The 60,948-nt window shown below is 49.7% G+C and overlaps 1 protein-coding gene across 2 annotated transcripts; it reads left to right on the top strand.

The window, feature by feature from the left end:
- Nucleotides 1-375: 375 nt before the first annotated feature.
- Nucleotides 376-38,185, top strand: LOC144485848 (X-ray repair cross-complementing protein 5-like). Of its 2 annotated transcripts, none has more exons than XM_078203924.1 (12): nt 376-501; nt 5,016-5,125; nt 6,233-6,371; nt 12,449-12,703; nt 17,719-17,902; nt 20,385-20,571; nt 23,962-24,130; nt 28,135-28,296; nt 29,964-30,093; nt 30,469-30,569; nt 35,643-35,759; nt 37,959-38,185. In XM_078203924.1, exons 1-12 carry the CDS (start codon nt 432-434, stop codon nt 38,159-38,161), a joined length of 1,827 nt encoding a protein of 608 aa, XP_078060050.1. In that variant the 5' UTR covers nt 376-431; the 3' UTR covers nt 38,162-38,185. The 2 variants fall into 2 exon arrangements, with proteins under 2 accessions (XP_078060050.1, XP_078060051.1); XM_078203925.1 differs by having other exon boundaries at nt 410-512; nt 5,018-5,125.
- The last annotated feature ends 22,763 nt before the right edge of the window (nt 38,186-60,948 follow it).

Genomic DNA, 60,948 nt, shown 5'->3' with positions numbered 1-60,948 from the left:
AGGCTGGGAGCTGTACATCTCCCTTTGGAACGCTCCACCCCACTGTGGACTGTGGATGCTCACTCGATGAGCATAGTCCAGGCAGAAATCAATAGAACTTTGGGTGCCAAAGGAGATGGGGATAATGCAGGGAGGTGGAGTTGAGGTAGATGATTAGTCATGATCTTATTGAATGGCAGGACAGGCTTGAGGGGCCGAATGGTCTACACTAGCTCCGATTGAGAGAGCTGTATGCCCTTGAAGAAGTGAAACCAATCAAGGCACTGTTTTGTTTTTAAATCTTTTTCAGTCCAAAGTGACTGAATTATTCTGCCACCTTGTCTCTGTCACTTCTCTGGGCTAATCCCATGATCCAGGAATGTCTCCTTTGGTTAATGTTGTCCCTTGTACTTCTACCTGACAGGGGAGTTGGCACTTCCTCCACAGCCGATATGGCGGATTGGCAGTCACACTTTCGGAATGAAGATGAGGAGGATCCAGAGGAGGCAGAGGAAAACGAAGGTAGGTCAAATGTGAACCCTAGGTTTACAACGGCACGGTGGCACAGTGGTTAGCACTGCTGCCTCACAGCGCCAGGGACCCGGGTTCAATTCCCGGCTTTGGTCACTGTCTGTGTAGAGTTTGCACATTCTCCCCGTGTCTGTGTGGGTTTCCTCTGGGTCCTCTGGTTTCCTCCCACAGTCCAAAGATGTGCGAGTTAGATGTATTGTCCATGCTAAATTGCACCTCAGTGTCAGGGGGGCTAGTTAAGGTAATTGCATGGGGATAGGGCCTGGTGGGATTGTGGTCAGAGCAGACTTGATAGAACAAGGAATTCTCTGCCCACTGAGGTGGTGGAGGCTACCTCGCTGAATATGTTTAAAGCGCGGATGGATGGGTTCCTGATCGGTAAGGGAATTAAGGGTTATGGGGATCAGGCGGGTAAGTGGTACTGATCCACGTCAGATCAGCCATGATCTTATTGAATGGCGGGGCAGGCTCGAGGGGCTAGATGGCCTACTCCTGCTCCTATTTCTTATGTTCTAACATAGAACAGTACAGCACAGAACAGGCCCTTCGGCCCACGATGTTGTGCCGAGCTTTCTCTGAAACCAAGATCAAGCTATCCCACTCCCTATCATCCTGGTGTGCTCCATGTGTCTATCCAATAACCGCTTAAATGTTCCTAAAGTGTCTGACTCCACTCTCACTGCAGGCCATTCCACACCCCAACCACTCTCTGAGTAAAGAACCTACCTCGGACATCCTTCCTATATCTCCCACCATGAACCCTATATTTATGCCCCCTTGTAATAGCTCCATCCACCCGAGGAAATAGTCTTTGAACGTTCACTCTATCTATCCCCTTCATCATTTTATAAACCTCTATTAAGTCTCCCCTCAACCTCCTCCACTCCAGAGAGAACAGCCCTAGCTCCCTCAACCTTTCCTCATAAGACCTACCCTCCAAACCAGGCAGCTTCCTGGTAAATCTCCTTTGCACACTTTCCAGCGCTTCCACATCCTTCTTATAGTGAGGTGACCAGAACTGCACACAATATTCCAAATGTGGTCTCACCAAGGTCCTGTACAGTTGCAGCATAACCCCACGGCTCTTAAACCCCTGTTAATAAAAGCTAACACACTGTAGGCCTTCTTCACAGCTCTATCCACTTGAGAGGCAACCTTCAGAGATCTGTGGATATGGACCCCAAGATCTCTCTGTTCCTCCACAGTCTTCAGAACCCGACCCTTGACCTGATGGGCCAAATGGCCTCCTTCTGCACTGTAGGATTCTACGATTCTAACATGCTGTACACCTCTCGATAATAAGAACATTCGAGGCTGATGAGACGGGTTTTTGATAGGAGAGGGAAACAGGCAGGGAAGTGGAGTTAAGGCCACAATCAAATCAGCCGTGATCTTATTGAATGGTGGAGCATTCCTGTTCCTGTTTATTATGTTTAAGTACAACACACTGCGCACGTTTTGATAATTCTAACCCTGACCTGAAACCATAGCCTCAATGAGTGACAGAACAGTACTCACCAGTGCTTCCCCCAGATGTTATATAGGGTGGCACAGTAGTTAGCACTACTCCCTCACAGCACCAGGGATCCGTGTTTGACTCTCGGCTTGGGTGACTGTGCGGAGTCTGCACATTCTCCCCGTGTCTGTGTGGGTTTCCTCCAGGTGCTCCAGTTTCCTCCGGAAAGATGTGCTGGTTAGGTGCATTGGTCCTCTGGTTCTTGATCCTTCCACCAATGGGAACAGTTTCTCCCTCTTGACTCTGTCCAGATTCCTCGTGATTTTGAACTTTTCCAAGGAAAACAGTTCCAACTTCTCCAATCTATCCACATAACTGAAGTCCCTCATCCCTGGAACCACCTGGACCTTTTCTGAAACCGTCATATCTTTCCTAAATTGCAATCTCCAGAATTGGACGCAATACTCCAGTTGATGCTGGACCAGTGTTTTGTAAAAATTCATTTTCACTCCCTTGCTGTTGTACTCTGTGCTGTTATTTATAAAGACCAAGATCCCATGTGCCTTTTTATCCACTTTCTCAACTTGTCCTGCCACCTTCAGTGATTTATGCACATATACACCCAGGTCTCTCTGCTCCAGCACCCACTTTAGAATTGTTTGTTTTATTTTATATTGTGTCCTATGCATTCTTCCTACCAAAATGAATCAGAAAGAGGCTATTCGGCCCATCGAGTCTGCACCGACCACAATCCCACCCAGGCCCTACCCCCATATCCCTACATATTTACCCACTAATCCCTCTAACCTACGCATCTCAGGACACTAAGGGCAATTTTTAGCATGGCCAATCAACCTAACCCGCACATCTTTGGACTGTGGGAGGAAACCGGAGCACCCGGAGGAAACCCACGCAGACACGAGGAGAATGTGCAAACTCCACACAGACCGTGACCCAAGCCGGGAATCGAACCCAGGTCCCTGGAGCTGTGAAGCAGCAGTGCTAACCACTGTGCTATCGTGCCGAATCATTTCGCGTTTCTCAGCATTACATTTAATCTGATACTTGTCCATTCCATCAGCCCCGTCTTTGTCCTCTTCAAGTTGAACACTATCTCCCTGACAGTTCACAGTACTTCCAAGTCTTTCTTAATTCAATTTTTGCAAACACATTTCCAGCTTCATGACAGGTGGCACCGTGAAGGTATTCCTCCCATGTGACTCAGCCACAACTTCAGAAAGATCTGAATCCTTTCTCTCTCCACAGACACTGCCAGACCTGCTGAATTTTTCCAGCATTTTCCATTTTTATTTCAGATTTCCAGCATCCCCAGTTATTTGATTTTATGAGATGAGTAAAACGCTATCATTAAGAAACCCACCAACGCCTCTATTTTCTGAGGAGACTAAGGAAATACAACTGGAAGAATGCTTTCGATGATGCATCTGTAGAAGTTGGTGAGAGTCGTATGTCCGCCACGACTCTCACCAACTTTTACAGATGCAAGATAGAAAGCATTCTTTCTGGTTGTATCACAGCTTGGTGTGGCTCCTGCTCTGCCCAAGACTGCAAGGAACTACAAAAGGTCGTGAAGGTAGCCCAATCCATCACACAAACCAGCCTGCCATCCATTGACTCTGTCTACACTTCCTGCTGCCTTGGCAAAGCAGCCAGCACAATCAAGGACCCCACACACCCTGGACATTCTCTCTTCCACCTACCAGGATGTTGCCTGGTATGGAGGGTCTTAGCTATGAGGAGAGATTGGGTAGACTGGGGTTGTTCTCCTTGGAAAGACGGAGAATGAGGGGAGATCTAATAGAGGTATACAAGATTATGAAGGGTATAGATAGGGTGAACAGTGGGAAGCTTTTTCCCAGGTCGGAGGTGACGATCACGAGGGGTCACGGGCTCAAGCTGAGAGGGGCGAGGTATAACTCAGACATCAGAGGGACGTTTTTTACACAGAGGGTGGTGGGGGCCTGGAATGCGCTGCCAAGTAGGGTGGTGGAGGCAGGCACGCTGACATCGTTTAAGACTTACCTGGATAGTCACATGAGCAGCCTGGGAATGGAGGGATACAAACGATTGGTCTAGTTGGACCAAGGAGCGGCACAGGCTTGGAGGGCCGAAGGGCCTGTTTCCTGTGCTGTACTGTTCTTTGTTCTTTGTTCTTTGTTCTTCCGTCGGGAAAAAGATGCAAAAGTCTGAGATCATGTACCAACCGACTCAAAAACAGTTTCTTAGAATCATAGAATCCTACAGTGCAGGAGGAGGCCATTTGGCCCATCGAGTCTGCACCGCCAACTATCCCACCCAGGCCCTATCCCCATAACCCCACATATTTACCTTGCTAATCCCCCTGACACTAAGGGACAATTTAGCATAGCCAATCAACCTAACCTGCACATCATTGGAGTGTGGGAGGAAACCGGAGCACCCGGAGGAAACCCACGGGGAGAACGGGCAAACTCCACACAGACAGTGACCGGAGGCTGGAATTGAACCCGGGTCCCTGGCGCTGTGAAGCAGTAGTGCTAACCACTGTGCCACCGTGCACCCCTGCTACCATCAGACTTTTGAATGGACCTACCTCGCATTAAGTTGATCTTTCTCTACACCCTAGCTATGATTGTAACACTACATTCTGCACTCTCTCATTTCCTTCTCTATAAATGGTATGTGCGCAAGAAACAATACTTTTCACTGTATACTAATCCATGTGACAATAAATCAAATCAAACCAGAGTGACACCCCCCCACCCTCCACCCCTGCAGTCTTTCCGGGGCCTTCTCTGAGTGATGTCACTGCAGTTCTAGCAGGTCGTTTAGAAGGTCGTTGAGCCACAGCTATCAATTTTTTTTTACAAAAGAGAATGTATTACATCCACTCACAGAGATGTCCAGCTGTTACAAACACCATAAATCCCTCCTAATACAAAGAAGCGTGTAGTGGTTGGAGAATGATCACAAGCTGCGATTACTCAGTTTTGTCACTGGCCGCTCTTTTCTATCAGTTAAGGTTGTGACGTGTTGATTTATGTTTCAGAGGACGTTCGATACGCAGGCAGGGACAGCTTAGTCTTCCTCATTGATGCCTCGGAGGCCATGTTTGAAATGAATGGTGAGGCCACTTCAGCATTCGACATGACTATTCAGGTAAGAGGAGACCAGTGACAGTGCTGTAGGTGACAGTCGTTAAGTATGTTCAGGGCTGAGGTAGACAGATTTTTAATCAGTCAGGGAATCGAGGGTCTTGGGGATAAGGCGGGAAAGTGGAGTTGAGGATTATCACATCAGTCATGATCTCATTGAATGGTGGAACAGACTCGATGGGCTGAATGGCCTCCTTCTGTTCCTATGCCTGATACTCTAATGGTCCTATAAAACCAGATGTCTGTCTCTCCCTCACATCTCTGAGAGACACACACACACAGTCCCTCTTCTTGAAAACATTCAAGGCACATTTTTACCTCAAAAAAGGTTTTTGAAATTTGTCCTGATGTTTTTCAAAAATACTGCGAAGAAAATCTACCGTGCAAAAGGGACAGCACGGTGGCACAGTGGTTGGCACGGTGGCACAGTGGTTGGCACGGTGGCACAGTGGTTAGCACTGCTGCTTCACAGCGCCAGGGACCCAGGTTCGATTCCCGGCTTGGGTCACTGTCTGTGTGGAGTTCTCCCCGTGTCTGCGTGTGCTGAGTGTTTTAAGAACATAAGAAATAGGAGCAGGAGTAGGCCATCTAGCCCCTCGAGCCTGCCCCGCCATTCAATAAGATCATGGCCGATCTGATCATGGTTTAGTTCCACTTACCCGCCCGCTCCCCATAACCCTTAATTCCCTTATTGATCAGAAATCTATCTACCTGTGACTTTAAACATATTTAACAAGGTAGCCTCCACTGCTTCAATGGGCAGAGATTCCCTACCCTCTGAGAGAAGAAGTTCCTCCTCAACTCTGTCCTAAACTGACTCCCCCTTATTTTGAGGCTGTGTTCTTGTTTCCTTTCTAAGTGGAAAGAATCTCTCTGCCTCTACCCTGTCGAGCCCCTTCATTATCTTATATGTCTCTATTAGATCTCCCCTCAGCCTTCTAAACTCCAACGAGTACAGGCCCAATCTACCCAATCTCTCCTCATAAACTCACCCCCTCATCTCCGGTATCAACCTGGTCAACCTTCTCTGTACTCCCTCCAAGGCCAATACATCCTTCCGCAAAGGTCGGTTGATAGTGCTGCTGACTGATTAGACTCTCTCTACTTGCAGTGTGTCCACAGGGTTTACACCAGTAAGATTATTAGCAGCGACCGTGACCTCCTGGCTGTCGTGTTCTTCGGGACTCAGAAGCACAAGAACTCTGTTGACTTCAAGCATGTTTATGTCCTCCACGACTTGGACACACCAGGCAAGTTTATCCCCCAGATCTGGAGCAAGTCTGTTTAAACTCGGTGTGGGGTATGTCCCTCCCTTGGGACTCTGCTCTGTGCAAATTGTGGTGTAGGTACGCAGCTGGGAGCAGTAAAGTGACAATAACCAGGCAATCTGATTCAGTGATGTTGATTGAGAAGTAACTATTGGCCGGAATACTGGGAATACACTTCAGAAGTATTGACTGTAAAGCATTTTGGGACATCTGGGATTGGGAAAGGCGCTATATCAATGCATTTGGTGCCTTTCGGTTGCACTTTTCACATTTACCCACCGTCTTCTCATTGGATCACTGATATGAAGAGCAGGCAACAGGCATGATGGACTGAATGGCCTCCTCATCATCGAATCCTACAGTGCAGAAAGAGGCCATTCGAGTCAACACTGACAACAATCCCAGGCCCTATCCCTGCAACCCCATGTCTTTACCCTGCTAATCCCCTGACACTAAGGGTTAATTTAGCATGGCCATTCCATCTAACTACGTCTTTCAGACTGTGGGGGGAAACCAGAGCACCCAGAAGAAACCCACGGGGAGAACATGCAGACTCCACACAGACAGTGACCGAAGTCGGGAATCGAACCCGGGCCCCTGGCGCAGTGAGACGGCAGTGCTATCCACTGTGCCACCCGTGCCATCATGTATGTAAAATTCGATATTTCCTTGATCCCACTTCCTTTGTCCCTCTGTCCAGTTGGGTTAACATCCTTTCTGCCTCAGCCACAAAACTTGAAAATAAATTTCACATGTTTACAACTCACAATTCTCCAGGACTTGTCTGGACCACAGGAACGGAATGAATATTCTGCAAATAAGAATAGTCTATTTGAAACTCCAGATTTAACGCCCATTCTTGGACCTAATTGCTAATTACCGCAATCTCAGCCGGTCCAGAGCCGCTAAGCGGACGGCTCAAGTCCAGATGAGATTCTGTTTCCGTGGAGCAGAACATGTGTCTCCTCGAGTCCACTTCCACTGGAGGTGTGGGGAACTCTGGCTGGCACCATTTTGCAGAACGGCTCAGACTGAGGTTCAAAACGCACAAGTTTTGGATGCATTGTTTTGAGGTCCTGGTGGAATAGAAATATTGTGGTTACAAATGCAGGTCAGATGCTGGGAACTCTGCGGGGAGTAACTCACCTTCTGACTCCCCCAATATCTGTCCACCATCTACAGGGTACAAGTCAGGAGTGTAATGGAATACTCCCCACTTGCCCGGATGAGTCCGGCTCCAACTTCACGCAAGAAACACGACACCATCCAGGACAAAGTGGTCCACTTGATTGGCATCACATCTACCACCTTCAACACTCTCACTCTCCTCCACCGAGTGGCAGCCGTGTGTACCATCTGTAAGATGCTCTGCAGCAACTCACCTAAGGCTCCTTCAACAGGATAAAGTAGACGTGGAGCGGATGCTTCTGCCGGTGGGGCATTCTAGGACGAGAGGTCATAGTCTTAAGATAAGGGGCAGCAAATTTAAAACAGAGTTGAGGAGAAACTACTTCTCCCAAAGGCTTGTGAAACTCTGGAATTCGCTGCCCCAAAGTGCAGCGGATGCTGGAACAGTGAGTAAAATTAAGGAGGAGTTAGACAGATTTTTTAATTGGGAATGGGTTGAAAGGTTATGGGGAGAAGGCAGGAAAATGGGGATGAGGAGCATATCAGCCATGATTGAATGGCGGAGCAGACCCGATGGGCCAAATGGCCTAATTCTGCTCCTATATCTTATCAACTTATGAACAGCACCTTCCAAACCCATGACTTCTACCATCTAGAAGGAAAAAGGCAGCACATATCTTGGAACTCCGCCACCTGCAAGTTCCTCTCCAAGCCACTCACCATCCTGACTTGGAAATATATCGGCTGTTCCTTCACTGTCACTGGGTCAAAATCCTGGAAGTCCCTCCCTAACAGCACTGTGGGTGTACCTACACCACAGGGACTGCAGCGGTTCAAGATGGCGGCTCACCACCTACTTTCTTGAGGGCAATAAGAGATGGTCTAGCCAGCAACACCCACATCCTATAAAAGAAAAATTAAAAAGCCAAGAGGAGGAGGAGAGTTCTAGCCCCAGGATCCTTAAGTTTGAAAGTGTAAGAGCAGGTTTCTGAGGCCTCTGTCCCTAATAGGTCATCATCCTGTATCTATGTAAAAAGAACATGGGCCATTCCCTGTTTTTTATTCATTTGTGGGACACGGGCGTCGCTGGCTGGGCCAACATTTATTGCCCATCCCTAGTTGCCCTTGGAGGGCAGTTGAGAGCCAACCACAGGCGGTTCTGTGGGAGTGAACGAGAATCCAGGATGGTAGTCTGCCTCCCTGGTGCCGGGGTACTGGATGTCTCCGAGAGGGTAGGAAGCATATTTAAAAAGGAAGGTAGTCAAACGGATGTGATTATACACATTGGTGAAAATGATGTAGGTAGGAAGAGCAGGGGGGTCATACGAGAGAAATTCAGGGAGTTGGGTGCTAGGCTAAAAAGTAAGGCCTCCAGGGTAGCAATCTCTGGACTGCTCCCGGTGTCTAGTGCAAGTGAGGCTCGGAACAGGGAGATTCTACAGTTGAACGCGTGGCTAAAGGACTGGTGCAAGAGGGAGGGTTTTTAATTCATAGATGACTGGGAAATCTTCAAGTCAGGATGGCAACTGTACAGAAAGGATGGGTTACACCTTAACTGGAAGGGAGCAAATATCCTGGCTGGGAGTTTTGCTGGAGTGTTTCGGCAGGATTTAAACTAGTGTGGCAGGGGGGTGGGGAACAAAACAGTAGGTCAGTAAATACTGAGGCTGAGGTTGAGCTGGGGGCCAGGGCAAGGCTAGCTAAGAAGAGGAGCACTCTGGAGGAGGATGACCTGAGTGGGCCTGGAGGTCTGGAGTGCATCTGCTTCAATGCGAGGAGCGTAACGGGTAAAACAGACGAACTTAGGGCCTTAATGCTTATGCGGAATTTGGATGTGGTTGCGGTGACGGAAACTTGGTTAAAAGAAGGACAGGACTGGCAGCTGAATATTCCGGGGTATAAGTATTTTAGGCGAGACAGAGGAGGGGCTAAAAAAGGTGGGGGAGTAGCGATATTAGTTAAGGAGCATATTACCGCGGTGCAGAGGGTAGACAACTTAGAGGGGTCATGTACTGAGTCGCTGTGGGTGGAACTCAGAAACAGGAAGGGTGCAGTCACTATGCTGGGGGGTACTACAGACCACCCAACAGCCCACGGGAAGTGGAGGAAAGGATATGTCAGGAGATTCTGGATAGGTGCAGAAAAAATAGGGTTGTTGTAGTGGGGGACTTTAATTTCCCTGGCACAGACTGGAAAGTGCTTAGAGCTGGGGGTCCGGACGGGGAGGAATTTGTAAAATGCGTACTGGAAGGTTCTTTGGAACAGTATGTAGATAGCCCGACTAGAGAGGGGGCTATACTGGACCTAGTTCTGGGAAATGAGCCCGGTCAGGTCGTCAGAGTTTCGGTAGGGGAACATGTGGCAAATAGTGACCACAACTCTGTTAACTTTAGGATAGTAATGGACAAGGATGAGTGCTGTCCTACGGACAGGGTGCTAAATTGGGGGAAGGCTAACTATAGCCGGATTAGGCAGGAATTGGTGGATGTTGATTGGGAGAGGATGTTCGAGGGTAAGTCCGCGTCTGGCATGTGGGAGTCTTTTAAGGAACTATTGATAAGGCTGCAGGATAGGCATGTGCCTGTAAAAAGGAAAGATAGGAAAGGTAGGATTCGAGAGCCGTGGATAACCAGGGGAATTGAGGATCTGATTAAAATGAAAAGGGAGGCGTACGTTAAGTCCAGGCAACAGAAGACAGATGGAGCTCTGGAGGAATACAGAGAGAGTAGGAAAGAACTCAAACGGGGAGTTAGAAGGGCAAAAAGAGGTCACGAGATGTTCTTGGCAGGCAGGATTAAGGAGAATCCTAAGGCATTCTATTCATACGTTAGGAACAAAAGAGTTGTCAGGGAGAAAATCGGACCTCTCAGGGACAGAGGAGGGGAATTATGCTTAGAACCCAAGGGAATAGGGGAGATCCTAAATGTATACTTTGCATTGGTATTCACGAAGGAGAGGGGCGTGTTAACCGGGAGTGTCTCGGAGGGAGGTGTTGACCCGTTAGAGAAAATCTCCATTACAAGAGAGGAAGTGTTAGGTTTTTTAGGGAACATTAAAACTGACAAAGCCCCAGGGCCTGATGGCATCTATCCTCGACTGCTCAGGGAGACGAGAGATGAAATTGCTGGGCCTCTGACAGAAATCTTTGTCGCTTCTTTGGACACGGGTGAGGTCCCTGAGGATTGGAGGATAGCGAATGTGGTCCCGTTGTTTAAGAAGGGTAGCAGGAAATTATAGGCCGGTGAGCTTGACGTCCGTGGTAGGGAAGTTGTTGGAGAGGATTCTTAGAGACAGGATGTATGTGCATGTAGAACGGAACAATCTCATTAGTGACAGACAGCATGGTTTTGTAAGAGGGAGGTCGTGCCTTACAAATTTGGTGGAGTTTTTTGAGGAAGTGACAAAAACGGTTGATGAAGGAAGGGCCGTGGATGTCGTCTATATGGATTTCAGTAAGGCATTTGACAAAGTCCCACATGGCAGGTTGGTTAAGAAGGTTAAGGCTCATGGGATACAAGGAGAAGTGGCTAGATGGGTGGAGAACTGGCTTGGCCATAGGAGACAGAGGGTAGTGGTCGAAGGGTCTTTTTCCGGCTGGAGGTCTGTGACCAGTGGTGTTCCGCAGGGCTCTGTACTGGGACCTCTGCTATTTGTGATATATATAAATGATTTGGAAGAAGGTGTAACTGGTGTAATCAGCAAGTTTGCGGATGACACGAAGATGGCTGGACTTGCGGATAGCGAAGAGCATTGTCGGGCAATACAGCAGGATATAGATAGGCTGGAAAATTGGGCGGAGAGGTGGCAGATGGAGTTTAATCCAGATAAATGCGAAGTGATGCGTTTTGGAAGAAATAATGTCGGGAGGAGTTATACAATAAATGGCAGAGCCATCAGGAGTATAGAAACACAGAGGGACCTAGGTGTGCAAGTCCACAAATCCTTGAAGGTGGCAACACAGGTGGAGAAGGTGGTGAAGAAGGCATATGGTATGCTTGCCTTTATAGGACGGGGTATAGAGTATAAAAGCTGGAGTCTGATGATGCAGCTGTATAGAACGCTGGTTAGGCCACATTTGGAGTACTGCGTCCAGTTCTGGTCACCGCACTACCAGAAGGACGTGGAGGCGTTAGAGAGAGTGCAGAGAAGGTTTACCAGGATGTTGCCTGGTATGGAGGGTCTTAGCTATGAGGAGAGATTGGGTAAACTGGGGTTGTTCTCCCTGGAAAGACGGAGAATGAGGGGGGATCTAATAGAGGTGTACAAGATTATGAAGAGTATAGATAGGGTGAACAGTGGGAAGCTTTTTCCCAGGTCGGAGGTGACGATCACGAGGGGTCACGGGCTCAAGGTGAGAGGGGCGAAGTATAACTCAGATATCAGAGGGACGTTTTTTACACAGAGGGTGGTGGGGGACTGGAATGCGCTGCCAAGTAGGGTGGTGGAGGCAGGCGCGCTGACATCGTTTAAGACTTACCTGGATAGTCACATGAGCAGCCTGGGAATGGAGGGATACAAACGATTGGTCTAGTTGGACCAAGGAGCGGCGCAGGCCTGGAGGGCCGAAGGGCCTGTTTCCTGTGCTGTACTGTTCTTTGTTCTTTGTTCACATTGCTGTGGCTCTGGAGTCACATGTAGGCCAGACCAGGTAAGGACGGCAGATTTCCTTCCCTAAAGGACATTAGTGAACCAGATGGGTTTTTCTGACAATCGACCATGGTTCATGGTCATCAGTGGATTCTTAATTCCAGATTTTTTTAAAATTGAATTCAAATTCCACCGCCTGCCGTGGCGCCATTCGAACCCGGGTCCCCAGAACATGAGCTGAGTTTCTGGGTTAATAGTCTAGCGATAATACCACTGGACCATCGCCTCCCCTGGTGTGTTTAATAGATTGATGTTCTAATCTGACTCTCTCTGTCTGGGCTCAGGTGCTAAGCGAGTACTGGAGTTGGACCAGTATGAGGGGGAGAAGGGGAACAAGTCCTTCAAGAAGAACATAGGCCACAGTACCGATGACTCGTTGAGCGATGCTCTCTGGGTCTGCTCCAATCTCTTCAGTGACGTCACGCTGAAACTGAGCCACAAGCGCATCATGCTGTTCACCAACAATGACAACCCACATGCTAAAGACAGCTCCAAAGCACGACTGACCAGAACAAAGGCCAATGACCTGCGAGAGACAGGTAGGCAAACCACTGTTACCATCAAGCATTTGTCAGCGACTGGTTCAAAGACGTTGAATCACAAAGTCCTCACTTAAGATTGCAGTTGCATTGCCGTGAAGTGCAACTTTATGTGAAACAACTTTAAACAAATCAGGTTTTCCCATTGAAACCAATGTGAAAGCTGTCTTTAGAGTCTGTCGGACATTTCTCAACATGATAACCTGTGAGTGAAAATATTTAATGTTGCTGAATTACTATAGCGGTCGATGGAACAACTTTTGAAATGAAATCAATTTAAAGATATAAATATACTTCGCTCCGGTTTTCTGCCCATCATGCTTGCCGAATCTCCCACGTGCCACACATTCCACTCGCTGACCCTCCCTGTCGTTGCCCCTCCAGCTCCCCGCCTCTTCCACTCCCTCACCTTTCCTCTTGCTACCAGCCCTCTGGCTTATGGCTGCCGCCCCCCCCACACCGATCCTTGACCCTCTGGGTCACTGCAGACCCTCTTCCTCAGCTTGTCACCTGAGAGCAGAGATTTCAGAGGGTTATCGGACTGGGGTGCAGGTCGCAGAGACGGGGAGGGCTGAGGCAATGGATGGATTTGACAAGATTGAAAATAGTGCTTCGCACAAAATTGGAGCGTAAGTAGGCCATTCGGCCCCTCCCGCCTGCTGTGCCGTTCAATGAGATCATGCCTTGTACGTTTGTGTTTCAAATTCCACATTCCTATCTACCCACAATAATCTTTGATTCCCTCGCCAAACAAGAATCTCTCTACCCCTGCCTTAAAGATATTCAGTGACCCCCCATTGCCTTCTGAGACAGAGGCCGGAATTTTACCGGCACGCCTGCCCTGATTCCAGGGATGGGCAAGGCTCGGAGAACGGCATTCTCCGTTAGTCTCGGGCGGGATCGTACGAACCTCGAGCGGACGTGCCAGTAAATTCCGGCCAGAGAGTTCCAAAGTCATGCAACCCTCTGAAAGAAAAAAATTCTCACCATCTCTGTCCTAAAAGGGCGACCACTAATTTTAAAACTGTGCCCGCTCGGTCTGGACTCTCCCACAAGAAGAAACATCCTTTCCATGCCCACCTTGTCCAGACCATTCAGGATCTTAGTTACTTCAATCAAGTCACCCCTCACCCTTCTAAACTCCAGTGGAAACAAGCCCAGTCTGCCCAACCTTTCCCCATAAGATAAACCGCTCGTTCCAGCTATCGATCCAGCAAACCCCCTCTGAAACGTCTCCAACTCATTTACACACTTCCTTAAAATCCCATGGAATCCCTACAGTGCAGAAGGAGGCCATCGAGTCTGCACCAACCACAATCCCACACAGGCCCTATTCCTGTAACCCCACATATTTACCCTGCTAATGCGCCTGACATTAGGGACAATTTAGCATAGCCAATCAACCGAACCTGCACGTCTTTGGAGTGTGGGAGGAAACCGGAGCACCCGGAGGAAACCCACGTAGACACGGGGAGAATGTGCAAACTCCACAGACAGTGACCCAAAGCTGGAATGGAACCCGGGGGTTTGTGGCGCTGTGAGGTAGCAGTGCTAACCGCTGTGCCACCATACCTTCAATAAGACAAAAACTGCACACAGTATTTGAGATGCGGTCTCACCAATGCCCTGTGTAACTGAAGCACACCATCCTTACTTTTGTGTTCAATTCCTTTTGTAATAAGGAATAACATTCTATTAGCCTTCTCATTTACATGCTGTACCTGCATACTAACTTTTCGTGATTCAAGCACAGGAACACCTAGATCCCTCTGCACCTCGGCATTCTGCAATTATTCTCCATTTAAGTAATGCTGATTTTTTTATTCTTCCTGCTAAAGTGAACAACTTCACATTTTCCCACATTATACTCCATCTGCCAGATTTTTGCCCACTCAACCTATCTGTATTCATCTGCAAACTCACGTCCCCTTCACAACATACTTTCCTATCTATCATTGTACTGTCTGCAAATGTATCTCCCATGCCTTTGCTTCCCTCATCTAAGCCATTGATGTAAAAGGTTGAGGCCCCAGCACAGACCTCGACAGGACTCTGCTCATCACCTCCTGCCCTGCCAATCAGACAAAGACCCATTTATACATACTCTCTGTTTTCTGCCAGCCAGCCAGTCTTCTATCTAGGCTCAAATGTTACCCCCTACATCGTGAGCTTTTATTTTTCACAATAATCTTTGATGCTTATCAAATGCTTATGAGAGGCATGGACGGAGTGGATAGTCAGATGCTCTTTTCTAGGGTAGGAAAGTCAGGTACTAGGAGACATAGGTTTAAGGTGCGTGGGGGAAAAGTTTAGAGGAGATGTGCCGAGGAAATTTTTTTTACACAGAAGGTGATGAATGTCTGGAACGCGCTGCCCGGGGAGGTGGTGGGAGCGGGTACGATTGCGGCATTTAAGGGGCAACTAGACGAATACATGAATAGGATGGGAATGGAAGGATATGGGCTCCGTAAGTGCATACGGTTTTAGTTTAGAAAGGCATCATGATCGGCACAAGCTTGGAGGGCCGAAGAGCCTGTTCCTGTGCTGTACTTTTCTTTGTTCTTCTTGCTTTGCTTTCTGGAAATTGAAGTACAGCACATCTACAGGTTCCCCTTTATCCACAGTATATGGTACTCCTTCAAAGAATGCCATTAAGTTGGTTAAACATAATTTCCCTTTCACAAAATCATGCTGACTTTTCCCAATTACCTTGGGATTTTATAAGTGTCCAGCTATAGCCTCCTTCACAGAATCATAGAAACCCTACAACACAAAAAGAAGCCATTCGGCCCATCGAGTCTGCACCGACCACAATCCCACCCAGGCCCTACCCCCACATCCCTTCATATTTACCCACTAATCCCTCTAACCTACGCATCTCAGGACACTAAGGGCAATTTTAGCATGGCCAATCAACCTAACCCGCGCATCTTTGGACTTAACAATCAATTCTAACAATTTTCCCACGGCAGATGTCAAGCTAACTGGCCTATAATTTCCTGTTTTTGGCCTCCCTCCCTTCTTGAATAGAGGGGTTATATTTGCCACTTTCCAATTTGATGGAAACTTTCCAGAATCTAGAGAATTTTGCAAAATTAACACCAATGTATCTACCACCTCATTTGTTCAAGACCCTAGGATGAAGTCTATCAGGACCCGGAGACTTGCCAGCCTTAGCTCCATCAGTTTGCTCAAACCACTTCTCTAATGATTGTAATTTCACCAAGTTCCTCTCCCCTTTCCACCTCCAGATTTACAGATATTTCTGGAATGTTTATGTATCCTCTCCAGTGAAGACAAAATCCAAATATGTGTTCATTTTGTTGGCCATCTTCATATTATCTACGATTGTCTACCCATTGGGGGACGTGGTGGCACAGTGGTTAGCACTGCTGCCTCACAGCACCAGAGACCCAGTTTGATTCCCGGCTTGGGTGACAGCCTGTGTGGAGTTTGCACGTTCTCCTCGTGTCTGCGTGGGTTTCCTCCGGGTGCTCCGGTTTCCTCCCACAGTCCAAAGATGTGCAGGTTAGATGGATTGGCCATGCTAAATTGCCCCTTAGTGTCCAAAAATGTGTAGAATCATAGAATCCCTATAGTGCAGGAGGAGACCATTCGGCCCATTGAGTCTTCACTGACAATCCCACCCAGGCCCTATCCCCATAACCTTATGTATTTACCCAGCTAATTCTCCTGATACTGTAGGTTAGGTGGATTAGCCATGGTCAATGCATGGGGTTACAGGGATAAATCGATTGGGTGGATCTGAGTAAGATGTTTTTTCGGAGAGCTGGTGCAGACTCAATGGGCTGAATGGTCTCCTTCTGCACTGTAGGGATTCTATGGTTCATTCTCACTCTCTAGAGGACTCACTTAACTTGCTATTTTCCTGTTTAAACACCTGTAGAAACACATGCTTTAAGTTTTCACATTTCTAGCCATCTTCCTCTCATAGTCTAATTTCTTTCTCCTGATTAACCTTTGGTCATTCTCTGCTGTTCTTCACATTCTAACCAATCATCTGGCCTGCAGTTATATGCTTCTTTTTCCTTAAGTTTGACAGTTTCCTTAACTTCTTTAGTTAACCACGGAAGTGGGTCCTCCCCCTCCAAATCTTTTTAATAGTAGAAATTTACTTATTCAGAATATTCTGAAACAGCCCCTGAAATGTCTGCCACTGGTTGTCTATTGATCTGTCCCCTAGCCTAATCTCCCAGTTCACTTAGCTAGCACAACTTTCATGCCCACATAGTTGCCTTTATTTAAGTTTAAAATACTAGCCTTAGACCCACTCTTCTCCCTTTCAAACTAGTCAGTTGTGTTGAAGCAGGGTTAGACAGTGTAGTGGCCAGACCAGTGTTGTACTGTGCATTGGAGCTTCATCGAACAATCCCTTCACTGCTTCCACTGTCCTGATTGTCACCTGAAGCGTGGTTCTGTAGGGATGGCCAGAAGGCTGTTTCCCAACATGGGTTGGTGTCCTGCCAGCCAGCATCCAAAACGAAAGGAAGGGTAAGACCTGCAGTCCACGCCAGCCTGCCCTGTGACGTGATGGTACGAAGACCGGAACTGAACACTTCTTCCTCTCTTTCCTCATTCTATCCCCCCCGCCCCCGCCCCCCCCAGTCACCGACATAGTCTGCTAATCAAGGCAAATAAACAGGCCCAAAGTCAAACCCGTCAGGCAACCAAAACCAGTCTAGGAGATCACAGATCAAATCTGATTTTCTGTACTTCACAATCTTTACCCTCGTCAAGAACTGGGTCCAGCTCCAACTTAAAGAATCTGAGAAACGTTGCAGGGAAAATTGCCGATCATTTTTGTCAAAAGACTGGGCGGAATTTTCCCGTCCCGCCCACCACGGGAATCGTAGCGAGCGGGACATGGACCCTTGGGGGTGAGCGTGGCTGGAAAATCCCGCCCATCATCTCGCGAGCAATAATAACAGAAGCTTTGCCTTTTGCTGCTATGCTGTGAATGGCGTGTCTTTGTCTCTGCCCTTGTCTGTGTACAGGGATCATCCTTGACCTGATGCATCTGAAGAAGCCTGGTGGGTTTGACATGTCTCTCTTTTACTGCGACATTGTCAGTGTATCAGAGGATGGGGATGCAGCTGTGCAAGGCGAGGGGTCAGCCAGGTTGGGCGATCTGCTTCGGCAAGTGTGGGCCAAGGACTACAAGAAGAGGACCGTCACCAGGTCAGCAGTCACTCAGAGTAGCACCGCGTCTCCTGGGTCCTCGGAGAGTTTCTAATGTACTCCCTGCGGACCTTGGCAGACAGAACGTCCGTGTTCATGTACACAATCTGCTCAAATGTACGGACGATCTTCATAGATTAGGCACTCAGGGCATGTTTCCACTCGCAGGGAAGAGCGAAACCAGAAGCCGTCAACACCAGGTAGTGACCAGGCCAGGAATGCAGGAGAAATTTCATTACCCAGAGAGTGATGGGAATGTGGAACTTGGCTCCCACAGGGTTGTAATGAATGGTGTAGCTGCGTTTAGGGAGAAGCTGGATGAGCATGAGAGAGAAAATCATTGGCCGGTTACGCTGATAACGCTAAAGGGAGAGGGGAGGGAGAAAGTTCATGGGAAGCGGAAATACTGGCATGCAGCTGTTGGGCTGAATGGCCTGTTTCTCTGCTGCGTCTCTTATTTTGAAACATCATAAAGTGCATCATGTTACTTTGACAGGAATCGGCCATACAAAGAATATAGTACAGCACAGGAACAGGCCCTTCAGCCCTCCAAGCCTGCATCGACACACGACGCCTTTCTAAACTAAAGACCTTTCGTCTCTACATAGCAAATTCCTCCATTCCCAGCCTTTTCATGTATCTATCCAGATGCCTCTTAAATGTTGCTATTGTATCTGCTTCTACCACCTCCTTTGGCAGCGCGTCCCAGGCACTTACCACCCTCTGTGTAAAAAAACTTGCCTCTCACATCTCCTTTAAACTTTCCCCCTTTTTGCCTTAAACCTCTGTCCCCTAGTAATTGGCATTTCTACCCTGGGAAAAAGACTCTGACTATCCATTCTATCCACGCCTCTCATAATCTTGTAGACTTCTATCAGGTCGCCCCTCAGCCTCTGACGTTCAAATGAAAACAAATCAAGTTTGTCCAATCTCTTCTCATAGCTAATACCCTCCAAACCAGGTAACATCCTGGTAAACTTTTAATGTGGCGACCAGAACTGTATGCAATATTCCAAACATGCCCTAACGAAAGCTCTATACAGCTGCAACTTGACCTGCCAAATTTTGCACCCTATGGCCCAACCGATGAAGGCAAGCATGCCATACGCCATCTTGACCACCTTATCCACTTGTGTTGCCACTTTCAGGGAACTGTGGACCTGTACGCCCAGATCCCTCTGTATGTTAATGCTTCTAAGGGTCCTGCCATTTACTGTGTATTTCCCGACTGCATTGGACCTTTCAAAATGCATCATCTTTGATTTGATTTGATTTATTATTGTCACATGTATTGGTATACAGTGAAAAGTATTGTTTCTTGCGCACTATACCGACAACACATACCATTCATAGAGAAGGAAAGGAGAGAGCGTAGAATGTTACAGTCATAGCTAGGATGGAGAGAAATATCAACTTAATGCAAGGTAGGTCCATTCAAAAGTCTGATGGCAGCAGGGAAGAAGCTGTTCTTGGGTCAGTTGGTACGTGACCGTATCTTTTGGTGGAAGAGAGAATGTCCGGGGTGTGTGCGGTCCTTAATTATGCTGACTGCTTTGCTGAGGCAGCGGGAAGTATAGACAGAGTCAATGGATGGGAGGCTGGTTTGCGTGATGGATTGGGCTACATTCACAACCTTTTGTAGTTTATTGCGGTCTTGGGCAGAGCAGGATCCATACCAAGCTGTGATACAACCAGAAAGAATGCTTTATATGGTGTATCTGTAGAAGTTGGTGGGAGTCATAGTGGACATGCCAAATTTCCTTAGTCTTCTGAGAAAACAGAGGCGCATTTGTCTGGATTAAATTCCATCTGCCATTTCTCCGCCCAAGTCTAACCAGACTATCTATATCCTGCTGCATCCTCTGACAATCCTCCTCACAAACATTGGTAAACATAGCAACTATTTTCCACACACACTTGAACAGTGAGATAATGACCAGATCTGTTTTTTGGAGGTTAATTTGACAGGACAGAGCTTCCCTGCTCTCCAAAGTAAAGTTTATTTATTAGTCACAAGTAAGGCTTACATTAACACTGCAATGAAGTTACTGTGAAATTCCCCTATTTGCCACAGTCCGGCGCCTGTTCGGGTCAATGCACCCTAACCAGCACATCTTTCAGAATGTGGGAGGAAACTGGAGCACCCGGAGGAAACCCACGCAGACACGGGGAGAATGTGTAAACGCCACACAGTGACCCGAGCCGGGAATCGAACCCGGGTCCCTGGCGCTGTGAAGCAGCAGTGCTAACCACTGTGCCACCGTGCCATCCTCCATGTGGTGCTGTGGGATATTTTACATCGAACTGACCAAATCGTCAGGACCTTGGCTTAAACCCCACCGCCCCCCATCCCTTAACTGCTGCCTTCTTCAACCGCTTAATGTGCATCAGAATGTCTTTGAGTTTCAGCCCCTGTTAAACTCTCTGTTCCGGTGCCGCTTGTATTTGATGTCCTGTTTTTTTTGTGTTTTGTTTTGGCCAGGCTGAACCTGAAGCTGGGAGAAGGCGTGGAACTTTCAGTCGGAGTTTACAATCTCGTGCGGAGTGCCAGGAAACCCAGTGCCGTCCGCCTGTACCGGGAAAGCAACGAGCCCGTCAAAACCAAAACCCGCTGGTTTAACGGGGAGACGGGCAGTCCGCTCCTGCCCAGCGACACCAAGAAGGCCCAGGTAAAGGACGGTGAACCTATACCGTGCTGAATTAAAACGTCAACTCCTGCCTGTCCAAAGGCAAAACACTGCGGATGCTGGTAATCTGAAATACAAACAGAAAATGCTCTTTCTTAATTCATGAATGAGATGTGAGTTATTGTGCATCCCTAATTGCCCTCGAGAAGGCGATGATGAGGCGTTTTCTAAAACTGCTGCACTCTGCGATGTGAAGGCACATCCACAGTGCAGTTTCATCATGACTTTTGACACAACTGAGTGGCTTTCTAAGTCAATCAGAGGGTAGTTGAGAGTCAGCCATGCGGTTCTGGATCCTCAGACAGGCCAGACCGGATAAGGACGGCAGATTTCCTTCTCTAAAGAGCATTAATGAACCAGATGGGTTTTTACAACAATCGGGTAATTTCATGATCACAGACTAATTTCCCCTTTATTATACAGCTCTGGCGAAGGGTCATCCAGACTCGAAACGTTGGCTCTTTTCTCTATTCACAGATGCTGCCAAACCTGCTGAGATTTTCCAGCATCTTCTCTTTTTCTCCCCCAGTTGCTGTGGTGTGGTTTGAACTCGTGCCTCTAGATCGATGGCACGGTGGCACAGTAGGTTAGCACTGCTGACTCACAGCACCAGGGACCCGGGTTCAATTCCTGGTTTGGGTCACTGTCTATCTGGAGTTTGCATGTTCTCCCCATGTCTGCATGGGTTTCCTCCGGGTGCTCTGGTTTCCTCCCACAGTCCAAAGATGTGCGGGTTAGGTGGATTGACCATGCTAAATTGCCCCTTTAGTATCAGGGGGACTAGCTAGAGTAAATGCATAGGGTTATGGGGATAGGGCCTGGGTGGGATTGTGGTCGGTGCAGACTTGATGGGCTGAACGGCCTCCTTCTGCACTGTAGGGATTCTCTGATTCTATCATTAGTCAAAACCTCTGAATTACTCATCCAGTAACAGAACTCCCCTTTTATTGTATCCCTTGTGCGTACTGTACAGAGAGAAACAAGAGTTAATGTTTTAGGTCGATGACTTTTCTTTACAACTAGCCCGCGTTAGACATGCCACAGGGTTCAAACAGGTACAGAAGGAAGGTATGCACGGAGGGCTGGAAAGAGTGAAAGGGGAGGCAGCAGAGATTAAATAACAGAAGAGACAATGGTGCAAGGCAAAGATAGAATGGTAATGAGATGAGTAAATAAAGAGAAAAAGAACTTGTATTAATTAAAATAGCGCCTTCCACAACTTCAAGATGGCCCAAAGCACTTCACAGCCAATGAAGTACTTCTGAACTTTCCTGCAGACAAAAGGAATATGCCCAAGCCTTGCACCTGTTTTGAATTATCTGGCAGCTTGAGGAGCCTATAGCTCCCCATTGCTTTCTCCATGGCAAGACCTCGGCCAATCAGAGTCGACTTGTCAACCAATCAACACCCTTTTCTCCTGTGGTATAAATTGTCACAATTGTTTGAAATTTGACCTTCTGGGGTTTGTCCTGATGAGTGCAAGACAAAAAACTTCGACAACCTGTCTCCTTGTTCAGCATTGGTTTCGAAGTTTAGCCACTGCTGTAATGTAGGAATCTTTCTACTTACATTTGACTCTCTCCATCCCTTTCTTCCACAAACTGATTCCCTCCCTGTAACTTGCTTTTTTATTTTAAAATAAGGATCAGTACGAGGTATCATTTTTATTTTCTGCTCTGTCTTTAACTTGTTACCTGTTTAAAGTTAAAAGTTTATTTATTAGTGTCACAAGTAAGGCTTACATTAACACTGCAGTGAAGTTACTGTGAAAATCCCCTAGTCGCCACACTCCGGCGCCTGTTCGGGTAACACTGAGGGAGAATTTAGCACGGCCAATGCACCCTAACCAGCACGTCATTCGGACTGTGGAAGGAAACCGGAGCACCCGGAGGAAACCCACGCAGACACGGGGGAGAACGTGCAGAGACTCCACACAGACAGTGACCCAAGCCGGGAATCGAACTCGCGTCCCTGGCGCTGTGAAGCAGCAGTGCTAACCACTGTGTCACCGTGCCGCCCCGTTTCTGGGATACGCATCACCCTTCTTCCAATGTCCTGAATATTTTGTACCATCGTAATCCAGACATCCAGTGGGAAGAGTCTTCCATCCCTTTGCTCTTTTTATACCGAGATTAACTTTCCATTTTTCAGTCAGACCTTCACTGGATTAGCTCTTTGAAGAAGAGGCATACGGACCCGAAATGTTAACTCTGCTTCTCTCTCCGTGCACCTGCTGAGCTTTTCCAGCATTCTCTGTTTTTATTTCAGATTTCCAGCGTCCATAGTATTTTGCTTTGGCTTCATTGAGTTTATCTGCTTGATGTGGTTACATGACCATCTATATTGATGGAATATTCCACAAAATATGTCCAGCCTAATGAACAGAGCGTGCTTGAGCCTCTGTGTTATTTAACAAAATAACACAGAGGCTGTGTTACTCATGACGTTGATTGCTCATATCACACAGTGTGACCTAATCCAGAAGAGGACCGTTCGGGCGGCACGGCGGTTAGCACTGGTGCCTCACAGCGCCAGGGACCCGGGTTCGATTCCCGACTTGGGTCACTGTCTGTGTGGAGTCTGCACGTTCTCCCCGTGTCTGCGTGGGTTTCCTCCGGGTGCTCCGGTTTCCTCCCACACTCCAAAGATGTGCAGGTTAGTTGATTGGCCATGATAAATTGCTCCTTAGTGTCAGGGGCACTATCAGGATAGATACATGGGGCTACAGGGATAGGGGCTGGGTGGGATTGTGGTCGGTACAAACTCAATGGGCTGAATGGCCTCCTTCTGCACTGCAGGGATTCTATGATTGCCCATCCCTAATTGCCCTTGAGAAGGTGGTGGTGAGCTTCCTTCTTGAAACGCTACAGTGCATGTGGTGTAGGTACACCCACTGTGCTGTTAGGGAGGGAGTTCAGGGATTTTGACCCAGAGACAGTGAAGGAACAGCCAATATATTTCCAAGTCAGGATAGTGAGTGGCTTGGAGGGGAACTTGTAGGTGATGGTCTTCCCAGGTATCTGCTGCCCTGGCCCTTCTAGATGGAAGTAGTTGTGGGTTTGGAAGGAGCTATTGAAGGAACCTTGGTCAGTTCCTGCAGTGCATCTTATCGATGGTACACACGGCTGCCAATGTGTCCGTGGTGGAGGAAGTGAATGCTTGTAGAAGGAGTGCCAGTCAAGCGGCTGTTTTGTCCTGGATGGTGTCAAGCTTCATGAGTGTTGCTGGAGCTGCAAGTGGAGAGTACTCCATCACTCCTGACTTGTGCCTTGTAGATGGTGGACAGGCTTTGGGAGGGTCAGCGGGCGAGTACTCGAAAGATGTTGCTCTTTCATATAATTTAAGCCTGTTCTTGTTCTTTTTGGTTCCCAGGTTTATGGACAGAGGCAGATTGTTCTGGAGAAAGAGGAAACCGAGGAATTGAAGAGATTTGATGGCCCAGGCTTGGTTCTCATTGGTTTCAAGCCATTGTCACTCTTAAAGAAGCACCACCACATCAGACCCCCACAGTTCATTTACCCAGATGAGATGCTGATAACAGGTAACCCTCAGCCGCTGTTACTGCTGCCCTTTGGCCAAGTGGGCATGGCTCTACCCAGGGTATTTATAGAGCACAGGGTCCAAACTTCATCCCCCTTCTCCTCAGTTAGCTGATGGTTCACAAGACAGATTCATGCAGATAATGATGGGAAACCCTGCAGTGGCAGCGAGAAGTGTTAAAACGTTAGGAGCTAATGTTCCAGCATGAAGGAATCCTACTGGAGAGAGAGAGAGTGACATTTTATATATTTACAATGCAGCCGTAATAGAGAGCAGATGCAAATATGTTATCAGATAGAATACCCCTCCTCTCGAATCCCTCTACCCTAGAATACCCTGTATAGAATACCACTATCCTAAAATACCCTGCATAGAATACCCCTCCTCCAGAATCCCTCTACCCTAGAATACCCTGTATAGAATAACACTATCCTAAAATACCCTGTTTCGAATACCCCTACTCTAGAATCTCTCTATCCTAGAATACCCTGTCTAGAATCCCTCTATCCTAAAATACCCTGAATAGAATACCTCTATCCTAGAATACCCTGTATAGAATCCCTCTATCCCAGAATACCCTGTATAGAATACCACGATCCTAAAATACCCTGTATAGAATACCCCTACTCTAGAATCCCTCTACCCTAGAATGCCCTGTCTAGAATCCCTCTATCCTAGAATACCCTGTCTTGAATCCCTCTATCCTAAAATACCCTGAATAGAATACCTCTATCCTAGAATACCCTGTCTAGAATACCTCTATCCTAAAATACCCCGTATAGAATACCTCTATCCTAGGATACGCCGTATAGAATATCTCTACCATAAAATACCCTGTCTAGAATATCTCTATCCCAGAATACCCCATATAGAATACCTCTACCCTAGAATACCTCGTATAGAATACCTCTACCCTAGAATACCCAATATAGAATACTTCTATCCTCGGATACCCCGTATAGAATATCTCTACCCTAAAATACCCTGTCTAGAATATCTCTATCCTAGCATACCCCATATAGAATACCTCTCCCCTAGAATATCCCATATAGAATACCTCTACCCTAGAATACCCCGTATTGAATACCTCTATCCTAGGATACCCCGTATAGAATACCTCTACCCTAGAATACCCCGTATAGAATACCGCTACCCTAGAATACCCTGTATAGAATACCCCTGCCCTAGAATACCCTCAATAGAATACCTCTACCCTAGAATACCCTGTATAGAATACCACTACCCCAAAATACTCTGTATAAAATATAACTACGCTAGAAAACCCTGCAGAGAATACCACTAGCCTAGAATACCCTGAAGAGTATCCCCTATCCTTGGGAGCTGTATCACTGATTGTTTGATGCTACCTGAGCATTATTATATCTTAAGAGATGAGAAGATGAATTTGAGCTCATTGTAACTGGTCCACTTCCTCTCATTACAGCATGCGGTTACATACTGAATGGCGTTAATGTGTTCTCTCCACTGCTCTGGATCATAGATCACGCCAACGATTTCTCACACTTTGAATCGAGGAGTCAGATGCTGAATCCTATTACCCTGGTTAGAAACATAGAAAATAGGAGCAGGAGGAGGCCATTCAGCCCTTCGAGTCTGCTCCATCATTCATTATGATCATGGCTGATCATCCAACTCGATATTCTGTTCCCATCTTCTCCCCCATATCTTTTTATCCTCTTGGCCCCAACCAAGTGCTATATCTAACTGCATCTTGAAAACATTCAATATTTTGGCCTCAATTACTTTCTGTGGTAGCAAATTCCACATATTCACCACCCTCTGGGTGAAGACATTTTTCCTCATCTCTGTCCTAAATGATTTAGCCTGTATTCTTAAATTGTGATCCATGGTTCTGTATGCCGCCCCAAAAAATCCCTGAGTTGCCACACTCTGGCGCCTGTTTAGGTACACCGAGGGAGAATTTAGCATGGCCAATGCACGTCTTTCGGATTATGGGAGGAAACCGGAGCACCCGGAGGAAACCCACGCAGACACGGGTTTCTATGAGATTCCCCCCCCACCCTCATTCTTCTGAACTCTGGTGAATATAATCCTAACCGACTCAATCTCACCTTGGGAGTCAGTCCCACCATCCAAGGAATCAGCCTGGTAAACCTCCGCTCTACAGCAAGAACGTCCTTCCTCAGATAAGGAGACAAAAGCTGCACGCAATATTCCAGGTGTGGTCCCACCAAGGCCCCATATATATGCAACCAGACACCCCTGCCCCGTACTCAAATCCTCTCGCTATGAAGGCCAACATTCCATTTGCCTTTTTCACCGCCTGCTGCACCTGAATGCTTAACTTCAGCGACTGGTGCATGAGGACACCCAGGTCTCATTTCACATTCCTTTCTCCTAATTTATGGCCTTTCAGATAGTAATCTGCCTTCCGTTTTTGCTCCCAAAGTGGATAACCTCACATTTCTCCAAATTATACTGCATCTGCTGTTCATTTGCCCACTCACTCAACTTGTCCACATCACACTGAAGCATCTCTCCATTTTCCTCACAGCTCACCCAGCTTTGTGTCATCTGCAGATTTGGAGATATTACATTTAGTTCCCTCGTCTAAATCATTAATTTATATGTAGTGAATAGCTGGGGCCCCAGCACTGATCCCAGCGGTACCCCACTAATCACTGCCTGCCATTTGGAAAAAGACCTGTTTATTTCCTACTCTTTGTTTCCTGACTGCCAACCAGTTTTCTATCCATCTCAATCCACTACCCAATCCCATGCACTTTAATTTCACACACTGATCTCTTATGTGGGACCTTATCTGAAAGTTCAAATAAACCACATCCACTGGCTGCCCCTCATCAACTCTACTAGTTACATCCTTGAAGAATTCCAGTAGATTTGTCAAGCATGATTCCCCTCGTGTAAATCCATCTGACTCTGTCCTGTCCAGCCGCTGTTTACCAAGTGCTCTGCTATTAAATCCTCCCCCACTACCGACGTCAGGCTGACTGGTCTATAATTCCCTGTTCTCTCTCTGCCTCCCTTTTTAAATAGTGGGGTTACATTAGCTACCCTCCAATCCATAGGAACTGTCCCAAAGGCTATAGAACCTTGGAAGATGAATACCAATATACCCACTATTTCTCAGACCATTTCCTTAAGTACTCCGGGGTGGAGATTATCGGGCCCTGGGGATTTATCAGCCTTCAATCTCAATTTCCCCAACACCATTTCTCTACTAATATTAATTTCCTTCAGTTCCTCCCTCTCCCTAGACCCTGTGTTCCCCAACTTTTCTGGTACGTTATTCGTGTCCTCCTTTGTGAAGACAGAACCAGAGTATGTATTTAGTTGGTCAGCCATTTCTTTGTTCCCCATTATAAATTCCCCTGTTTCTGACTGTAAAGGACCTAGTTTGTCGTTAACAATCTTTTTCATCTCACACACCTAATAGAAACTTTTACGGTCAATGTTTATGTTCCCCGCGAGCTTACTCTCGTACTCTATTTTCCCCTTATTAATTAGTCCCTTTGCTGAATTATAAACTGTCCCAATCCTCAGGTCTACAGTTTTTCTGGATCATTTGTATGCCTCTCCCTTGGACCTTTAACTATCTCTAATTTCCCTTGTAAGCCTTAGTTTGGCCACCTTTCCAGTTTTATTTTTGTGCCAGACTGGATTAAATAATCATTCTTTGAATGTTTGCCGTTGCCGATCCACCATCGTCCCCTTAAATAACATTTCCCAATCTATCAAAGCCAACTTGTGCCTCATATTCATCGTAGTTTCCTTTATTAAGATTCAGGACCCTAGTCTCAAAATCAACTACCTCACTGTCCACCTTGATGAAGAATTCTATCGTGTTATAGGGGATGAAGTAACAATTTGACTTTATCGTCACCACTTGCTAAGCAGCTCAGAGAGGTCAGCCCCCCTGGTCCTTTCCAGCAGCCTTTGGGCCAGCCATGGTGCCAGGTGCTTATTGTTCTGAGCTGTGTTTATGTTTCACATTCCCAACAGAAAGCACCACTTTATTCAGCGCACTGCTCACCAAGTGCCTGGAGAAGGACGTGTATGCTGTTTGCCGCTATACTCCCCGGAGGAACACCCCACCCCGATTTGTGGCGTTGGTCCCACAGGAGGAGGCGCTGGATGATCAGAAAGTGCAGACCATCCCTCCAGGTCAGTGACACTGTCTCTCTCGGATCGCTCACTGACTGGGTGAGTACACTTGATTTGTCTCTCCTTTCTGACTGAGTTATGGTCACACCAGTGCCACAGAATCTCCGGCACCTTTTCTGCCTGACCACATATGATAATTATTCACACACTATTTGTCTATGGAGGGCATCGTAGCTGTTGCCTATCCTACCCCCACTCACCTTCTCCACACACACACACCACATACCACGTGTATACACACACCACATGTGCACACACACACCACACATACACGCACCACACGTACACACACGCACCACACGTACGCACGCACCACACGTACGCACGCACCACACGTACGCACGCACCACACGTACAAGCGCGCACCGCACGTACATGCATGCACCGCACGTATGCGCGCACCGCACGTACACACACATATATACACACAGTGGAGCCTGGCTGATTGTGTGCAGCTCCAATGCAGAGAGGAACTGAAACCAGATATTTGATTTGATTTATTATTGTCACATTTATTAGTATACAGTAAAAAGTATTGTTTCTTGCGCGCTATACAGACAAAACATACCGTTCATAGAGAAGGAAAGGAGAGAGTGCAGAACGTAGTGTTACAGTCACAGCTCGGGGTGTAGGGAAAGATCAACGTAAGAGAAAGATAGCACCACAGCCTGGGCTTGGACTCAGATGAACTAACTTCAGATTTCTATAGTTCAGAGTTACAGCGGATACATGTTACAGTGGGTGGATGAAAATTGAAGATTACATAATAACTGCTGAGAGGAAATTGATCCAATCTATAAAGGAGAAAAGATTGCAGGGCTGGGGGAAAGAGAAGGCTCTTGAGACGCATTGGATAAGCTCTTTCAAAGAGCCAGTAGAGCCATGATGGGCTGAATGGCTTCTATGCAGTGTCATTCAATGAATCATTTACCACCGCTGTAGTCCTGCATTACATTGGCAGTGCAGTGATTTTAGACGTGGGTCTTCACTTGTGGTTTCCTCCCTGGGAACAGTAACCTGACGATAGGCAGAGTTTTTTAAGCGATGTTGATTGAGGGATGAATACTGGCCGAGACACCAGGGAAAACTCCCCTGCTGCTCTTCAAAACAGGGTCGTTAACATCCATCTCCGAGGGATGTGGGGACCGCAGTTTTCTGTCACGTCTGAAAAGCATTAAAGTACGCAAAGAATTCAAACACCCCACGGAGCTGCAATCACCACTCACACACACACCCAGGGACTTGGGTCAATTCCCAGCTTGGGTCACTGTCTGTGTGGAGTCTGCACGTTCTCCCCGTGTCTGCGTGGGTTTCCTCCGGGTGCTCCGGTTTCCTCCCATAGTCTGAAAGACGTGCGGGTTAGAGTGGATTGGCCATGCTAAATTCTCCCTCAGTGTACCCGAACAGGAGTGTGGCGACTCGGGGATTTTCACAGTAACTTCATTGCAGTGTTAATGTAAACCTACTTGTGACACTGATAAAATAAACTTTGAAACTTTAAACTTTAAAACTTTACTAGTCGTAGCTTTGACCTGATTTCTGCAAAAACGCGAATGTTCATCCCAGGTCATTCCATCAAACGCAACTCCTGAGTCGGGCAGAGTGGACGTGTGAAATGCTCACCGATTCCTGGTACAAACAAAACCTTTCCGTCATTTTCCCATTAGGATTCCACCTGATTTTTTTGCCTTACGCCGACGATGTCAGGAAGATCGGCTTTACGGAGAAGCGAGTGGCCAGCGAGGATCAGATCGAGAAGATGAAATCAGTGGTGCAGAAGCTCCGGTTTAAATACAGGTCAGTCGGAGGTTCCAGCGATACTTTCTGCGCCTTTAGGGGATCACTGTCTGTGCGGAGAGTCTGCACGTTCTCCCCGTGTCGGCATGGGTTTCTTCCGGGTTCCTCCCACAGTCTGAAAGGTGTGCGGGATTGGCCGTGCTAAATTGCCCCTCAGTGACCCAGATGTGTAGATTAGAGGGACTAGCGGGGTAAATACATTGGGTTACGGGGATAGGACCTGGGGTGGGATTGTTGTCGGTGCAGACTCGATGGGCTGAATGGCCTCCTTCTGCACTGTAGGATTTCTATGATTTCCCCTGTGCAGATGAACAGGAAATTTCTGCAAATTCTCCTTAAAATAAAATGGTGACCATTTCTATCCCTCTGGATTAGGCCTGAGAGCTTTGAGAATCCGGTTCTTCAGCGGCATTTCCGTAATCTGGAGGCACTGGCCCTCGATTTGAAGGAACCGGAAGAAGTTGAAGATTTGACACGTGAGTATCCTGCTGTACAGCTCGTACCCACTGCCCAGCAGCAAAAGGAATTAATTTGATTTGATTTATTATTGTCACATGTATTAACATACAGTGAAAAGTATTGTTTCTTGCGCACTATACAGACAAAGCATACCATTCATAGAGAAGGAAAGGAGAGAGTGCAGAATGTAGTGTTACAGTCATAGCTAGGGTGTAGAGAAAGATCAACTTAATGCGAGGTCGGTCCATTCAAAAGTCTGACAGCAGCAGGAAAGAAGGGTGGGTACTGGTAGACAGGAAGGTGGGTTGAAGTGTGTCTACTTCAATGCAAGGAGCATCCGGAACAAGGTAGATGAACTTGGGGCGTGGATTGGTACTTGGGACTACGATGTTGTGGCCATTACGGAGACGTGGGTAGAAAAAGGACAGGAATGGTTGGTGGACGTTCCGGGGTATAGATGTTTCACTAAGTGTAGGGAAGCTGGTAAAAGAGGTGGAGGAGTGGCATTGTTAATCAAGGATAGTTTAACGGCTGCGGAAAGGCACTTCGTGGGGGATCTGCACACTGAGGTAATATGGGCTGAAGTTAGAAATAGGAAAGGAGCGGTCACGTTGCTAGGAGTTTACTATAGGCCCCCAAATAGTAATAGAGATGTGGAGGAAGAAATTGCTAAGCAGATTATGGATATGTGTGGGGGTCACAGGGTAGTTGTCATGGGGGACTTTAACTTTCCAAATATTGATTGGAACCTTTGTAGGTCAAATAGTTTGGATGGGGCAGTTTTTGTGCAGTGTGTGCGGGAGGGTTTCCTGACACAATATGTGGATGGGCCGACTAGAGGTGAGGCCACATTGGATTTGGTACTGGGAAATGAACCAGGCCAAGTGTTAGATTTGGTTGTGGGAGAGCAATTTGGAGATAGTGACCACAATTCGGTGTCTTTTGTTATTGCAATGGAGAGGGATAGGGCCGTACGGCAGGGCAAGGTTTACAATTGGGGGAGGGGTAATTATGATGCGATTAGGCAAGAATTAGGGGGCATAAGTTGGGAACAGAAACTGTCAGAGAAAGGAACTAATGAAAAGTGGAACATTTCAAGGAACAAATACTGGATGTCCTTGATAGGTATGTTCCTGTCAGGCAGGGAGGAAATGGCCGAGTGAGGGAACCATGGTTCACGAAAGAGGTGGAATGTCTTGTGAAAAGGAAGAGGGAAGCTTATGTAGGGATGAGGAAACAAGGTTCAGATGGCTCGATTGAGCGTTACAAGTTAGCAAGGAATGAGCTGAAAAAGGGGCTTCGGAGAGCTAGGAGGGGACATGAGAAGTCCTTGGCGGGTCGGATCAAGGAAAACCCCAAGTCTTTTTACTCTTATGTGAGGAATAAAAGAACGACCAGGGTGAGGTTAGGGCCGGTCAAGGACAGTAGTGGGAACTTGTGTATGGAGGCAGTAGAGATAGGCGAGGTGATGAATGAATACTATTTCCTCGGGTGGATGGAGCTATTACAAGGGGGCATAACTATAGGGTTCGTGGTGGGAGATACAGGACGGATATCAGAGGTAGGTTCTTTACGCAGAGAGTGGTTGGGGTGTGGAATGGACTGCCTGCAGTGATAGTGGAGTCAGACACTTTAAGAACATTTAAGCGGTTATTGGATAGGCACATGGAGCACACCAGGAGGATAGGGAGTGGGATAGCTTGATCTTGGTTTCAGATAAAGCTCGGCACAACATCGTGGGCCGAAGGGCCTGTTCTGTGCTGTACTGTTCTATGTTCTATGTTCTAAGCTGTTCTTGAGTCGGTTGGTACGTGACCTCAGACTTTTTCCCGACAGAAGAAGGTGGAAGAGAGAATGTCCGAGGTGCGTGGGGTCCATGATTATGATAAGGAATGATAGTGATTATGATAAGATAGTGATTGTAAAGACTAAAAAAGCCCAGCTTTCACACGTAGTCTGTAACAGAGCAGTATATCGGGAATATTTCCCATTGGATTCAGGGCCCCGGGGCGGGTATGAATATTGGCTAATTGTTGAATCCAGTTGTAATGCTCCCTGGGGGGCAGAGAGGGGTTGCTGGGGGCATGAAGAGGGGAGAAATATGGCAAAGTGGGGGGGGGGGTTAGGGTGGGGGAGCTGGGGGATGCGGAGAGGAGAGTCAGTGTATCAGCAAATGCATACTGTGGCAATTACAGTAATTGCCTTATTGAAGACAGGCGATGGTTATTGACTCAACCTCTGAAAGAGTATAAATGGACACAGCAGGAACAGATACTGTGGGGGAATCAGAGGAGCTTGTATCTGTACTGAGCTGTATGTAGAATAAACTTGCTGAAGGAAAAAGACCAGCTGCTGTATTATTCCTCCACTGCTAATAAGAGGGAGCTCGGGGGGGGTGGGGTGGGGGGGTGCAGAGCTCAGGGGAGGGGGGGGGGCAGAGCTGGGGGAAGGAGCAGATAGGGGGGAGAGAGGGGGAGCTGGGGGGAGAGGGGGAGCTGGCAGGGAAAGGGAGAGCTGGCTGGGGAGGGGGAGCTGGGGGTGTTGAGCTCCAGCTGACGAAGGGGCAGCGCTCCGAAAGCTAGTGGCATTTGCTACCAAATAAACTTGTTGGACTTTAACCTGGTGTTGTTAAACTTCTTACCGTGTTGGAGAAGGGCAGCTGAGGGGAGTGGGGGACAGAGAGAGAGGGGGTGCTGGGGAAGAGAGAGGGGATGCTGGGGGCGAGAGAGAGGGGGTGCTGGGGAAGAGAGAGGGGGTGCTGGGGAAGAGAGAGGGGGTGCTGGGGGAGGGAGAGGGGTTGCTGGGGAAGGGAGAGAGGGGGTGCTGGGGGAGGGAGAGAGGGGGTGCTGGGGGAGGGAGAGAGGGGGTGCTGGGGAAGAGAGAGGGGGTGCTGGGGAAGAGAGAGGGGGTGCTGGGGAAGAGAGAGGGGGTGCTGGGGAAGAGAGAGGGGGTGCTGGGGAAGAGAGAGGGGGTGCTGGGGAAGAGAGAGGGGTGCTGGGGAAGAGAGATTGGGTGCTGGGGAAGAGAGAGGGGTTGCTGGGGAAGAGAGAGGGGTTGCTGGGGGAGGGAGAGGGGGTGCTGGGGGAGGGAGAGGGGGTGCTGGGGGAGGGAGAGGGGGTGCTGGGGGAGGGAGAGGGGGTGCTGGGGAAGAGAGAGGGGGGTGCTGGGGAAGAGAGAGGGGGGTGCTGGGGGAGGGAGAGAGGGGGTGCTGGGGAAGGGAGAGAGGGGGAGCTGTGGGGGGGGGAGAGAGGGGGTTGCTGTGGGGGGAGAGGGGGAGCTGGAGGAGGAGGAGGAGAGGGGAAGCTGCGGGGAGGGGGAGGGAGAGAGGGGGAGCTAGGGTTGGAGAGGGGGAGCTGGGAGGGGGGAGCTTGGGGGGAGGGAGAATTGGGGTGGAGAGGGGGGGAGTTGAGGGTGGAGATGGGGAGTGGGGGTGGGGAGAGGGTGGAAGTATACTGTGAAAGGTCTGACACTGGGAAGTTGCGAAGAACAAAGGGACCTTGGAGCGTTTGTCCATAGATCTCTGAAGGCGGAAAGGCAGGTTAATAGGGTGGTGAAAAAGGCATATGGCACACTCGCCTTTATGAGTCGGGGTATAGATCACAAAGCAGAGAGGTCATGATGGAGTTGTATAGAACTTTGGTGAGGCCACAGTTGGAGCACTGTGTGCAGTTCTCGTCGCCATATTATAGGAAGGATGTGATTGCACTGGAGGGGGTGCAGAGGAGATTCACCAGGATGCTGCCTGGGACGGAACATTTAAGTTATGAAGAGAGTTTGGATTGGCTTGGGGTTGTTTTCTCTGGAGCGGAGAAGACTGAGGGGTGACCTGATCGAGGTGTTCAAGATTATGAGGGGCATGGACAGGGTGGATGGGGAGCAGCTGTTCCCCTTAGTTGAAGGGTCAGTTACGAGGGGACAAAAGTTAAAAGTGAGGGGTGGGAGGTTTTGGGAGGATTTGAGGGAAAAGTTTTTTCCCCAGAGGGTGGTGAGGGTCTGGAATGCGCTGCCTGGGAGGGTGGTGGAGGCGGGATGCCTCACATCCTTTAAAAAGTACCTGGATGAGCACTTGGCATGTCATAACATTCAGGGCTATGGGCCAAGTGCTGGCAAGTGGGATTAGGTGGGCAGGTCAGGGCATTTCATGCATCAGTGCAGATTTGGTGGGCCGAAGGGCCTCTTCTGCACTGGAGGATTCTGTGATTCTGAGCTGGGGGGCAGAGATGGGGAGCTGGGGGGCAGAGAGGGGGAGCTGGGGGGCAGAGAGGGGGAGCTGGGGGGCAGAGAGGGGGAGCTGGGGGGCAGAGAGGGGGAGCTGGGGGGCAGAGAGGGGGAGCTGGGGGGCAGAGAGGGGGAGCTGGGGGGCAGAGAGGGGGAGCTGGGGGGCAGAGAGGGGGAGCTGGGGGGCAGAGAGGGGGAGCTGGGGGGCAGAGAGGGGGAGCTGGGGGGCAGAGAGGGGGAGCTGGGGGGCAGAGAGGGGGAGCTGGGGGGCAGAGAGGGGGAGCTGGGGGGCAGAGAGGGGGAGCTGGGGGGCAGAGACGGGGAGCTGGGGGGCAGAGAGGGGGAGCTGGGGGGCAGAGAGGGGGAGCTGGGGGGCAGAGAGGGGGAGCTGGGGGGCAGAGAGGGGGAGCTGGGGGGCAGAGAGGGGGAGCTGGGGGGCAGAGAGGGGGAGCTGGGGGGCAGAGAGGGGGAGCTGGGGGGCAGAGAGGGGGAGCTGGGGGGCAGAGAGGGGGAGCTGGGGGGCAGAGAGGGGGAGCTGGGGGGCAGAGAGGGGGAGCTGGGGGGCAGAGAGGGGGAGCTGGGGGGCAGAGAGGGGGAGCTGGGGGACAGAGAGGGGGAGCTGGGGGGCAGAGAGGGGGAGCTGGGGGAGAGAGAGGGATCCGGGGGGAGAGGGGGAGCCAATGGGGTGCTGTGGGGGAGGAGGAAAGGTAGAGAGGTGGAGAAGGGGGGCTGGAGAGGGAAAGCCGCGGGAGGGGAACAGGGGGAGAGGGGGGGATGCTGCGGGGGAGGGGGGGGAGAGGAAGCTGGAGAGGTGCAAATAAATGACTTTGATAGAGGAGCGTAATAGGGGAAATCGTCTTTTCCCCACACAGTGCCAAAGAATGATGTTATGGACAGGAGAATCGGACAGCTGGCAGAGGAGTTCCTGGAGCTGGTTTATCCCCCGGGCTATAACCCAGGTGCAAAGAGCCAACAGAAGAGGAAGCTCAGTGAGTACTGCGGCAAGGGGAGCAAATTAAACGTTGTGTCAGTAAATGCTTCGCGTGGGATACAAGTGAGCCACACGGACACGGAAATCTCTGCTCAATTCTCTCAGAACTGAACCAGCTGGTCGCCAAAAGAAACAAAGAATTGCATTTCTTCAGCGCCTTTCCTCAGGACATTGTAAAACACTACAGTCAGTGAAGTGTAGTGGCCGCTGTAATTTATTACAACCCTGTTAGGAACATTTATAGAGAATTAACTGACCATAATTACCTGACAGAACTAGATTTCAACTTTTTCAAATAAAAACATACTATATTGTATTTTAGACTTAAACAAAGCACTATTAACTCAACACTGCAGTTTATCATTCCTCATGCCTGTGAACTCAGTTCAACTTTGTGCTCCCTGCCCAAGAATTCCCCTATACGTGGCAAGAATATTGAAGGTGCATTCACTTCTGTAGAAACCAGCCCGTGAGGTATGCCATAGCCCTCCAGAATTCACTTTATCGTTCCTCCCTGTTAGTTATTTCCTGAGGAAAGATTTTATGGGGATCCTGCCCATTGATTTTTGGCAAAGCAACCTTCCAACCTTGATTTAACATCACACGACTGTGGAGGTTCAGCTCCTTGTTCTGGTGGCTGGCAGGTACCCAACTTGCTCCTCAGAGCTTCCAAGCAATGCTTTCGGCCTCAGGGTTCTGGGGTGGACCACTGTAGATAATCCAGGGAACAAATAGCTGTTTTATTATACAGGACAGATGCAAGAATATCAAATTTCAAAGAGCAGCAATTAAAGATTATCAGTCGGGCTCGTAATGTGGCCCATTTACGCCTGCTAGAAATTACGTGTATTCATATGGAGGGACCTGTCCTCTACAGGCAAAAGGAACATGTCCAGGCACTGCCTTTTTTAATTAAATGTAAGCATGGGGAGGGGGGGGGTCAATAGTTCCCTAACGCACCCACCATGGCAATACCTCAACCAATCAAAATCGATATGCTGACCAATCAGCACCCTTTTTTTGGGGGAGTATAAATTGTTACTCCCTTTGAAATTTGGCATTCTTGTGTCTGTCCTGATGAGTGCAAGATGAAAAGCTTCGACAGCACGCCTCTGTTTTTGCAGCGGTATTCAAATCCAGAGGGAAAATGTGGGTTCAAATGCCCACCATGACTGTCTGAGAATTCTAAGCTAGTGTTTGTTTTTTAAAAGCTTGATCAATATAAAGTAGCTCCCGGTAAAAGTGACCCCAAAGCCTGTCAGAAAAATCCAACGACCGAGCTCATGTCTATTATGGAAGGGGGTGGCACGGTGGCACAGTGGTTAGCACTGCTGCCTCACAGCGCCAGGGACCCGGGTTCGATTCCTGACTTGGGTCACTCTCTGTGCAGAGTCTGCACGTTCTCCCCGTGTCTGCTTGGGTTTCCTCCGGGTACTCCGGTTTCCTCCTACAGTCCCGAAAGACGTGCTGGTTAGGGTGCATTGGCCATGCTAAATTCTCCCTCAGTGTTACCCGAACAGGCGCTGGAGTGTGGCGACTAGGGGATTTTCACAGTAACTTCATTGCAGTGTTAATGTCAGCCTACTTGTGACGAATAAATAAACTTTAAACTTGCTGTCTTTACCAGCCTGTCCTCCTGTTGATTCCAGTCCCAATGTGGCTGACAGTTGAACGTTCTCTGAATTAACTTGGCAAGTCCCACGCAAAACTGCCCTATTCATGGCAACTAAATGCCAGCGATGCCCGCTCCTCCAGAATGACGATTGTTTTACTGTCCCTTATTAACAATGAACAGGTGTAAAGTAAATTTAAAAGTAAAGTTTACTTATTAGTGTCGCAAGTAAGACTTACATTGACACCGCAGTGAAGTTACTGTGAAAATCCCCTAGTTGCCACACTCCGGTGCCTGTTCGGGTAACACTGAGGGAGAACTTAGCACGGCCAATGCATCTAACCAGCATGTCTTTCAGACTGTGGGAGGAAACCGGAGCACCCAGAGGAAACCCACGCAGACACGGGGAGGACGTGCAGACTCCACACAGACAGTGACCCGAGCCATAATTAACTGAAGTGGAATTGCACGGTGCTGTTTCTTATTAGCCGAATATTCAAGAGTGGGGCCATTGTTTGTCTTCGGTACTTCGGAGATTTGTCACGGTGACTGTCTGAAGAATGAACTGCTGTTCTCTGTGATCAGGCGACGCAGCCGGGGGAGCCGAGAAGAGGCCAAACGTGGAGGTGTCGCTGGGGAAGGAGGAGGTCAGGCAGTACCTGCGGAGCGGGACGCTGGGCAAGCTGACCGTGCCGGTGCTCAAGGAGGTCTGTAAACAGTACGGGCTGAGGGGCAGCAAGAAGCAGGAGCTGATCGACGCCATCACCGGTCACTTCGCTGAGAACTGACCGCGGTGGAATTCAGGCCATGGCCTGGGGGGGAGCGGGGGGGTGGGGGGGGCTGCGGGTCGTGTACGAGCAGCGGAGACTGCCGGGTTTAGCTGGGGAAAAGACCCAACTGGCCTTCCCAACTGAATCAAAACACCACAGGAACCTTCAAACTGTGACCCCCCCCCCCCCCCCAGCGAGCAGCCAGTATCCAAATCAGCTCTGATCCAAATATAACAGAACCAGGACTTGCTCTGACTCCGTGATTCCGACCATCTGCGTAATGAGGAGAGCCCAGACTCTCCTTCCGAGGCCTCCAGGATATACAGGCCACCTCGCTGACAAGGAACTCAGAAATCTGCCCCCGGGATATTTTTGTACCTGTTGAATTTGTCACAAGTTTATTTTGTACTTTGTGTTTTACAGGCCACCTGTAACCTACTCACCTCCAACAAAACCCAGTCCTGGGAAAGTCACTGCCACGTCTGAATATTATTTTCCTCCCTGTTATTTTTACCGGGGGGTTGGTGAGGAAGCCCCGGACTTGCTTATGGCAGAAAGGTACCTGTTAACAACCAGCTGGCACCGCCCAAGGGTAGTATACTGACCCTTGGCTGCGCTCTTTACACTTGTAGTTCTAGTGAGTGGAGAGAGAAATAGGCAGCACGGAGCTGCAAAGGTTAACCTAAACATGCAAGATCCATGTGCGGGCTGGGTGGATTGGCCATACTAAATAGCGCCTTAGTGTCAGGGGGATTAGCAGGGTAAATATGTGGGGTAACGGGGATAGGGCTTGGGTGGGATTGTAGTCAGTGCAGACTCGATGGGCCGAATGGCCTCTTTCTGCCCTGAAGGGATTCTATGATTTTTTTTAACAACGGTACAAAGTAATAACGAGGTTTTGGGACCTCGCTTTGATGGGAACAGTTACCGTATCAGATCAGTAATCTCTCGCTGGAAACGGAGGCAGGCCATTCAGCCCCTCGAGCCTGTTCTGGGTGAAGGCAGTCAGGGTTACTCTGAGGTGAAAAGTTCAAATCAAATACAAACCATCTCTTCTCGCATTTCCCTCGCACGCTAACCAACCTTCAATCCTGATTTTGGCTGTCTGTATTTTTATATAAGTGACAAGATTAAAGAGTTTACTGGGGATGATTTTTTTTGGGTACTTCCTGCCTGTTTTGTTGCCGCTCCTGTGTGTTTTTCTTCTCGAAACTCTATGGCCAGAATTTTCCCGTTCCGCCCGGCACGGGAATCGGAGCGGGCGAGGGGCGGAACGCGAAAAGTTGCGTTGACCTCGGGTGGGATTTTACGGTTTCAGGACGAGTGAGTCTGTAAAATCCCGCCCTTTCTTATTTACTTCCTCTCTCGGACCTCAGAGTCCTGAGATTCCACATCACCATTTCTAGACCACCACCATTGCTCACTCAGTGTTTAATTGAACCAGACTCTGAACATTTTTTTGTAGCTTCCTCAGAGCTCCATCATAGTTGCCTTGAGTTCCACAGCATCACTCTCAGAGCCCCATCGCAGCTGCTTCACAGCATCACTGCAACTCCCTCGCAGCACCCCTGCAGCTCCCTCGCAGCACCACTGCAGCTCCCTTGCAGCATCACTGCAGCTCCCTCTCAGCACCCCTGCAGCTCCCTCGCAGCACCTCTGCAGCTCCCTCTCAGCACCCCTGCAGCTCCCTCACAGCACCCCTGCAGCTCCCTCACAGCACCCCTGCAGTTCCCTCGCAGCACCACTGCAGTTCCCTCGCAGCACCTCTGCAGCTCCCTCTCAGCACCACTGCAGCTCCCTCGCAGCACCACTGCAGCTCCCTCACGGCACTGCCTGCAGCTGCTTCACAGCACCACTGAAGCTCTCTCTCAGCACCACTGCAGCTCCCTCGCAGAACCACTGCAGCTCCCTCACGGCACTGCCTGCAGCTGCTTCACAGCACCACTGCAGCTCCCTCTCAGCACCACTGCAGCTCCCTCTCAGCCACACTGCAGCTCCCTCGCGGCACCACTGCAGCTCCCTCACGGCACCACCTGCAGCTCCCTCGCAGCACCTCTGCAGCTTCCTCCTTCTAGTTCCATAGTAATGATGTTCACCTCCTATATTGAGGACAAGACATGCAGCCGCTGGTGATTATACCCGAGCAACGAGTCTGGCTCCCAGGAGGAAATCTTCCATTTATATGTTTCTAAGATAACTGTTTAAAGAAGCGGTTGTGTACGGGTCAGGACTTCATAATATCGAGAAGTTAAAATAATTCACTGTTTTGTTGAAGTAAAATATTTGAGAATCTGTTTCTGTTTTTCTGATACGGCTATTGTTGGGAAATTGGGATTTACCCAGCGGCAGCTGGATTCAGTGTCACAACAGTGAGGGGCAAACTCCGCCCAGTGTGATTCTGAAGCTCCATTATCATGAGAATCATAGAATCCCTACAGTGCAGAAGGCCATTCGGCCCATCGAGTCTGCACCGACAACAATCCCACCCAGGTCCTATCCCCATAACCCCACATATTTACCCTGCTAGTCCCCCTGACACTAAGGGGCAATTTAGCACAGCCAATCCACCTACCCCATACATCTTTGGAGTGTGGGAGGAAACTGGAGCACCCGGAGGAAACCCACGCAGACACAGGGAGAATGTGCAAACTGCACACAGACAATGACCCAAGCCAGGAATCGAACTCAGGTCCCTGGCGTTGTGAGGCAGCAGTGCCAACCACTGTGCCCATCGTGGCATTTATCTGGCATATCTGAGGGAGGGGGTTATTCGCTCCAGGCTCACCAGTATTAATTTATCGCACTCTCACTTTGGGACTGGAGTCTGCTGACAGAACCCTGCTCCAGGGTTTGGGCACATTAGGCTGGCACTGCAGGGCGATACCAGGGGGATGCTGCATTGTCAATGGTGCCATTCCCCCAATGGAACATCAATTCTGACCATTGTCTGGTTTCAGGGCAGCATCGAGATCTATGATTCAAACACAGTCACCCGGTGGTACACTGGTTGGCACTGCTGCCCCACAGCGCCAGGGACCCGGGTTCAATTCCCAGCCAGGGTTACTGTGTGGAGTTTGCACATTCTCACCATGTCTGCGTGGGTTTCCTCCTACAGTCCAAAGGTCTGCGGGTTAGGTGGATTGGCCATGCTAAATTGTCCCTTAGTTCAGGGGGATTGGCTCGGGTACTTCTGAGGCTTTATAAAGCACTGGTTAGGCCCCATTTGGAGTACTGTGAGCAATTTTGGGCCCCACACCTCAGGAAGGACATACTGGCACTGGAGCGGGTCCAGCGGAGATTCACACGGATGATCCCAGGAATGGTAGGCCTGACATACGATGAACGTCTGAGGATCGTGGGATTATATTCATTGGAGTTTAGGAGGTTGAGGGGAGATCTGATAGAAACTTACAAGATAATGAACGGCTTAGATAGGATGGACGTAGGGAAGTTGTTTCCATTAACAGGGGAGACTAGGACGCGGGGGCACAGCCTTAGAATAAAAGGGAGTCACTTTAGAACAGAGATGAGGAGAAATTTCTTCAGCCAGAGAGTGGTGGGTCTGTGGAATTCATTGCCACAGAGGGCTGTGGAGGCCGAGACGTTGAGCGTCTTCAAGACAGAAATTGATAAATTCTTGATTTCTCGAGGAATTAAGGGCTATGGGGAGAGAGCGGGTAAATGGAGTTGAAATCAACCATGATTGAATGGTGGAGTGGACTCGATGGGCCGAATGGCCTTACTTCCGCTCCTATGTCTTATGGTCTTATGGTCTTATGGGTAAATACATGGGGTTATGGGGATTGGGCCTGGATGGGATTGTGGTTGACTCAATGGGCCAAATAGCCTCCTTCTGCATTGTAGGGTTTCTATGATTCATACCCACTGCTGTAAGGAACTTTGAGTGCGACAAAGATGTTAACAGCAGGGGACAAATTGTAGAAAAATGGAGATTTATTAAGCATCAAGGATGTTAAATAAGATGGGCAGTAATTGACACAGGTTTATGTGCCCCTGTTTTAGCTTTGGACAACAGCACACACAAAAACCTGGACTGCTTTTCATGGAGTCGTAGAATCCCAACAGTGCTGAGGGAGGCCATTCCGCCCCCGCCCCCGAGCTTGGACCACAGTGTTTAAACTTATACAGACGTGCTCTCTGACAACGCATAATTAATTGTCAGGCGTGATATTCTCAGTGTCCTACCCAACAGTCCGCCCTCTGCCGACTCCAAAATAAAACCGATTGGTCACTGATACATCTGTGCACAAAATAACGACCATATTCATTTTTATTTATTGATGGGATGTGGGTGTCGCTGGCTAGACTAGCATTTATTGCCCATCCCTAGTTGCCCTTGAGAAGGTGGTGGTGAGCTGCCTTCTTGAATCGCTGCAGTCCCTGTAATGTAGGTACACCTAAAGTGCTGTTAGGGAGGGAGTTTCAGGGTTTGACCCAATGACAGTTAAGGAATGGTGATAGAGTGCAAGTTTGGATGGTGTGTGGTTTGAAGGGGAACTTGCAGGTGGTGATGTTCCCGGGTATCTGCTGTTATCCGAGCTGATTTTGATTTAATTTATGATTGTCACATTATTAGTATACAGTGAAAAGTATTGTTTTTTGCACGCTATACAGACAAAGCATACTGTTCATAGAGAAGGAAAGGAGAAAGTGCAGAATGTAGTGTTACAGTCATAGCTAGGGTGTAGAGAAAGATCAACTTAATGCAAGGTAGGTCCATTCAAAAGTCTGATGGCAGCAGGGAAGAAGCTGTTCTTGAGTCGGTTGGAACGTGACCTCAGACTTTTGTATCATTTTCCCGAAGGAAAAAGGTGGCAGAGTGAATGTCTGGGGCGTGTGGAGTCCTTAATTATGCTGGCTGCTTTTCCAAGGCAGCGGGAAATGTAGACGGAGTCAATGGATGGGAGGGTGGTTTGCATGATGGACTGGGCTACATTCACAACCCTTTGTAGTTTCTTGCGGTCTTGGACAGAGCAGGAGCCATACCAAGCTGTGATACAACCTGAAAGAATGCTTTCTATGGTGCATCTGTAAAAGTTGGTGAGAGTCGTAGCTGACATGCCAAATTTCCTTAGTTTTCTGAGAAAGTAGAGGCGTTGGTGGGGCTTTCTTAACTATAGTGTCGGCATGGGGGGACCAGGACAGGTTGTTGGTGATCTGGACACCTAAAAACTTGAAGCTCTCAACCCTTTCTACTTCATCCGCATTGATGTAGACAGGGGCATGTTCTCCTTTATGCTTCCTGAAGTCGATGACAATCTCCTTCGTTTTGTTGACTTTGAGGGAGAGATTATTGTTGCCGCACCAGTTCACCAGATTCTCTATCTCATTCCTGTACTCTGTCTCGTCATTGTTTGAGATCCGACCCACTATGGTGGTTTCATCAGCAAATTTGAAAATCGAGTTGGAGGACAATTTGGCCGCACAGTCATAGGTGCATAAGGAGTATAGTAGGGGGCTGAGAACACAGTCTTGTGGGGCACCGGTGTTGAGGATGATCGTGGAGGAGGTGTTATTGCCTATCCTTACTGATTGTGGGCTGTAGGAAGTTCAGGATCCAGTCACAGAGGGAGAAGCTGAGGCCCAGACCACGGAGTTTGGAGATGAGTTTTGCAGGAATAATGGTGTTGGAGGCTGAGCTGTAGTCGATAAATAGGAGTCTGACACAGGTGTCCTTGTTATCTCGGTGTTTCAGGGTTGAGTGCAGGGCCAGGGAGATGGCGTCTGCTGTGGACCTGTTGCAGCGATAGGCAAACTGTAGTGGATCCAGTCAATGGAGTGTCAGTCAAGCGGCTTGCTTTGAGTCCTGAATGGTGACAGGCTTTGAGGAATCGGGAGCTGAGTTCATCGCCACAGCGACTGACCTGCTTTTGTAGATGCAGAACGTGGCTGGTCCAGTTAGGTTTCTGGTCATTAGTGACCCCCTCATGATAATAATGGAGCATTCAGCAATGGTAATATTTGAATGTCAAGGGAAGCAGCTGAGATTCTCTCTCATTGGGAATGGTCACTGGTGCTGGATGTGCAAGTGTTACTGTTAGATTTGCCTCCATGTCCCTTTTCCAGTCTTGTCCATTACTTGGTGCCCCTCAGTGACACCATCTGAAGACATGATGCCAGGCTCCACAATATGCTGATGACATCCAAGTCTACCTCATCACCCCCTCTCGTGACCCCTCCATGGTGTTATCGGACTGAACAACAAAGAACAGTACAGCAAAGGAACAGGCCCTTCAGCCCTCCAAGCCTTCGCCAATCACTTTTACCGATCTAACCAACCGCTTATATCCCTCTATTCCCCGTTTGTTAATGTGTCTATCAAGATAAGTTCAATAAAAAAAATCTGGAATTAAGAATCTACTGATGACCATGAAACTAGAGTCATAGAGGTTTACAGCATGGAAACAGGCCCTTCGGCCCAACTTGTCCATGCCGGGCCACACTTGGAATACTGTGTGCAATTCTGGTCACCCTATTATAGAAAGGATATTATTAAACTAGAAAGAGTGCAGAAAAGATTGACTAGGATGCTACCGGGACTTGATGGATTGAGTTATAAGGAGAGGCTGGATAGACTGGGACTTTTTTCTCTGGGGCGAAGGAGGCTGAGAGGTGATCTTATTAGAGGTCTATAAAATAATGAGGGGCATAGATCAGCTAGTTCGTCAATATCTTTTCCCAAAGGTAGGGGAGTCTAAAACTAGAGGGCATGGGTTTAAGGTGAGAGGGGAGAGATACAAAAGGGCCCAGAGGGGCAATTATTTCACACAGAGGGTGGTGAGTGTCTGGAGCAAGCTGCCAGAGGTAGTAGTAGAGGCAGGTACAATTTTATCTTTTAAAAAGCATTTAGACAGTTACATAGGTACGATGGGTATAGAGGGATATGGGCCAAATGCAGGCAATTGGGATTAGCTTAGGGGTTTTTTAAAAAAAAGGGCAGCATGGACAAATTGGGCCGAAGGGCCTGTTTCCATGCTGTAAACCTCTATGACTCTAGTCCCAATTGCTTGCATTTGGCCCATATCCCTCTAGACCCATCTTACCCATGTAACTGTCTAAACGCTTTTTAAAAGACAAAATCTACTACTACCTCTGGCAGCTTGTTCCAGACACTCACCACCCTCTGTGAAAAAATTGCCCCTCTGGACACTTTTGTATCTCTCCCCTCTCACCTTAAACCAGTGATTCCCAAACTTTTTTCACTGGGCCGCACTTTCGGAATAAAAATTTCCTCGCGCCACACCGAATTTTTTATTGATAAGAAATACATTAAAAAAAAACAACTCCTAGCAGTGCTTAATTCATAACATAGAACACAATTACTTTATAATATGATCATGGGACATCCAGAAAGTATAAAACAATGCTTGTTTAAACCATGTTTAACTGTTTCTTTGATTGTCCTTGAATCTTCCCACCACTCTTGCCATCCTCTCTCGCCGCACCAGTGTGGCGCGCCGCACCCTTTGGGAACCACTGCCTTAAACCTATGCCCTATAGTTTTAGACCCCCCTACCTTTGGGAAAAGATATTGACTATCTAGCTGATCTGTGCCCCTCATTATTTTATAGACCTCTATAAGATCACCCCGAAGTCACCTACGCTCCAGAGAAAAAAGTCCCAGTCTATCCAGCCTCTCCTTATAACTCGTCAATTGTTGGAAAAACCCATCTGGTTCACTAATGTCCCTTTAGGGAAGGAAATCTGTCGCCCTTACCCGGTCTGGCCTACATGTGACTCCAGAGCCGCAGCAATGTGGTTGGCTCTCAACTGCCCTCCAAAGGGCAGCTGGGGACGGGCAATAAACGCTGGCAGCCAGTGACGCCCGGGTCCCACAAAGTAAAAAAAAAAGCACAACCTTGTGTGATTTATTTTGTTGTGATGTGTTGGTACAAAGGCCCCAAAAAAGCCCCAGTGTCAGGGTTGAAAAGGGCTCCCTCCAATCCTTTATTATTGTCACAAGTAGGCTTACATTAATACTGCAATGGAGTTACTGTGAAAATCCCCTAGCCGCCACACTCCAGTGCCTGTTCGGGTACACTGAGGGAGAATTTAGCACGGCCAATGCACCCTAACCAGCATGTCTTTCGGTCTGTGGGAGGAAACCGGAGCACCCAGAGGAAACCCACACAGACACGGGGAGTATGTGCAAACGCCACACAGACAGTGGCCCAAGCCGGGAATCGAACCCGGGTCCCGGGTGCTGTGAGGTAGCAGTGCTAACCACTGTGCCACCCCCAAAAATAAGCCAAATTTCAAAAGTCAATCCCCTCATGGTCTGTATCATCCTGGGGAATTGCCCTGGACTAACGCCATAACCTGGTGTTCTGTCTGTGGGAGGGTGCCTGGAACTGAACTCCATGAGGTGTGGCCAGCGTTCTGTGTGAGCGCTGTCGTAATTCCGTGCCCCGGATGGCGCACTCCAAATCCATGAACTTGAACCTGACAACCGCGGATACACACCTCACCATGGTTCAGTTACTGCTCCTGCTAAACATTAGGCTGTATGATTGACTGAAGAATTAAATCCTTTTACAGGAGTCAGTGCCTTCAAGCTGAGTCGTGCTATCGAGGCTGTCGGCGGAAACTTACGGTAATCATTTCTCTTCCCAAAACTGCACTTTGATACATTGTGAAATGACCAATTGGGTTCTGCTCCTGGTGCAGTTGCTGAATGTACCACGTGTTGTGTTGTTAAACTATAAACACGAGTGGGGTGGCTCTGGGGAGGGTGGTTAAAACTGATCTCTGTGCTGCCCATTATTCAGCCTTTACGAGGCCTCTTAAACTCCCAAGATGGTGTCAGTGACATGTGTACACTTGCAATGGGAAGAATGCAGGGCACCATATTTGTAAAGGTATTAGTATCTAGGGGCAGCGAGGTGGCACAGTGGTTAGCCCTGCCACCTCACAGTGCCAGGGACCTGGGTCCAATTCCCAGCTTGGGTCTCTATCTGTGTGGACTCTGCATGTTCTCCCCGTGACTGCGTGGGTTTCCTCCGGGTGCTCTGGTTTCCTCCCACAGTCCAAAAGATGTACTGGTTAGGGTGCATTGTCCGGCCTGGCCAACTCCATTGCAGGGATAGTCATGTCCTCTGCAATTTTCACAGAGTCAGGCCAGGGTTTAACGAGCTGTGGCTCAAAGTGTCTGAGAGGAGTCACAAATCCCAGTGTGTATGAGGGACCTTTGAAAAAGTGAATTTCCAGGGCCCTCTTCATGCCTCTCCCCCCCACCCCCCATGCCACTGTAAGACTCCTGGCATTAAACGCGACTGGGAGACTGAGCAGAGACCATGCAGAGCAGGCTTCCCACTGAATGTCTCCTTCAGCATTCAGACATTGGGTAGATGCAACATGTACTGCAGTAGCAGCTGAGATGTCCGCAGTCAGATGCGACATCACGGTTGCTGAAGGTAGCTATGTATTTTGTGTTGCCGTCACGCTCTGCACAAAACCATGTGCCACGTTGGTGCCAGACTCCTCCATGCTCTTTAGCAGACATTCCCCTGTTCCAAGCATTTGGATGTTTACACCCACCAGCCTTCTTCTGAAGCCTGGCCCAGTGAAGACCTCACCTGAGTCCTCAGCAGCAGATCTGATGTCCTCCAGCAAACTGGCATCAATGCTACCCTTGCCCCCTGCCATAGTCCCTGAGCAATAATGCCCAGTGTCTCATCATGTGCAGGTCCGTCTCTGTCCAGATTACCCTGATGGGGCAGTACAGCGGTCAGCACTGCTGCCTCACAGCGCCAGGGACCCGGGTTCGATTCCCAGCTTGGGTCACTGTCTGTGCGTAGTCTGCACGTTCTCTCCGTGTCTGCGTGGGTTTCCTCCCACAGTCCGAAAGACGTGCTGGTTAGGTGCATTGGCCATGCTAAATTCTCCCTCAGTGTACCTGAACAGGTGCTGGAGTATGGCGACTCAGGGATTTTCACAGTAACTTCATTGCAGTGTTAATGTAAGCCTACTTGTGACAAATAAGTAATAATAATCTGGTGGCTGCAAGTGTGTAACCGAGTAGTGCAGCACAGGAATAGGCCCTTCGACACACCAATCCTGTGCTGACAGGTCAAAGAGATGACTGAAAAGGATGTTATAAAGGTGACAGGATCATTAATGTCCTTTGAGTGTTCCTCAGGGTATAAAAGAGAGGGAGGAGACATGAAGAGATTAAGGAATTGGGGCGGCACGGTAGCACAGTGGTTAGCCACTCCTGCCTCACAGCGCCAGGGACCCGGGTTCGATTCCTGGCTTGGGTCACTGTCTGTGTGGAGTCCGCACGTTCTCCCCATGTCTGCGTGGGTTTCCTCCGGGCGCTCCGGTTTCCTCCCACAGTCCAAAGATGTGTGAGTTTGGTTGATTGGCCTTGGTAAATTGACCCTCACGTCAGGGGCATTAGCAGGGTAAATATGTGGGGTTATGGGAATAAGGTGTGGGTGAGATTGTGGTCGGTGCAGACTCAATGGGCCGAGAGGCCTTCATCTGCACTGTAGGGATTCTATGATTCCATGGTGATTCTATGAATTCAGTGAGAAGTCAGCACAATATTATGCAGCTCACATATTCTGATTTAATGAGTATCATTGGCAGGTCACGCACTGTGTCATCTGTGGCTCAGTGGGTAGCACTCTCACCTCTGAGTCAGGAGGATGAGGGTTCAAATCCCACTTGGGGATCTGTGCACAAAGTGCAGGATCACACAGCGGGACACTGCGGAGATGCTGTCAGAGGTGCTGCACAAGCTTTGGTTCAAAATGTTAACCTGAGGCCCCATCTGTCTGCTGGGCTGGATGTGAAATATCCCATGGCATTATTGTGAAGAGCAGTGAGAGAGCTCTCTCCAGTATATCTATACTACAGTCGGCACCGCAAAATCTGGTCATTATCATATTGCTGGGAGCTTGCTGTGCGCAAATTGGGTGTTTTTCACTAAACTACAAATTGACTATTGTTCGGGTCCCGGGTCAGAACCCCAAGGTATATTCTGAAACGAGACGAGACCCCAACAATTTTCTATTTTGATATAAATGTGAGAACAAATAACATTACAGCACAGGAACAGGCCCTTCGGCCCACTAAGCCTGCGCCGATATGCGGTTTCTATTCCCCTGTTTGCCCTCCGGTCATGTGTCTATCAAGATACACCTTGAACGTTGCTAATGTGCCTGCTTCCATCACCTCCACAGGCAGCGAGTTCCAGGCACCCACTACTCTCTGCGTGAAAAACTTCCTCCACACATCTCCCTTAAACTTTCCCCCTCTCACCTTGAACCTGTGCCCCCTTGTAGTCGACCCTTCTACCCTGGGAACAAGCCTCTGACTATCCACCCTATCTGTGCCTCTCATAATTTTGTAGAACTCTATTGGGTCACCCCTTAGCCTCCGTCTTTCCAGAGAAAATAATCCGAGTTGATCCAACCTTTCCTCATACCTAAAACCCTCGAGACCAGGCAACATCCTGGTGAACCTTCTGTGCACCCTCTCCAAAGCATCCACGTCCTTCTGGTAGTGTGGCGACCAGAACTGCACACAATATTCCAAATACGGTCTAACTAGAGTTTTAAGAGCTGTAACATAACTTGCCAACTTTTATACTTGATGCCCTGGCCGATGGCTGTACGCCTTCTTGACCTTAAAGGAAAGGATATTTCTTTTCAGGAGTACAGTTTTGTGAATTGTTGTGGGAAGGTTTGTCGAAAGCAGGAATCACTGCAGCTGGAGTAGGGTAAAGTAAAAGTAAAGTTCGTTTATTAGTCACAAGTAAGGCTTACATTAACACTGCAATGAAGTTACTGTGAAACTCCCCCTAGTTGCCACACTCCTAACCAGCACATCTTTCGGAATGTGCAGGAGTTCAGGAATGGGAATTTGGGAATCTCTCCTCCGTTGGCGATGGTGGTGTGACAGGAATCTTCCTCATGCAGTTAGTGAGTAGGATCTGGAACTCACTGCCCGAGAGTGTGGTGGAGACAGGAGCAGCCGAGGCTTTCGGAAGTGAATTCGATCATGGTCTAAAATGAAACATTTCACAGAGCTACAGGGACATGGGGGTGGGGGTGGGGAGTGGCACTCTGTAAATTGCTCCTTCAGAGAGCCAGGGTGATAGGGTGAATAACCTCACTCTGTGCTGTCACCATTCTATCAGTGACCCTTGCCCTCCAGCTATGTGTTCACTGAGCAGTGGCCGTCCCTCCTCGGAGTCAGAGGTTTGTGGGTTCAAGTCCCGCTCCAGAAACTCTGTCTTTTCTCTTGTCACACTGTTGGATTTGATGAGAGCCAGGGTTCGAGAGATCAATGCGCCAGTCTCTCCTGTTACTGGTTCTCAGTTAGAGAGTGTAGGCGAATGCTGTGAATGAGCTGTGCTCCTAGCCTGCTCCTGATTGTCCAATCTGGGCTGCCGTGGGCCAAGCCCAACCCTGGGAGCCAAGTCTCAGGTAGCTATGGAAATGCAGTGTTCTCACTGTGAGATTAATATGAAGCATTCATATTATGAAGCATTCATGAAGCATTCTTCGAAAATGTGACGAAACACATTGACGAAGGGAAAGCGGTAGATGTGGTTTATATGGATTTTAGCAAGGCGTTCGATAAGGTCCCCCATGCAAGGCTTCTAGAAAAAGTGAGAGGACATGGGATCCAAGGGGCTGCTGCCCTGTGGATCCAGAACTGGCTTGCCCAAAGGTCTTGCACCTCTGCAAGATGTGCCAGATCATCGACACAGATGCCATCATCTCGCGTGAGAACACCATCTACCAGGTACACGGTACCTACTCTTGCAACTCGGCCAACGTTGTCCACCTGATACGCTGCAGGAAAGGATGTCCCAAGGCATGGTACATTGGGGAAACCATGCAGATGCTACGGCAACGGATGAATGAACACTGCTCGACAATCACCAGGCAAGACTGTTCTCTTCCTGTGGGGAAGCACTTCAGCGGTCACGGGCATTCAGCCTCTGATCTTTGGGTAAGCGTTCTCCAAGGCGGCCTTCACGACACACGACAGCGCAGAGTCGCTGAACAGAAACTGATAGCCAATTTCTGCACACATGAGGACGGCCTAAACCGGGATGTTGGGTTTATGTCACACTATCAGTAACCCCCACAGCTTGCCTCCTGGACTTGCTGGCTGTCCTGTCTGGAGACAATACACATCTCTTTAACCTGTGCTTAATGCTCCCTCCACTCACATTGTCAGTATCTTTAAGACCTGGTTGGTTGTAGAGATTTGCATTCTAATCAGTATTCTGTAACTTGATTTTGTGTCTCTGTGCCCTGTTTGAGAGCAGATTTCCACTCCATCTGATGAAGGAGCAGCGCTCCGAAAGCTAATGGTATTTGCTACCAAATAAACCTGTTGGACTTTAACCTGGTGTTGTTAAAACTCTTACTGTGATTGCCCAAAGTAGGCAGAGAGTGTGTATAGATGGGTCTTTTTCTAAATGGAGGTCGGTCACCAGTGGTGTGCCCCAGGGATCTGCTCTGGGACCCTTGCTGTTTGTCATTTTCATAAATGACCTGGATGAGGAAGTGGAGGGATGGGTTGGTAAGTTTGCCGACGACACGAAGGTTGGTGGGGTTGTGGATAGTCTGGAGGGATGTCAGAAGTTACAGAGAGACATTGATAGGATGCAAGACTGGGCGGAGAAGTGGCAGATGGACTTCAACCCAGATAAATGCGTAGTGGCCCATTTTGGCAGGTCAAATGGGATGAAAGAGTACAATATAAAGGGAAAGACTCTTAGTACTGTAGAGGATCAGAAGGACCTTGGGGTCCGGGTCCATAGGACTCTAAAATCGGTCCTGCAGGTGGAGGAGGTGGTTAAGAAGGCGTATGGTGTGCTGGCCTTTATCAATCGAGGGATTGAGTTTAGGAGTCCGGGGATAATGATGCAGCTATATAAGACCCTCGTCAGACCCCACTTGGAGTACTGTGCTCAGTTCTCGTCGCCTCATTACAGGAAGGATGTGGAAAAGATTGAAAGGGTGCAGAGGAGATTTACAAGGATGTTGCCTGGATTGAGTGGCATGCCTTATGAGGATAGGCTGAAGGAGCTCGGTCTTTTCTCCTTGGAGAGACGTAGGATGAGAGGAGACCTAATAGAGGTATATAAGATGTTGAGAGGCATAGATCAGGTGGACTCTCAGAGGCTTGTTCCCAGGGTGGAAATGGCTGCTACGAGAGGACACAGGTTTAAGGTGCTGGGGGGTAGGTACAGGGGAAATGTTAGGGGAAAGTTTTTCACATAGAGGGTGGTGGGCGAGTGGAATCGGTTGCCGTCAGTGGTGGTGGAGGCAAACTCAATAGGGTCTTTTAAGAGACTCCTGGATGAGTACATGGGACTGAATAGGATGGAGGGTTATAGGTAGGCCTAAAAGGTAGGGATATGTTCGGCACAACTTGTGGGGCCGAAGGGCCTGTTTTGTGCTGTAGTTTTTCGATGTTTCTATGTTTCCATGTTTCATTCAGGTAAAGGTTAATGGCTGCACTCTGGACTTTGGCCAGCTAAGTTCAAATCCCAGTCCACAGTTAAAGTTAAAGTTTATTTATCAGTGTCACACGTCAGGCTTACATTAACACTGCAATGAAGTTACTGTAGAAATCCCTGAGTCACCACACTCCGGCACCTGTTCGGGTACACTGAGGAAGAATTTAGCACGGCCAATGCACCTAACCAGCATGTCTTTCGGACTGTGGGAGGAAACTGGAACACCCGGAGGAAACCCATGCAGACACGGGGAGAATGTGCAAACTCCACACAGACAGTGACCCAAGCCGGGAATCGAACCCAGGTCCCTGGCGCTGTGAGGCAGCAGTGCTAACCACTGTGCCACCGTGTTACCCCGAACACAAAGATGCAGTGCTGAGGGAGTGCTGCGCTGTCACAGATGCCATCTTCTGGATGAGATGTTAGACCAAGCCCCATTCGGCCATACCAAATGGATGGAAAATGCCATGGCTGCTTCCTGAAGGGCAGCATTTACCTCCCCCGCCCCCCCTCACCCGCCCCCCCCCGCACCCCCCCCGCCCCCCCCCCCCCCCCCCCCCCCCACCGTCCCCCACCCGCCCCCCCAACCAACTCTGTTCATTTATCACACTGAGGTTTGTGAGAATTTGCTCTGCACAAATTGGCCGCTGCATTTCCTGCAGCAACCGTAGCGACTACACTTCAAAATTATCTCCAAGTGCTTTGGGACGTCCTGATGCCGTGAAAGGTGCTATATAAATGTAACTTCTTCCTTCTTTGGACAGATTCTGTTCCTTTGCATCGAGAATGGTGTGGAGGGCGGCGGGGGCGGGGAGCGGCGGGGGGGGGGGAGTGGGGGGCATGGGAAACCATTGGCTAATGTGAGGGCTGGAGGCTGAAGGGGGTGGGGTCAGAAAGAGGAGAAAAAATCCCCGGCAGGAATGAGGACAAAGCAGCAGATAGATGTCCCACTCGTCTGAGGTGGTGACCATCCAGGCTGTGAAACCCCAACTGAGGGAAGCACATTTCCGAAACACGACATAGAACGGGGAGAGAGAAACCGGCCAACGGCCAACCGAGTCTTTGGAAGGAACCAGGTGGGAATAAATCGAATCCAGTTCGTTGTGAGAGTCCTCAGGTTGTTAACAGGTATCACCAGCCTCTCACCAGAGGTAAGCCAGGAGAGTCAGAGAAGGATTACAAAGAACAAAGAAAATTACAGCACAGGAACAGGCCCTTTGGCCCTCCAAGCCTGCACTGACCATGCTGCCCAACTGAACTAAAACCCCCTACCCTTCCGGGGACCATATCCCTCTATTCCCATCTTAGTCATGTATTTGTCAAGACGCCCCCCCAAAAATCACTATCGTATCCGCTTCCACCTACCTATCCCGGCAGCGAGTTCCAGGCACCAACACCCTCAGTGTAAACACTTGCCTCGTACATCTCCTTTAAACCTTGCCCCTCGCACCTTAAACCTATGCTCCCTAGTAATTGACTGTTCCACCCTGGGAAAAAGCTTCTGACTATCCACTCTGTCCATGCCTCTCATAATCTTGTAGACTTCTATCAGGTCTCCCCTCAACCTCCATCGTTCCAGTGAGAACAAACCAAGTTTCTCCAACCTCTCCTCATAGCTAATGAAAAATTAATGAAAAATGGCAGATGGATTTTAACCCTGATAAGTGTGAGGTGATTCATTTTGGTAGGACAAATTTGAATGCGGATTACAGGGTCAACGGCAGGGTTCTGAGGAATATGGAGGAACAGAGAGATCTTGGGGTTCATATCCACAGATCTCTGAAGGTTGCCACTCAAGTGGATAGAGCCGTGAAGAAGGCCTATAGTGTGTTTGCGTTTATTAACAGGGGGTTTGAGTTTAAGAGCCGTGGGGTTATGCTGCAACTGTACAGGACCTTGGTGAGACCACATTTGGAATAGCGTGTGCAGTTCTGGTCACCTCACTATAAGAAGGATGTGGAAGAGAGTGCAGAGGAGATTTACCAGGATGCTGCCTGATTTGGAGGGTAGGTCTTATGAGGAAAGGTTGAGGGAGCTCGGGCGAAGGAGGATGAGAGGCAACTTAATAGAGGTTTATAAGATGATAAGGGGGATAGATAGAGTGGACGTTCAGAGTCTATTTCCTCAGGTGAATGTAGCTGTTACTAGGGGGCATAACTATAAGGTTCATGGTGGGAGATATAGGAGGGATGTCCGAGGTAGGTTCTTTACTCAGAGAGTGGTTGGGGTGTGGAATGGACTGCCTGCTGTGATAGTGGAGTCGGACACTTTCGGAACTTTCAAGTGGTTATTGGATAGGCACATGGAGCAAACCAGAATGATAGGGAGTGGGATAGCTTGATCTTGGTTTCGGACAAAGCTCGGCACAACATCGAGGGCCGAAGGGCCTGTACTGTGCTATGTTCTAATGCCCTCCATACCAGGCAACATCCTGGTAAATCTTTTCTGTACCCTCTCCAAAGCCTCCACATTCTTCTGGTAGTGTGGCGACCAGAGTTGAACACTATATTCCAAGTGCGGCCTAACTAAGGTTCTATAAAGCTGCAACATGACTTGCCAATTTTTAAACTCAATGCCCTGGCCAATGAAGGCAAGCATGCCGTATGCTTTCTTGACTGCCTTCTCCACCTGCGTTGCCACTTTCAGTGACTGTGTACCTGTACTCCCAATCCCTCTGCCTATCAATACTCCAAAGGGTTCTGCCATTTACTGTGTATTTCCCATCTGTATTAGACCTTCCAAAAAGCATTACCTCACATTAAATGTGAAGATGTGTTAATGCGAGTTTGAAACAATATTGCTGACAGCTCCAGCAAGTGGCAGCAACACAGTCACAAACACTGCAAAGGAAGATATCAGGGTATGGAACTCAGGACCAAGGGGTCAGTGATGCTCGGGACACCGGGGTCGGTGCTCCTCGGGACCCCGGGGTTGGTGGTCCTCGGGCCCTGGGGTCGGTGATGCTCGGGACCCCGGGGTCAGTGGTCCTCGGGGCCGTGGGGTCAGTGGTCCTCGGTCCCCCGGGGTCAGTGGTCCTCGGGTCCCCGGGGTCAGTGATGCTCGGAACCCCGGGGTTGGTGGTCCGTGGGCCACAGGGTCAGTGGTGCTCGGGACCCCCAGGTCAGCGGCCCTTGGGACCCCGGGGTCGGCGGTGCCCGGGACCCCGACGTCGGCGGTCCTTGGGACCCCGGGGTCGGTGATGCTCGGGACCCCGGGGTCAGTGGTGTTTGGAACCCTGTGGTCAGTGGTCCTCAGGACCTCGGGTTCAGTGGTCCTCGGGACCCCGGGGTCAGCTGTGTTCGGGACCCCGGGGTCGGTGGTCCTCAGGACCCGGGGTCGGTGGTCCTCGGACCCCGGGGTCGGTGATGCTCGGGACCCGGGGTCGGTGGTGTTTGGGACCCCGGGGTTGGTGGTCCTCAGGACCCCTGGGTCGGTGATGCTCAGGACCCCAGGGTCAGTGGTCCTTGGGACCCCAGGGTCGGTGGTGTTCGGGACCCCGGGGTCAGTGGTCCTCGGGACCCCGGGGTCGGTGGTGTTCAGGACCCCGGGGTCGGTGGTGCTCGGGACCCCGGGGTCGGTGGTGTTCGGGACCCCGGGATCGGTGGTGTTCGGGACCCCGGGGTCGGTGGTGCTCGGGACCCCGGGGTCGGTGGTGTTCGGGACCCCGGGATCGGTGGTGTTCGGGACCCCGGGGTCGGTGGTGTTCGGGACCCCGGGATCGGTGGTGTTCGGGACCCCGGGATCGGTGGTGTTCGGGACCCCGGGGTCGGTGGTGTTCAGGACCCCGGGGTCGGTGGTGTTCGGGACCCCGGGGTCGGTGGTGTTCGGGACCCCGGGGTCGGTGGTGTTCTGGACCTCGGGGTCGGTGGTGCTCGGGACCCCGGGGTCGGTGGTGCTCGGGACCCCGGGGTCGGTGGTGTTCGGGACCCCGGGGTCGGTGGTGTTCGGGACCCCGGGGTCGGTGGTGTTCGGGACCCCGGGGTCGGTGGTGTTCGGGACCCCGGGGTCGGTGGTGTTCGGGACCCCGGGGTCGGTGGTGTACGGGACCCCGGGGTCGGTGGTGTACGGGACCCCGGGGTCGGTGGTGCTCGGGACCCCGGGGTCGGTGGTGTTCGGGACCCCGGGGTCGGTGGTGTTCGGGACCCCGGGGTCGGTGGTGTTCGGGACCCCGGGGTCGGTGGTGTTCGGGACCCCGGGGTCGGTGGTGTTCGGGACCCCGAGGGTCGGTGGTGTTCGGGACCCCGGGGTCGGTGGTGTACGGGACCCCGGGATCAGTGGTGTTCGGGACCCCGGGGTCAGTGGTCCTCGGGACCTGGGGTCAGTGGTGTTCGGGACCCCGGGGTCGGTGCTGTTTTGGACCCCGGGGTCGGTGGTGTTCTGGACCCCGAGGGTCGGTGGTGTTTGGGACCCCGAGGGTCGGTGGTGTTCGAGACCCCGGGGTCGGTGGTGTTCGGTACCCTGGGGGTTGGTGGTCTTCGGGACCCTGGGGGTCGGTGGTGTTCGGGACCCCGGGGTCGGTGGTGCTCGGGATCCTGGGGGTCGGTGGTGTTTGGGACCCTGGGGGTCGGTGGTGTTCGGGACCCTGGGGGTCGGTGGTGTTCGGGACCCCGGGGTCGGTGGTGCTCGGGATCCTGGGGGTCGGTGGTGTTCGGGACCCCGGGGTCGGTGGTACTCGGGATCCTGGGGGTCGGTGGTGTTCGGGACCCCGGGGTCGGTGGTGCTCGGGATCCTGGGGGTTGGTGGTGTTCGGGACCCTGGGGTCGGTGGTCCTCGGGACCAGAAACCCAAAGCCAATCAGGTTCCTTTCCCCAGAGCTATTGACAAGGGAACCAGCCAATCACGTGCACCCGGAAGCAGCATTAAACCAATCAACTGCTTCCGGGGGCGTGGCTCCGCTCTGGTCCAATGAGCGGCGAGCGGGGACTGTAGCAATCCGAGGCAGCAGCCAATCAGCAGGCGGCGGAGGGGAGAGTATCCATTGTGCGGGCCGAGCGGCTCCAGCTGATTGCCGGACCCGGGAAAAGGCGCTGAGAGGCGGGGAGAGGATGAGGGGGCAGCCGGGGTCCCCGGTCCTTTCCTATCAGAGTCTGGTCCACACTGTGGCCGGGGCTGCGGTAAGTGCTGCTCCCGGAGCCGGGCTCCCAGTCCCTGGATTATAAACCCAGTCCATGTCCCTGCTCCCAGAGCTGCCCCCACACCAACCTGAACCCAGACCCTGTCCCTGATCCGGGCTGGGGCAATTCCAGTTACACCCACACCCTGTCCCTGCCCCCAGAGCTGCACCCACACCAACCTGCATCCAGTCCCTGGGTTATAAACCCAGACCCTGTCCCTGATCCAGGCTGGGGCAACTCCAGTTACACCCACACCAACTTGCACCCAGTCCCTGGAATATAAACCCAGACCCTGTCCCTGCTCCCAGAAAGAGTTTTAACAACACCAGGTTAAAGTCCAACAGGTTTAGTTGGTAGCAAATGCCATTAGCTTTCGGAGCGCTGCTCCTTCGTCAGATGGAGTGGAAATCTGCTCTCAAGGAGCAGCGCTCCAAAAGCTAATGGTATTTGCTACCAACTAAACCTGTTGGACTTTAACCTGGTGTTGTTAAAACTCTTACTGTGTTCACCCCAGTCCAACGCCGGCATCTCCACATCAAACAGGGCACAGAGACACAAAATCAAGTTACAGAATACTGATCAGAATGCGAATCTTTACAGCTAATCAGGTCTTCAAGATATCTTTAAGACCCTGTCCCTGCTCCCAGAGCCAGGCTGGAGCAACTCCAGCTGCACCCACGCCAACCGGAACCCTGTCCCTGGAAAATAATGATGTGGAGATGCTGGCGTTGGACTGGGGTAAACACAGTAAGAAGTTTAACAACACCAGGTTAAAGTCCAACAGGTTTATTTTGTAGCAAAAGCTACACAAGCTTTTGGAGCCCCGAGCCCCTTCACCTGAAGAAGTGGCTCGGGGCTCCAAAAGCTTGTGTGGCTTTTGCGACCAAATAAACCTGGAACATAAATACAGATCCTGCATTATAAACCCAGATCCTATCCCTGGACAATAAATCCAGACCCTGCCCTTGCTCCCAGGGCCAGGCTGGGGCAACTCCAGCTGCACCCTGTCCCTGGATTATAAACCCAGACCCTGTCTCTAAATTATAAACCCGGACCCCGCCCCTAAATTATAAACCCGGACCCCGCCCCTAAATTATAAACCCGGACCCCGCCCCTAAATTATAAACCCGGACCCCGCCCCTAAATTATAAACCCGGACCCCGCCCCTAAATTATAAACCCGGACCCTGTCTCTAAATTATAAACCCGGACCCCGCCCCTAAATTATAAACCCGGAACCCGCCCCTAAATTATAAACCCACACCCTGTCTCTGGATTAGAAACCCACACCCTGTCCCTGGATTATAAACCCACACCCTGTCTCTGGATTATAAGGCCAGACTCTGTCCCTGGAATATAACCTCCACCCACAGTCTGTGGTCTTTCTAAAGCTTGGTGGAGGGGGGGGGGGGGGGGTGGGGCGGGTGCGGCGGAGAATCTATGTTGGAAAATAGTAAAGGTGAATTTCAAGTCATTTAACCTGAGCCTGAGTGGGTGTTACTGCGTGTGCTGGGAGCCCTGTGGCTGACTCGCCCTCTCTGTCCTGACAGCATTAGTTGTCAGGTTGGAAGCTTTTCTTTAGGTGAGAGTTGCTGCCTCCCTCTCTCTACTCCACTGGCCCGAGTTTACCCAACCAGAGCCAATACTGTTCTTCCTGGATCAACAGCTGTCACACACGCGAGATATTCCGCTCCGGCTAGTCACGGGGATTATTTCTGGGTCACTGGTTTTCTCTGTGTGGCAACCTGCTCATGTCCGCTGTGTAAATCCTCCCGTAACGCTCACTGAGCTCCAATGACAGAGCCTTAAATAGCACTGACCCACCCACCTGAAATCCTGTGGCCCTGACCGCAACACCCTGCACACCGAGGACAGCCCCCACCATCAAATCCCTACAGTGTAGAAGGAGGCTATTCAGCCCATCAAGTCTGCACTGTCTCACTGAAAGAGGATCTTCTCCAGGGCCACCCCTCTGTCCTATCCCCGTAACCCTGCGCATTTTCCACAGCTAATCCCCCTAACCTACACATGTTAAGACACTAAGGGGCAATTTAGCATGGTCAATGCACCTAACCCGCACATCTTTGGACTGTGGGAGGAAACCGGAGCACCCGGAGGAAACCCACGCAGACATGGGGAGAATGTGCAAACTTCACACAGACAGTGATCCAAGTCAGGATTTGAACCCAGGTCCTTGGAGCTGTGAAGCAGCAGTGCCACCCACATGAAAGTTTTTTAAATATTTTGGAAAGGTTGAGTTCAGAACAGTTCTGAGGACAATGGAATTTTATGTCTACCTACCTGAATGGGAGAGAGGAGTGTGCAGAGGGATCTGGGTGTCCTTGTGCACCAGTCGCTGAAGGTAAGCATGCAGGTGTAGCAGGCGGTAAAGAAGGCAAATGGTATGTTGGTCTTCATTGCGAGAGGTTTCGAGTACAGGAGCAGGGATGTGTTGTTGCAATTATACAGGGTCTTGGTGAAGCCACACCTAGAGTATTGTGTGCAGTTTTGGTCTCCTTTTCTGAGGAAGGATGTTCTTGCTCTCGAGGGAGTGCAGCGAAGGTTTACCAGGCTGATTCCGGGGATGGCGGGACTGATGTGTGAGGAGAGATTGACTAGGTTGGGATTGTTTTCGCTGGAGTTCAGACGAATGAGGGGGGAATCCCATAGAGACTTATAAAATTCTAACAGGACTAGGCAGGGTAGATGCAGGGAGGATGTTCCTGATGGTGGGGGAGTCCAGAACCAGGGGTCACAGTCTGAGGATTCAGGGTAGACCATTTAGGATGGAGATGAGGAGACATTTCTTCACCCAAAGAGTGGTGAGCCTGTGGAATTCATTACCACAGGAAGTAGTTGATGCCAAAACATTGAATGCATTCAAGAGGCGGCTGGATATAGCACTTGGGGTGAATGGGATTAAAGGTTATGGGGAGAAAGCAGGATTAGGCTCTTGAGTTGGACGATCAGCCATGACCGTGATGAATGGTGCAGCAGCCTCGAAGGGCCGAATGGCCTCCTCCTGCTCCTATCTTCTATGTTTCTTTGTAAAACAAATATTTCAGGAGAAGATTTATAGCTGGCTGTGTGAGTGAGACCAGCTGATGAAAACAGCTGTGGGCTGGGAGTGTGTGGAACTTGAATCAGATATCCAATTGGATTTCCACAGCAGAGTGAGGGCGA

The sequence above is a fragment of the Mustelus asterias genome, unplaced genomic scaffold, assembly GCF_964213995.1.
Source record: "Mustelus asterias unplaced genomic scaffold, sMusAst1.hap1.1 HAP1_SCAFFOLD_240, whole genome shotgun sequence".
In the NCBI taxonomy this organism is placed as follows: domain Eukaryota; kingdom Metazoa; phylum Chordata; class Chondrichthyes; order Carcharhiniformes; family Triakidae; genus Mustelus; species Mustelus asterias.
Note: the sequence above shows the minus strand (reverse complement) of the source record. Positions and strands in the feature narration are given on the sequence as shown.

Bases quoted from the DNA above. Each gene is read 5' to 3' on its own strand.
- LOC144485848 (XM_078203925.1), top strand. From the start codon at position 432: ATGGCGGATTGGCAGTCACACTTTCGGAATGAAGATGAGGAGGATCCA. The intron at 5,126-6,232 runs GTAAGAGGAGAC...CTCTACTTGCAG, and splicing joins CATTCGACATGACTATTCAG to TGTGTCCACAGGGTTTACAC. The intron at 17,903-20,384 runs GTCAGCAGTCAC...TGTTTTGGCCAG, and splicing joins AAGAAGAGGACCGTCACCAG to GCTGAACCTGAAGCTGGGAG.